At 34.8% G+C, this 72,089-nt stretch overlaps 4 protein-coding genes across 9 annotated transcripts in view; 2 read left to right on the forward strand and 2 right to left on the reverse strand.

Moving 5' to 3' along the window:
• Positions 1 to 10,764: 10,764 nt before the first annotated feature.
• On the forward strand, positions 10,765 to 40,444 carry LOC127871581 (NXPE family member 1-like). 2 transcript variants are annotated; one of them, XM_052414649.1, is made up of 7 exons: positions 10,765 to 11,117; positions 32,091 to 32,382; positions 34,103 to 34,275; positions 34,795 to 34,965; positions 35,161 to 35,271; positions 35,872 to 35,924; positions 36,690 to 40,444. In XM_052414649.1, exons 1-7 carry the CDS (start codon positions 11,011 to 11,013, stop codon positions 37,499 to 37,501), a joined length of 1,719 nt encoding a protein of 572 aa, XP_052270609.1. In that variant the 5' UTR covers positions 10,765 to 11,010; the 3' UTR covers positions 37,502 to 40,444. The 2 variants fall into 2 exon arrangements, with proteins under 2 accessions (XP_052270609.1, XP_052270610.1); XM_052414650.1 differs by lacking the exon at positions 10,765 to 11,117 and adding an exon at positions 18,307 to 18,610.
• Positions 40,445 to 44,469: 4,025 nt separating this feature from the next.
• On the reverse strand, positions 44,470 to 48,681 carry LOC127873757 (transforming growth factor-beta-induced protein ig-h3-like). 2 transcript variants are annotated; one of them, XR_008046370.1, is made up of 6 exons: positions 48,353 to 48,681; positions 47,548 to 47,762; positions 47,092 to 47,278; positions 46,438 to 46,536; positions 45,402 to 45,520; positions 44,470 to 44,804 (listed from the first exon to the last, which is right to left on the reverse strand). XR_008046370.1 is itself a non-coding variant. In XM_052417714.1 (5 exons), the coding sequence occupies exons 1-5, from the start codon at positions 48,498 to 48,500 to the stop codon at positions 44,563 to 44,565; spliced, it is 891 nt and encodes a 296-aa protein (XP_052273674.1). In that variant the 5' UTR covers positions 48,501 to 48,681; the 3' UTR covers positions 44,470 to 44,562. The 2 variants fall into 2 exon arrangements, 1 of the variants encoding a protein (XP_052273674.1); XM_052417714.1 differs by lacking the exon at positions 45,402 to 45,520.
• Positions 48,682 to 59,870: 11,189 nt separating this feature from the next.
• Positions 59,871 to 64,299, forward strand: LOC127871582 (uncharacterized). 2 transcript variants are annotated; one of them, XM_052414652.1, is made up of 3 exons: positions 59,871 to 60,019; positions 60,423 to 60,508; positions 60,713 to 64,299. In XM_052414652.1, exon 3 carries the CDS (start codon positions 60,939 to 60,941, stop codon positions 63,252 to 63,254), a length of 2,316 nt encoding a protein of 771 aa, XP_052270612.1. In that variant the 5' UTR covers positions 59,871 to 60,019; positions 60,423 to 60,508; positions 60,713 to 60,938; the 3' UTR covers positions 63,255 to 64,299. The 2 variants fall into 2 exon arrangements, with proteins under 2 accessions (XP_052270612.1, XP_052270611.1); XM_052414651.1 differs by lacking the exon at positions 59,871 to 60,019 and having other exon boundaries at positions 60,259 to 60,508.
• Positions 64,300 to 69,488: 5,189 nt separating this feature from the next.
• The window catches only part of LOC127873758 (uncharacterized), a 2,817-nt gene continuing 216 nt past the window's right edge, over positions 69,489 to 72,089 (reverse strand). Inside the window, exons 1-2 of one of the 3 annotated variants that reach the window (XR_008046372.1) lie at positions 71,629 to 72,089; positions 69,489 to 71,146 (exon numbers count right to left, since the gene is read on the reverse strand). The exon at positions 71,629 to 72,089 is cut by the window's right edge and continues 2 nt beyond it. Coding sequence is in view for 1 of the 3 variants with exons in the window: in XM_052417716.1 (XP_052273676.1) it covers positions 70,678 to 71,146 (469 nt within the window). In the remaining 2 variants the exon portion in view is untranslated. Of the gene's footprint in view, positions 71,467 to 71,628 lie in introns of all 3 variants that reach the window. The other 2 variants (XR_008046371.1, XM_052417716.1) reach the window with 2 other exon arrangements.

Below are 72,089 nucleotides of genomic sequence, written 5' to 3' on the forward strand. Positions count from 1 at the left end.
GAGTTGCTGGCTGTATTCTTGGGCCAAGTAATTGTTCCAGAAACATCAACCCATTTATTAGTTCTGGCTACCATAACTTTAAATATCGCTTTTTATGATTTTTGACTGGCGCGACTTTATAGTTATGGACCAACCCCATTAGGAAAGTCAACCAGAAATTCCCGAAAAGTTGACAGTTAACAAAGACCGGTCCAAAACAGCATTTAAATGCAGTTTGTTGGCCCAAATCAACCACTTGATTGGAAAGATTGACATTTTTCACATTTAACTGATATATTCTTTCACAAAATACTATTTTAAACATTTAAAATGTATCTATTCTGCTCTCACATATCGAGAAAAACAGCGATGTGACTGACTTTCTTGAAATGCGAATCTCCCGAGATTTCACGGTCATATGACGTTATTTCTATTTTTAGTAACAAACCATGTGCTCAAGTGTTTTCAAATTCAGAATGACATTTCCCGGTATTTTCATTATTCTGGCTTATTTTGTAAACAAATTGTAGTGTCAATACAAAGTCAAAGTAAATATTATATAAAACTACCTGATTCACAATGAAATCATTCTTAATAATCCACCAGACGTAAGTTGTTAATCACAAATAATAGATTTCAGAAAACGAAAGTAATGTTTACAATTTCAGCATAAAATGTCAAGGTCGATCCGAAAGTATCCAAATGAAAACTCGTCACGTGACAAAGCGACAATGGCGTCAAAATTGTGAATTTCAGACTGATGAGAGTTATTTTCATCTATTGTAAGATGCATTTGAAACATTTGAACCTTAAAATATTCCTCGATGCAGTAATTTATATTCATTCACCAATATATGTAGAAATGTATACAAGAAAATGAGCTTTCTTTGATTTTTAGCGTGACATAAATATGTTACGACTCTGGTTGACTTTCGATACGGGGTTAGCTTCAGCGTACAGGTCTGTCAATACTATATAAACTTGACGCTGAAGTTTCTTTAGCTACCCATTTCTTTCAAATCTGTACCGTTCTAATAGTTGACCATTTGTAAGAAGATCAACTATATTTTCTCTAACTTGCATGATTGTCTACAAAAAAAGACAATTAAACTTTATTATTAAATAACGATAAAATATATAAATCACTTACCTGCATTTCATTTAAAATCCAATGGAGTTTTTGAACAATTCTCTGAAGTGCCAGTGCTTACTTGTATGTAAAGCACGTCACTTTCTGAGAATGCATTCATTCATTAATATCCATTATCCTTCAGTAATATCACACATCAAACAATTTCAAAACACGGCAGTTAAATCCTTCCAATCTTTGTACAAAAACGTAACGCGTGTCACAATAACGTGTATTATTATCAACCACCATTTCAAAATGGGTGGGGTAATTTTATTCAAGAGAAATTAAATATACAATTCCAATGACTTTTTTTACTTACAAACAACATCATTACAACAATATCTAACCATTATGTTGAGATGTTTTTCATATTTTCCTGAATAATGAACGATGGGAAATGTTATTTTCGCAATAAACCATAACGCATTTATAACTTTCACAGTTTTACAAAGTGCATTTATCACAACACAGTATTGATTTAACAAGCGGATACAACCGACTATCTATAAATAAACTCGAGTTGTTGAGGCTACTTACCAATAGAACATCGCTCTTTATAAAATGTTCTCCAAAATTGCACGTCAATATTAAAATACGTGTAAATAAACGGGTACCGTAAATAAACAATGGACGCGTTTGTGTTTTTAACTTTAAGGACGAGTTTAAGGGAATAATTTTGTCTCTTAAATTTTAAGGAATTTCTTAATATAAGAAATTTATGGAATACCACTTAAGAAATTTCTTAAATATTAAGGAAAAAACTGCTATTTTAAGTGAAAACTTATTATTTAAGGAAACTTCCACAAGATAAGAAGCTACTGGAATACCACCCCTGATGAAGGTCTTTGACCGAAACGTTGAGTAATTTGATTTTGAAAAAGAATGAAGTTGTTTCTCTGTTTTCTATAAGTATTTACTGTAATAACCTCCCATAATTCTTCTCCATCTTCTTCCTTGCTGTGTGTCATATGTAAGATTCATGTCTAGGGTTAAGGTCAATGTTAATGTCAAGGGTTAAGGTCAACGTCACACAATATACTTCATGTAAGGTCATACGATTCACATCAAGGGTCAATGTTACACAAATGCTTCATGTAAGGTAACTCAATGATGGATGATTAACCTTAAAAACTTATTTATGTTATTTCCACGTATGGCATGGAGGATGTTGTGTTCACTCTACGACACTCTGAAAATTTAGTGTATATTAAGGTTGAATGTTTTCGTGGAAAAGGCAAGACTTTTTAATTAATCTAAATGAATATTGAACGCTCAAGAACCATTCTCTGTCTTAGTTTTTAGTTATTGTCCTTTGTTATTTTTGTATGTTGTTACTTTTCGGGGCAATAACTCAGTATGTAAGATTTCTATTTAATAAAATTTTACAACAAGCAATTTCTCCTTTTGTCATGATACTATCAATGTTAATTGATTCATGAAAAATATACTATCTGCATTTTATTGTCTGCAAACCCATCACAGCTACAAATGAGTTAAACAAAATAATTGACAAAAGGCACAACCCTTCACTTATACCTTTTCTTTTAGTTCTACACCCATCCATAAACAAAATTTATTTTGCGGGGGATATCAATTCAACGAATTGGCTTGTTTAAGCTGGAACATTGAAGTCAATGTTCCCCGTCAGCAAGACTGAAACTATGCCCACAGCTTAAACTTTTTTTTATCATTTTACAATGTATAGTAATTCCTTGTAGAACAGAGCGGAACAGAACATATCCTTATTTGGTTCACATGTCACATAATAGATGATACATATATTATGACAACAAGTGAGCGTATACCGTTAGTTCGCTAAAGGTAGGTATTTTATTAAGTGATAAGTGTTATAGTGTTCCGCATTACTTGATTTTTCTCTTATTTCGAATACTATGATATTTTCGCGGTGTTTTCACAGAACCGGGAAAACATGCACACCTAACAATCAAAGCCTTCTAAAGAAGACTGAACCGGTCGTGGGATCGGTAAATGTCGAAGGGTGAACAATTGGACACAATATTTTATTTTAAAGTATTTGTTGTTTCTTTATAGTTGTATTTCAACTTTATTTGACAACCAAATGACATATATAGAAAACATTAATTTGTTACGCTGACATTAACTTTTTACGCCGAATTCCTAATGTATCATCTCATCCCCTTATCGCATAGACTGGTCCCCGTATATCGTATTTTGTAATTGTAATGCAAAAACAAATTAAAGGGTGATAGCTTAATGCATAAATTATTATTATCATAATGTATAACAATAAACCCAAGCTTACGGTAGGACCCACCGACGTTCAAGGGTGCTGGTTTTTTTTGTTCAACTGGCGCAGAAGGGGTTAATAATTGTCATATAGTTATTATGTTGTATCATAGCTGATTTTACCAGCCTAAAGGGAATAGTTCAATTTCCTGATAGAACCTGCTTGCTTTCACGCAGTTATATAAAAAGCCTATCATAGCAGCATCTTTGTTTACATCACATGACTATAGCCGGTGGTTTCTTCACCATCATATTTTATCGGTTAATTGCTTTTATTAATCATAGTTTATTTGAATCTAGTGATTTAGTTCTGGCTTGAAAATTCAAATTAAAATCAAATTAAAATCACCATTGTATAGTGCATGCAAATGCCATTACTGTGGAAATTTTAAATGTTGACATTGCATCTAAGTGTATTTAATTACAGTATATATTCATTATTATACATGTATATTTAATTATTTATCATTTATATTATATTTTATTTGACTTAAATGTTTCTTTATACAAACTTTTGCAAGAAAACTGTCACCATGGGAAGAAGGCTCCTTCCACTTCTTTATATGCAAAATCTCGGTGTTTTGTAAACGTATATTTAACACATCTCGGTTCGGTTACCAGTCTTTTTTAAAACCGAGATGAGTCGTTCGAAATACGACACCCTCTCTTAAGGTTCATGGGAGGGATAAAATTCATTAAAACTTCGCTTTGGTTTTTCTTCATTCAATGTGGTGCAATATGGTCAAACTATATATTATTTTTAAGCTAAAGACGGATACAATAACATAAACACATTTTTGACATCAATATTTGTGTGCTTTATTCATATTTTGGTTAAAAACCAATACATTTTTACACTAATTTACAAAATCTCAATCTAAAGTTAGGAAGGATATGCACTACCTTAAATTGAATAAATACAAAGCTATATACATATACAAGGTCAAGTTAGCAACATTTCACAGAAAATTATTGTCATAAAACAACAAATGAGTTTTTATTCAACTGCCTTTTTTGGATACATTTCCTAAACAAAGTTCTAAAAATAACTAAAACGTAACTACTTTTTAAAAATCCAGGTATGGTGGATAATAAGAGTCACAATTCTATTTCAAAGGCTTAACAATTTTGTTATTTACCTCTCAACCAAATTGCAAATTTTAAACCATCTCAAATTGAAAAAGATTGCAGAGGACATATAAAATTGTAAAGGAATGTAAAGAAATTGGCAAACCGATTGATTTTATATTTCGATTCCTTCTACCCATTTTGAAAGCGTGGCCCTCGCTGTGCTCCGTAGAAAAACATGCAAAACAAATCGGTCGAAACCACGTGCAGTGGTGAGAAAACCGGGTATGTGTATACACATACCTGAGAAAACACATACTTATTTTGACAGTTTGGTTGCAACTAGTAAAACAACTATTAACATTAATCAGCAAGAGATCGCACTAAATAACTGAAATGACCACGTAGAGATATCATCACTTACCCTATTTCAAATATTTTCCAGCTGAAAATTGTCCCCCACGTCTTTTTTAGTTTATTTTTATTGTTTTTTTCTGGAGCCGAAGTGCATCTTACAGAATATCCATCCAACTTCCGTTGTTTTCACTTTCGTTATTAAAAACTCCGTTTAAAAGAATTATTTCTACTTTTAGATTGTTAAAGCGATGTATTATTATATATTATCAATAGAAAAGTATACCGTGATGAATTGAACGGAGTTACGTATCGATCTTTCTGTCAGTCTGTAACCGTACTATTTTATGCGCAATAATATAAGTACATGTGATTCGACAACCATTGTAAACATTGGTGAAATGCTTCTTACATAGTTATTTTTTTGAGTGTTTATGAGGTCTGATCGTGCAATTTGCAAACATCAACGGAAAGATTACAATCAAATGCATTTGTCATCGTCAACCGTTTGGAATGTCAATTAGGCGATGAGTGAGTTTTAAGCATGTTTCTTTCTATTTTATTGATTTAAAAATGGCTGCCCCCATGGTGATGAAATGACATGTGTTCGAGTCATAATGTTTTTTCATACGTTTTATTGAATTATGGAATCGAGGTTCGTGAACTTTGCAGGGAAAATGCCCTTTACTCCGTGAATATTTCAGTCTTAAATACTGCCTGATCAGTGGCAAATGGGTCATGCGAGTTGTGTATCGTGTTATTTCTTAAAAGTTGACCCAGCATTTATAGAAATAAAACAATATATGTACATTTCCAGAAAGGAAATTCATCTTTGCGTTGAACAAGACCGAGATCGTGAAAATCGCTGCAAAATTAATGAAGTTATGGCTGTTCAAAACGATGCATTCCGTTTTCGGATATTTTGAGTTGCATACCTTGTTATATATATATTTGATAGTGATTTTTTTTTCCAGAAAAGTAAATTTTTCGTTATAATATGATTATTTATCATTCAAAATGATGTTTTCACTAATTAATATCATAGCCACACGATAACCACCTGTGATTGTATGTGTGTGTCTGTCACAAAACTTTAACCTTGGTCATAACTTTTGCAATATTGAAGATAGCAACTTGAGATTTGGCATGCATGTGTATCTCATGAAGCTGCACATTTTGAGTGGTGAAAGGTCAAGGTCGTCTTTCAAGATCAAAGCTCAAGGTTAAAGGTCAAATTTTGCAATATTGAAGATAGCAACTTGATATTTTGCATGCATGTGTATCTAATGGAGCTGCACATGTTGAGTGGTGAAAGCTCAAGGTCATTCTTCAAGGTCAAAGCTCAAATATATGGCTTCAAAGCGCAGTAGGGGGCATTGTGTTTCACAAACACAGTTCTTGTTAAATTATACAATTGCATAGCAAATTCCATGATTGCGATATCAATGCGTGTTGCTGTGGACGAAACTACACATCATGAGAAACAACAATGACAAAGCACCGGCAACACAATCATCAGTTGCATCGTGCTCAACATTGTCTATTCGACTTAACAACACCACGATCACCATCGAAACTCTCAACAAAACTTTCTACGCATAACTACAACCACCTGTTTATCTTGGTCATCATCATCGTCATCATCATCATCATCATCATCATCATCATCATCATCATCATCATCATCATCGTCGTCGTCGTCGTCGTTTCACGTCGTCATTATGATTGTCATCTTCATTAGCATCTTCATTACGATAACCTTCCATATTTAACTATAAATTAAATTTTTTCCGAGTCACAATTTATTTTCTGTATAGTCCGCCATCTTGTTAAAATGATGTAAGCGACAGGTGCGCATAGCAATGTAAAATCGTATAAAGTCCGCTAATACGCGATTCGCATTTTGTTTCATTAGTATACGTAAGAGTAATTCTTTCAATAATTAATTATCTTAAAGACGATAACGATACAACTGTTGTTTTTTTTTAAATTTAATTACGCGTAAAAATGAATATTTTGATATAACTGACTTATGCATGACATGCACAATTGCCACGTGGATAACATCGAGGTTTTCATCATGTCTCCGAAGTAACTGTCCACGATTTTTCTTGGAGGTGTAAACATTACGGACCGATTTGTGTGCTTGATATAAGCCACTAAAATAATCGATAAATATTGACACGGGGTTATACCCGCATGACAAATTCACAACCGCGCGAATCTTCGCTGCCTTAGGGCCATAATCTGATAATAGTCGGTTTAGAAGTTTGGTTTAATTAAGATGTTATCAATAAGGGCGCGTGGCGTCTTTTGCCTTTGAAAAGGGCAAAGTGGCGCTTAAAAAGGAGGCATGGCCCAGCGTCACTCAAAAAGGGTCTGGGAAAAACACTAAAGTATTGGTATCGTATTTTCCTGAATTTAATAAGCATTTAACACACTTGAAAATGCAGACAAGACACACTTTTAACAGAAAAAAGTATTTTTCTGCATTTTCCCAGCATTTATACTCTTTGATGTGTCAAAGTCTATTTTTCATCTTCACAAATACACTTTACCAGAAAATAAGTATGTTGAAATGCATATTTGGTATGTTTTTAGTATATTTTCAAATGCATTAAAACACTTTTTGCAAAATCATAGAAAAATTCTGAAAATTCTAAAGTGTCAATCAAAAACAGTGGTATATGCATACCACTTCCAATTTAAGAGCAGTAGGCCTAATTTGGTCTACTTGTGGTAGAAATGATGCATTTTGTATCCGCTGTTACTTCAAAAATATAGATTTACATACAGTTCAATACAATGTTCAATTAACTACCATATGATAAGTCGGAATAAGACATCAATCTTGGAATAATCTTTTCAATAATGTATAATAAACTGTTTTAATTTTTAAGTGTAATAGACACTTGCATATAAACAGATTTACTTCAAAGTTTTATGTTTAATTTGATTTTTTAAATGCTTAAAAAATAAAACCATGTTCATGCTTGCATGAACACAGTTTATAAATGCAGTCATAATGATCAAATATGCCATTTTTGTAAATAAAAAAGTCATGGAAAGTGCTTTTTCTACTAAAAGAATAGAATGAATATTACAATAATACATTCTTAATATAAAATTAACAGTTTTGTATAAGAAAATCACCAAAATGGTGTCCTTTCAAAATTTTATATCATAATTCAAATTCACATAAATCATAGTTCAAAAATACAAAATAACATTAAATCCTTTCACACAATATTGAAAAAATGCACAGTTTATGATTGCTCTTGATTCTTTATTAATTTATACATTTAAAGTTATAATCTTTAATTGAATAATACACATGTAAATCACCGTTTTAACACTAATAATGTAAAGATTTAGGCTGACTCAGTAAAATAATAATCCCTGATTTGAGGACAAATAGGGAATACTGCTGTGATAGTTTTTTAGGTAATGTGATATTATTTTGGCGCTAGCAGAGAAATCTCAAATCAAAGCATAGATCTAATAGTTAAACTTAAATTAATTTACCTTTGATAAAAGGATATTATAATATATGTTTTTATACATGTAAAACTAGTAATTAAAACATGTATGTTTCTATTACATCATTAGACTGAGAATCAAATTGTAACAGTCAATATTGGAAAAATCCATCTTTGTATTATTTTCTTTGCTTGTCAGCGTGATAATTGATATAAAAGGTATAATAAAGTGATAGTCTTCTTAATATTAACCCTACTCCACTCAGAAGCAAAGTGAAAATGGCTATGAGCATACAGCATAAAAACAGAACAGCCTTTGAGTCACTCGCAGTCGGTTCAGGTTTTATGCTGTTTGCAGCTCATCAGTATATAGGGTTGGAAATAAAGCCTTTATAAAAACTTGAATCTAGTGAGACCGATCTGTAATTAAATTTAACTTTCTAAGGGACTTCAAACGCGTCTAAATCTAAGTGTAAAAGTGTTAAATCATAACATTTGCTTGTTCAGCTAGAATTGTCCCAATCCATTGGTCTTTTTACAATGTATTTTTCTCACTGACTGGGATTGTCCTGAGAATGAGCCATACAAGGAATCATTGGGGAGATAAGTTGTCAAGTTGATGCTTAGAATCCAGTACACCTGTAAATAGTGAACTTACAACTAATAATCAAGGACAGGTAGTTATCACTCACGCATGTAGGGGTATACACAATTAAAATTGTATGCATTTAGACTTATTATGAACTGCACATGAATCATTTTCCATAATTTCGTAGCCACATTATATTATTTAATGCTGAAATATTAAAATAGTCAAAGGTTGCTGATTTGTAATGAACATGGTGTCCACATAATGACCGAAAGGTGACGGGTTCGATCCTAGTGTGAAAGCATTCTTAAGAACTCTCCCAGAGACACTCAAGGACTGGTTCTAGGCCCAGTAAACGGACTAAAGAGCATTTTAAATACACGTAGCAAGTACTTTAAATGCAATCGAACTAAAAATAAATAGGTTTAAACTTGATGCTAAAAACCTGATTGATACATTTTATTTTGAATCAATCAAATGTGGACAATCATTACAAATAATTAGAATTTTTTTAAATTCTACTTTAAAATAAATAATCATGATAATTTTGGATCAATTTTAAAAATATTTAAAAATGATGATGATAAAATTCTATATTACCTTAAGGATAATAATAAAACACTAAATGTTACTTTATGAAAAATTGAAAACGTTTTTATTTGTCAATATCATGGTATTTGATGCTAATACTTGAGAAAAAAGAACGAAAATTATCTTATGATATAGTTTCACCTTTGTTTTTTCTTTTAGATTTAAAGTATTTCCAAAAATCTTTGTGTTTTTTATTCTTCAAACTCTCTATCTCGGACTCTCGGTTACTTTCCTTTGATGATATTCTTTCTCTTTTTTGTTAATTAATGTTTTATAAGCCCGTTTGTATTCTGATAACTGCATTCTATTGACATCGTTTCTGTCAGAATTAAATAAGTTTAACATTCTTTTATAGTTTAAATGTGCGATTTTACAGTCGGTATCAAACCAATCTTTATGCTTAAAGCTACCACTTTCTTCAAATTCGGATTTATTAGAAATAACAATAGTTTTTGAAAAAAAAACGATCTGCTACTCTGCGAAAAACGTCATTAAAACTATTCAACACATTGTTAATCGATTAATTACAATAGTAATTTATATCGTTCACAATTCTATTAAAATCCGGTAATTTTGCTATTATACCCGAGCGGAATTCATTGCGTAACGATTCGTCCCATTTAAATGTGATTTCCTAATACGAAGGATTATCTGCAGAAAAATTGTTACAATAAAGCGAAAATGACAAAAACGCATCATCGCTGAATTCGTTAAAGGGATCTTTTCAAGGTTTGGTAAATTGACAAAATTGAAAAAAATTGTTTCAGATTCGCAAATTTTCGTTGTAGTTATGATATGTGTGAGGAAACAGTATTACTGAACATTTACCGTAGTCCAATATAGCCATTATATGTATCTTTTGACGATTTGAAAACCTAAAAATTATAAAGCGTTGCAACGCGAAACGATTGAATAATTTAAAGAATTCTGTTGTTGTCGTTTCAATTTACGAAACTACGAAGATTGCTTATATAAGGTATAAAATAATTAATCTGTGAATACACGGCGGAATAGCCGAGAAGGCTAAAGCGTTTTTACTTCAGACTAACTCCAGGACTCCGGGGGTCACTGGTTCGAGCCCTGGTACCGGCTACTTTTTTTCCCTTGTTTTAATTTTATTCTTGATTTTTTACTGGAGCTTTTAAGATCCAATGTTTACATTTATCAATATAAAGCATTTAATGACAAACTTCAAAATATGCCAAAAACTGTGAAAAGGCCCCTTTAAAATCGTTCACCGTAAAATCATTTATCAACGAAAGATATCGTTCTCGACATAGCAAGTAATCAATTGTAGATAGCCCGTTACGTGAAAACATTGTGTGCTTACAACTATCACAAATCCTACCGTTCACAATACGAAAACTCGAGGATTTACAAAAGTCAGTTTAATACCGTGGTTATTGTGGGACTTATCAACTGATCAATATAACAACGAGGACACGCAAGCAAACCGGTTTTCGCTCACTGTTTCAATTGAGTGAAAATATATTACAGTTGGAGATAGTGAAATTTATTACAGTAAAAAAAAGATCGGGATCTGGTCAGTGATGGGAATATTTAATAAAGTTGTTCGTACAAATGGTTTAAGAAAAGTGTGCATTTGTGTAGCTGTGTTCTTCTTTTTTACTTTTGCGATTCTTAGTTTGGAACGGAGGTATGTATACATATCCATAACATGTATTTTGATTCCAATGAAATCCGTGTAAATACCGTCTTTTCGGTTTTGTGTTCCGTTCGACAAAAGGAAACACGAAAATTAACACATACTAGTTTCTATTCCGATTTACTTCTAACCCATACAATAAAAACCTCGAAGGCCAAACATTTCTTGATAGCCTTTTTTTATTATAAAACTAAACATAAAACTTATTTCCCATTTGTATTTGTTTAAATCGTAATATAACGAAATTAATCTTTGAAAATAGAAATAAAGTGTGCGTTCCTGTTTTCCGTTTGTGCTTTGATAACATAGTTAACGATAAAAAGAGTGTGGCTACAGGCTTATGATATAACTTCTGAGTGGCATTTCTATCCGTTGGGTAAAAAAATGCCACTTACAATCCGTAAGCATGGCATCCTTAAAGTAAAGTTTGTGTGAAAACGCATCTTCGTAGGTGGTTGGGCGGTACATCAACGTTTTTATTTAAATTATTTGTTATCGAACATAAATGATCCAAACAGCCACCAAGCCTTCCCTTCAAGCAAATATTTAAACAAACGACATCAGTACTTTGACGTCAGCATTGTACAAAAATAATTCATTTATTTATTTTAAATAAATGCATCTTTACAAACTGTAACCATTGACAACGTGCTCTACGGAACAAATACGTTAAAAATAAACGTTTAGCGTAACCCAAACACTGCCCACATATGTTATAGTTTTTTAAATTTTCATTAATAACGACATTAACGTTAAATTGAAACAATAATCGCCAAACTACTGTAAATATTTTCCTAAATTTGACCTTTAAAATTGTCTCGCGGTCTTTTATCAGGCATGAAAATAATACACAGTGCTGTCAAAGAAATGGGAACGAAAAAATGAACTCTTGTAAACTACTTAATAAGTTGTTAATAAGTTGTGGGAACGAGATATATAACTCGCTATAACTGGTTATAACCACTTATTAAGTAGTGTAAGTTGTAGATAGATATATAGAGAATACTATGTTAGTGTGATTGTGTACTTAAATTTATCCCACGAGTGAAGAAAGGTTTACATGGCGAGGCTTGCCGAGTGTTGTAAGCCTTTCTGAGACGAGTGGGATAATTTTAAGTACACAATCACACTTACATAGTATTCTTTTTATCCTCCAATATCTTTTTTTATTAAATTTATTCCTGATTCTATCAAAATAGTAGTCTTTAATTGATAAAATAAAAGAAAAACACATTAAATTAACCAAATATAACATTGCGCAGTAATATTAATTGTGATCTTTCCCGTTTACGGAACTCGAAATAGTCCTTAAGAATTCCACGCAAAAGAAGAGTAACGAGACAAAATATCGCTATACGCCTCGATTCAAATTTAACTAGAAATGGCGCGGCAGAGGCCGACGCGTATCCCCACGCCGAATGTTTGACCTAGGTGTGCCCCAGGGTTGGTAATGGGGCCATGCATAGCTGAGATTGACCGTATTGTCATAAGAGAAGTTCATCATCAATTAGAAGTGAATTGGTGTAGAAATGAAGAAGTTATAGTAAAAGGCAATTTTGGGTGGGTGTGACATATGTGGGCAGGGCGCCCCAGGGTTGGTAATGGGGCCGGCCCATGCATAGTTGAGATTGACCGTATTGTCATAAGAGAGGTTCAGTATCAATTTGAAGTGAATCGGTGTAGAAATGAAGAAATTATAGTAAAAGGCAATTTTGGGTGGGTGTGGTCTATGTGGGCGGGGCGCCCCAGGGTTGGTAATGGGGCCATGCATAGTTGAGATTGACTGTATTGTCATAAGAGAAGTTCAATATCAATTTGAAGTGAATCGGTGTAGAAATGAAGAAATTATAGTAAAGGCAATTTTGGGTGGGTGTGGTCTATGTGGGCGGGGCCCCAGGGTTGGTTATGGGGCCATGCATAGTTGAGATTGACCCTAATGTCATAAGAGAAGTTCAGTATCAATTTGAAGTGAATCCGTGTAGAAATGAACAAATTATAGTAAATGGAATTTTTTGGTGGGTGTGGCCTATGTGGGCGGGCGCCCCAGGGTTGGGATTGGGGCCATGCATAGTTGAGATTGACCCTAATGTCATAACAAAAGTTCAGTATCAATTTGAAGTGAATCCGTGTAGAAATGAAAAAATTATAGTAAATGGAAATTTTTGGTGTGTGTGGCCTATGTGGGCGGGGCGCCCCAGGGTTGGGAATGGGGCCATGCATGGTTGAGATTGACCGTATTGTCATAGGTGAGGTCCAGTATCAATTTGAAGTGAATCGGTGTAGAAATAAAGAAGTAAATGTAAAATAACCTAAAAAAATGAGTGATAATTTCTGACGCGGCCCCACCCCAACCCCTATAACTTTTGACCCAGGGGTCAGATCAAAATTCCAAATAGTGCAGGGTCGCACATATGCTCATAGCTACCATGTGTGTAAATTTCAAGGTTCTAGTGCTTTTAGTGTAGGAGGAGATAGTGGCCAGGACGGACGGACAGACGGACGGACGGACGGACGGACGGACGGACGGACGGACGGCGGAGATCACCACAATATCCCCACCTTTTTTTCAAAAAGCGTGGGGATAATCAGCGTTCCAAATGTTACACACTTAAGTAGAACACAGACGGTTGTGTTCAAACCACAATTCTTGTTTCACCACTTTAAAATACCAAAAATCAAAACTGGATGCCATTTTGAAATTTACAAATTGTGTAGATCACCATCATCATCATCATCATCATCATCATCATCATCATCATCATCATCATCATCATCATCATCCTCATCCTCATCCTCATCCCCATCCCCATCCTCATCCTCATCCTTATCCTCAATGTTGTTTATCAGTGTGGTACATTGGTTAACAAAAACATTAAGTAAGCAGAACGAAGTGTAAATCTATCCATTTTTATCGCGAGTTAAATAGACGTGAACATTACTGATGATTTTCACAGATCCCTTATATCTGAATAGATTTTCAGTAATATGGGTTCTTTTAACTGTTTGAATTAAACGAAATAAGAAACTTTGATTTGTTATGTCAAGAGAATAGAAGGTTGTCGTGCAAGTACATCCAAATTAAGGAATAAACACTCAGTAAATGAATTAAAAACATGTTTTGTTTACTTCTTTTAAACATTTGACCTTACAGGGCGTTTCTGACAATGAAACGTTATTAAGTAGTATATTAGTTGATGTATGCACAAGTTTAATTATATAACTCTGACAAAATTAATAGATTCCAAATTCAATTGGAAATGTGCGAAAAGTTGTCACCGTAGTTATGGTAGGAAAACGTTGTAGTGTTTAGTATTGGTACATAGCGTTTGTTTGATTTGCAATCTTGCGACCGTAGAGTGCCCTCTAAGGCTTCCTGATTGTTTGCATAAATCAAATTAGAACTCGAAACCATGAGAGACCTTGAGTGATTCTTATCACAAGCGGGGTTATTTGTATAGCTTATACGTTACGCTAAACTATGGAACGCCTCGACAGTCTTATAAGACCAAAACTTGTGATCATACATCAATCTGACTGTGCATGAATGCATGTTACCATTATATATGCATAATCACAATATATAAATACATAATTTGAATATACATGTATTCATGCACAGTCAGATTGACGTAATATCACAAGTTTTGGTATTATAAGACAGTGAAGGCTTTCCATACTAAATGCAATTTAAACTCATTATGCACCCACTTTAATCTTAGATGTTCATAAGTATCCATTCAACCATTGTTGACGAAGTTCTCCTCTGATATGCAGGTGTTCGTTTGATTGTGCATAAACAGTCCAATTTACAGACGAAAAGACAGAATATAATCTTATTATTACAACTGAAGGTTGTTGTTTGTTCCAGAGCTTTTTGTTGATGTTTATCATGATAATGATGATGCATTACCTGCTTCTGCTGTTAATGATGATGATAATGATGTCCAAGATGGCGTAGATAGTTGAGCGCTTGACTACTAATCAGAAAGCTTGCGGGGTCAATTGTATAAGCCCGACCACTTGTATAAGGATTTGTAATGAAATGATTGCTATGGACATTCCCAATCTACATTGTAATAAAACGATTGCTATGGACATTCTCAACCTACCCCTAATTCAAGTAGGGCGGTTGTCATTTACTTGCATACGTATTTGAATGTAGTACGTGTTACAAGGTAAAATATGAGCAGTCCTAAGCTTTGTCCAACTTGCTTTGAGTGCTTCGTAAGCGCACTTACATCGATCACATTTCTTGTGTGATGTTGGTCGCCAAAGATGACCTTGACCGAAGGCATGTGCAGTTCAAAGTTGTTTTCTAAGGACCCATGCTACATGTAAGTAGCGTTCGGCTGTTACATTTGCATGTAAAAGACTCGAGTATTGTTTGTGGACTACTTAACAATAACTATAGTTTCATTTTTTTTTAGTTGGCGATTTCGTTGTGTTTGCAACAGACTAATACAACTGTTCTGTTATCTTCTTCTTTTTGTTATGACTCAATTTCGTTATTGCTACGCATGACAATAATTTTGAAGACAAATCAAATTTTATTCCATATCGTGTTTGTCGCCTAATTAAATTTAACGCAAACCACAACCGGGACAAAACTGTATAATTCAACTTCTAAATTTTGAGCCGCGCTCTGTGAAAAGGGTGTTTAATGCATGTGTGAAAAGTGTCATCCCAGATCAGCCTGTCTGTGCAGTCCGAACAGGCTAATCTGGGACGACACTTTCCGCCTAATCTAGTTATTGATTAGAAGGGACTTTCTTTAAACAGAGAATATCATAAAAGCCGAAAGTGTCGTCCCTGATTAGCCAGTGCGGACTGCACAGGCAAATCTGGGATTACACTTTACGCATATGCATTAAGCCCCTTTTTCACAGAGTAACCTCTATATGCTTGATTTCCCATCCCGTTTATCATCCCAACTTGTTCAATGGTAGTTGAAAGGCTGTGCCGACAATCTATCAACCAATATATATTTTAAACGAGTTTTTAGCCGAAAAAAAATATTTCGCTTATTTTAATATAATGTATACATTTGGTTTTGATTCTATTAGACTTTTCTGTGAACATGATAGTTTTGCCAAACTGTGACAAGGTTCCATATTGCCGCTTTACGCCACCATACAAACGCGTTTGAAAGCGATTTAAAACAACTATACAATGTAAAGCTAAAACCAATAAATCAATAAATGCCTAAGTAAGCCTGCATGCATGCACACTACGCGATTAGAATGTGTTGCACATAAAACGTGCATTTGCTTACTCGTTTGGATGCACCTTAATTTATTGACATTACGCCGCCTGTCAATCAAGTTCTTATCTAAGACCTGATTTACCAGTCAGCGATCGATTAATCGGGCGCGTTAGTTAGCAACGAACTGCCCGACATTTTCTACACAAGCTATGTATAGGTTCACTTTTACTTTAGCGAGTTTCTTTTGTTTTCCTCTTTAAAAAAGTAGATTAAAAATGGTTAAACGGTGTCGATGGGGACAACGTAACTCGGACAATCGATATCCTGAAAGATTAGTTGGCGACATTTAATTTATATCGTTTCCAAAGCCGAAAAGAGATCTTGAGAAGTGTAAGAGATGTATAAATGCATGCGGTCGTCACCACGAACAACTGAACGTAAACACTGTCAAAGACGATTATAATTTTTATCGGATATACTAGCAGATTTAAATAGTTTATGTTATCGATCTGATTATCACTTAATATTTCACGTTTAAAAAAAGTTTTATCAGTTACTAGTTCATTTATATACATAAGCGAGGTTTATCTTATTACTTAAAGAGAAATAAAACCCAGCATGAAGCCTAATTTGTGCTGTGTTTTATTACTCTGATAGTAATGCACTTTGTTGCCATTATACATGTTATTAGAAGGTGACACGTGATATAGTATATTAATAACGGTATCTACACATGTGCAGACATGTGATGCAACCAATGAACGCTTTTAATCCACCTTTGAGATCGAATGCCTAGTTCTCATTTTTTTCAACGAGTTTCGTTTGATTTGTTCGAAAAAAAGCGGAAATGAAATAAGGCAAAAACGGTGTGATTAGGTTTTATGTAACTCTGACATTCGGTCCAAAAGTTAGATTAATAAAATATATACCATTTCAAACGCGGAAATGCGGTCTTGACAAGAGCAAGTGGAAGCTTCAATGTGTAGAATTACCGAGATCACCCTTATGGAGCATTTATTTATTTAAAAAAACTGGAAATGTTATGTTACAAATAACTACGCATTATTAAGTATGAATTATATCACGTGTGCTTGTAGAATAATAGAGAAGATTGGTACCAACTTTGCGTAACTTAACGAAATCCTCGTTATAAATCGTGTTTTGTGTGTGTCAGTAACAAGTGCAAACGATTATATGTTTCTATTTTAATAGAATCGAATCGATAAAATGCCACATAATAAGATTTATTATTACTGATATAACCAATAAACGCCGAACTTGGGAGAAGTCGGTACCTGCACCAGCGTCTGATACAGGTAGCTTTCCTGAATTCCCCTTCATACAGCGCTACTTTATATATGACAATGACCAAACTTATTGTGCTGTCTTGCACTTTCAATTATAGTGATTGATAAATGTCCCATAAGCAATGTTTAATATTATTAATATCACTTTTATACGTAATAACATGTGGGATTTTGGTACACTCGGTGTCAGAAAGCGTGTAAAACTTCACCGAAATCCCAGTTTAAAGCGCTATTTCGTATCAAATACACGAGTGGAAATGTTTCGTAAATAACACGGGTAAATGCCGTTGAAGAAGTGTTAATTTATTGCTAATACCAACATCACACGTAATAACAGGTTCGATTTCGGTCAGCGCGCAAGCGTTTGAGAGCGTTTTTCATGTACCGAAAAACCCTTTACAATTAGCTGATGTTCTCTATCAACGTATATTTTTGCATTCGCACAATAACTAAATGACACAAACCCCTTATACAAGTGTCATATTGTGTCAAAAAGTCCATAAAAATAATCCGGAATATCGCGTTAATCTACATGCAGTATAGGCAATGAAGCCATTTTGGTGTTAGCTTGTCTAGGTTTGCTACCCGCTTAGCCACGTGATTAAGTGGGCGGAGCGATCATAGATACGGCGTCATGTCAATTACTGTAATCTCACCATAAAGTGTTAAATCTGTGTTAGCGTAGATGATAAGGTCGATGCAAGACCTCTATTACTGTATAGTTAAGTGAATAGGGTACCGGAGTTGTGTTGTTTGTGTTATTTCAACGGAAATTATTGAAATTTATTTAACAACAGGTTGAAAATCATATAAGTAATTGAACATTTCATATTGGCTAAAACTACAAGTTAAAATATATGGGCAGTTAATGGAATGTTTAATAAAGCTGTTCGCGGAAATGAACGCCGAAGAGTTTGCATTTGTGTTGCTATGTTCTTCATTTGTACATTCACAATTCATATTTTGGAAACGAGGTATGTATACACATGCATGATATGTATTTTAATTACAATCAAGGTCCGTTCGCATACCGTTGTTCGTGTTGCATTTGACAAAATAAAATCCACACATACTAGTGATATTTCGAAATCCCATTTTTTTACAATCAAAACTATAATAACAATACGAAGGCAAAATTTATTTCTTTTCAGCGGTTTTCGTTGTATTGATTACAAATAAAAAAAAACAATAACTTCTGTTCCTCATTCATACTTTGTCTCAATCTTAATCTCACAAAAATCAAGGTATTAAATTTGAAATTACGTGTGTGTGTTTGCGTTTTTCCGCGTCCGTTTGTGCGTGGATAAAACTCACGAAAGCGACTAATTGACGTGTTAAAAGATGGATAAACAACTCATGGAAACTACGTATTACGTCGTTAAAATGTATCACTAGATACAGATATTATGCTTGGGAACGAGATAACTCACGCCTTGCAACGACCGAATCAATCACTCAAAATAAGTCATTACATTACATCTTTATTCAAATAAGAAACATAATAGGGAATCATATTTTAACAGCCCGTAGGCAACAACTAATTGATTAAATGTTCGTCGGATTTGCCGCACCTGAAATCTTAAAACGAAATAAAAATATTTTTATTTTGTATTATGCCCGCAGCAACAGTTTTGGTATGCACATATTCGTTTAAAATTAGATTTAATTTAGCCAACGTATTTTACTATACAGACTGTTATAGCGCTTTGCGTTATAAGCATGGTTTATGATAAAATATGGCGGCGTTCGTCTGTCTAGTCGTGTCGCCAAACGACACAAATGCAAATGTAATTTAAAAATATAAGTGTTTAGTCTTTGTCAGTTTACTTCTATTTCTTCAGATCTTACTTGTTTTCTGTTTAAATTACAGCTGATACTAGTCATTCGTTGATTGTACTTTTCCTGGAAAACAATGTTTTATTGTTAATTGATGTGTTTTTAAAATATTCAGTCTTATCGATTTACCAACTATTGTTAGAAATATGTATAATAGTACTAGTCATTATACTAGAACTGAGACAAGTATTGTTTTGCACTCAAATTACACAAGTATCTGTACTATGTTAAAATATAGGGCTACTACTAGTCACATTTATAAATGGTTTTGTTGAAAAGGCATGTGTTCTATATTAAAATACAAAACTTTTACTACCCATTACTTATTGTTCTTTTGTTATGAAGTTATGGGTTGTTTTACTTAACAAAGTTTAGACTTCTAATTTCTTATTTTAACATTGCTAAACTAACCAAAGTTATGCATTCGAGTATGTATAATACCATAGCCTATAATATTTAGAACTAATACAGATTCAATCTATTTCTTTTGCTTAATGTTTATTGTATAATTTGTTATTTCGTGTTATTAATATTTCATTGACAGAAGTCTAAGCTTCTAATATGACTTAGGTCTTTGATAGTGAAAACTACAGTGTACCATGTTAACCTTCAGTAGACAGTAGCTGGTGTGAACAAGCAGAACAACTAATTGGGAATATTTAATTTACTTGTCTTTTACACACATTGTTTTAGAGTTGAAACCCATTTATAACTACTTAATGATCTTGTGCTGGTATTTGGCAGATTTCGTGCATTTATTTCGCAAAAATATCAATTTACAAAGACAATAAATGTATTGCTTTGTTAAAAAAAAACAAAGAAACTGTTATTGTATACACGGAGATCAATACAATTTCCCCACGCGTTTAAAAACGTTGGGATTATAGAACATTCATAAACACTTGTTAATATTTCATTTAAAAAACTTCATGCATGGCTTAAACTCCGAATAAATAAAAATCCGAGATAAAAAGCAAATTCACGCGGAGCTTTAGGGTAGACAAAAACGAGTTGAAATGAAATGAATAAACCGAAAAAGAGAATCTGGATTGATCTATGGCAATCAGAACTGATGTTCAGGTCCCGCTGCGAATTCAATAAACCGTAAGTGTTTAAAATATTAATAAATTCAAGTTCGCGTTTTGATTACCAAAGATTGACGAAGCAAGACGTATACATTTAGACAAGGACGTGTGTTTTTAGTCCAAAGGAGTGTTTACTTAGCTTGCGGTTTGGAATTTGCATAAGTAACAATAAACGTTGTTCGAGTTTGTCGATATTTAGCTTTTACATTATGGTCGGTTGAAGATGAAACCAGTTGGAAACTCTGGGGGTGCGCATTTTCTTCCATTCATCCCTTCGTCCATCCCATTTCGTTATCACTGTGAAAAAAATTCAATTCAGATTTTGTAAATTACTTAGTGGAATTATTCAGCATCATAAGCGGATGTGCCATTCACACTCTAAGGTCAAGGTCACACTTAGAGGGAAAAGATCGAATTTGTAATCTCTTGCTTATGATTGCTCAATGGCCGTGTCATTAGAGTCGCGCTCTGAGAAAACTGGGCATAATGCTTGTGCGTAAATTGTCATCCCAGATTAGCCTGTGCAGTCCGCACAGGCTAATCAGGGACGACAATTTCCGCTTTTATGGAATTTTTCGTTTAAATGGTGTCTCTTCTTGGCGAAAATCCAGTTTAGGCGGAAAGTGTCGTCCCGGATTAGCCTGTGCGGATATCATAGGCTTATCTGGGATGACACTTTTTTACACATATGCATTATGACCAGTTTTCTCAGAACGGAACTCATTATAGGAAAAGGTTCGAGATTAATTTGAAGAAAGGAATATTCATAATTATGAGACAATGCGACGCGCCAAGTCCGTACTTCCTATGTCATATTCCTGTACATAGGTATATTGTTGTCCTGCCATTTCAAAAGAATGAAGGGATGAAATAACTTGGCGGAAATTTAAAAGACATGAAGATATCTGTAAATATCACTTGAAACTTGTCTGCTGATTGAAATGCTCCATTGACGGTCTATTAAGGCATGATTATGAAAAGTAAATTTATTGAACACCTATCCAAAAAGGACATACGAAATACTTAAACGTGCATGCACACACTTTCACCGAGGCATTTTCGAAACCTGGGCAACATGTCGAGCCCATTGTCAATACTACCTCTAATAATTTGAGTCGCGTTCTGAGAAAACTAGACAAAATGCATGTGCGTAAAGTGTCGTCCCAGATTAACCTGTGCAGTCTGCACATGCTAATAATGGACGACACTTTCCGCCTAAATTGGATTTTTGCTAAGAAGAGACTTCATTTATACGAAAAATGTCATAAAAGCGGAAAGTGTCGTCCCTGATTAGCCCGTGCGGACTTCAAATTGAAAAATGTATAGCACACCATCTCCACATGGTTAATACTGCCGGGAAATGATTTTAAATTGCATTTTCTTACAAATTAACCTGCTATTTTATATACGGACACATTTAAAACACTTATAAGTTATATGGACGTTTAGAAACGTATCCAACAAACGTGTTATCTTTTTTTTCAAATATCGATCCGAATGTCGAAATTGCGAATCGTGAATTTCTCTGAGTGATGCAGTTTTTTTAATACACTCCAATATGTGACTGGCTGACCCCTGATGATTGACCGAGTGCCTGGTTGTAGACCAATTATATATACTGCACCTGGTCATATGATACAGCGACGATCTCGCGGTTATACATTAAGTATGATGTATCGTATCCAGAATTATTCATTTAAATAACTGCGACCATATGGCCGTTCGCCGTTTTACACCAACCCGTGCATAGCTACGATAACAATCTAATAACAAGTGAAAGTACAACTCCCCAACCTTCCCCTTTAAAACTTCTCATTTACAGTGTTTTTCGCAAAACATGATCCAAAGAATAAAAAAATGCCTCCAAAAGCAGAAACAAAATAAAAGCAACGCGACTCAAACAGCCAAAAGCCCGTCATAAAGCTATAGTATCATTGCCAAAATTAAAAATAACGGACACGATCAGTATTTGAGCCACTCTTTGTGAAAACGGGTATTCATGCATGTGCGTAAAGTGTCGTCCTGATTAGACTGTGCGCACTGCATAGGCTAATTTGAGACGACACTTTACGCACAGGCGTTAAGCCCCGTTTCACAGAGCGCGGCTAATTTATTGAACGTCTCTGAAACCGGTATTTCCTCCAAATATAGCACATTTTCCTAATCGACGATGTTCTTAAAAAAACTTGAATAGCGAACACCGTCGCTTATGTCCCAATCCACAAGTGCAGACGGCGCTATTTGGTGTTAACATTAATGTTTTTTCCATGAAATTTCCTTGCTAGAAAAGTTTGGGTTACGATCATGACAGTACTAAATATACATGCATATAGAAGCTTATCATTCTATTATTATTAAGTGACAAGAATTCTATAAAGTTTATGTGGCATACTATTTATGCCATCTCAACTTGTTTATATGGACATTAATAGATGTACATTGAAAAAGTAAGGAATATTCAATTGTTTACTTCTGAATAATGTGATATGTGTAATGGAAAATATCTTCATTATAATTTTATATAACATAATTATAATTATGCTCTGAGATCATTACATACTCTTCGCATTTATATACTTTCCATTACATAGTTTAATTAACATTAATTAATATGTTGTTCAATTCAATAATAAACTATGTACATGTTCTGTTCTGTTCATTTTATTTTAATCCATCATTCAAATACAAGCACGATGCTCTTTATTAAAATGTGCTTTAGTTAATTAATATTATCTCGTTGATACCTTTTAAAATGCATTCCCCTGTATTTTTCTACAATCAAATTATTCATTTAGTGTGTGAGCGATGTTTAACCCTCTGAATTATCAGCATTCTACAGCAATATCTTGGAATTAGATATGGCCAATAAATACCCTAATGTTATGACTTCTAACAGTGACCAGCGTTTCACACCACCTTGATAATGACCCCTGAACAGTTAAATAGATAAGACCTGATCTTGTGGAATCTATGGAGAAAGGAGTAACCGAGTAGGACAGTATAGGTACGTCGTTTCGTTTGGACAAATTTGACAAAAACGTTTTTATATTTTTAGCTCATCTATTTTTTGAAAAAAAATTATGAGCTATTGTCATCACCTTGGCGTCGGCGTTGGCGTTGGCGTTGGCGTTGGCGTTGGCGTTGGCGTCGGCGTCCGGTTAAGTTTTGCGTTTAGGTCCACTTTTCTCAGAAAGTATCAATGCTATTGCATTCAAACTTGGTACACTTACTTACTATCATGAGGGGACTAGGCAGGCAAAGTTAGATAACTCTGGCGTGCATTTTGACAGAATTATGTGCCCTTTTTGTACTTAAAAAATTGCAAATTTTGGTTAAGTTTTGCGTTTAGTTCCACTTTTCTCAGTAAGTATCAATGCTATTGCATTCAAACTTGGTACACTTACTTACTATCATGAGGGGACTGGGCAGGCAAAGTTAGATAACTCTGGCATGCATTTTGACAGAATTATGTGCCCTTTTTATACTTAGAAAATTGACAATTTTGGTTAAGTTTTGTGTTTAGGTCCATTTTATTCCTTAAGCATCAAAGCTATTGCTTTCATACTTGCAACACTTACTAACTATCATAAGGGGACTGTGCAGGCAAAGTAATGTTACTCTGACTGGCATTTTGACAGAATTATGTGCCCTTTTTATACTTAGAAAATTGAAAATTTGATTAAGTTTTGTGTTTAGGTCCACTTTATTCCTACAGTATCAAAGCTATTGCTTTCATACTTGCAAGATTTATGAACTATCATAAGGGGACGGTGCAGGCAAAGTTATGTAACTCTGACTGGCATTTGGACGGAATTATGGGCCCTTTATACTTAGAAAATTGAAAATTTGGTTAAGATTTATGTTTTGGTCACTTTACCCCTAAAGTATCATAGATATTGCTTTCATACTTGGAACACTCACAAACTATCATAAGGGTACAGTAAAAGGACAAGTTGCATAACTCTGGTTGTCATTGTTACGGAATTATGGCCCTTTTTTGACTTAGTAACTTTTAATATATGGTTAAATTTTGTGTTTCGATCCACTCGAAGTATCAAGGCTATTGCTTTCAAACTTCAAATACTTACATGCTATCATGAGGTTACTGTACCTGGCAACTTGAATTTTACTTTGACCTTTGAATGACCTTGACTCTCAAGGTCAAATTATTAAATTTTGCTAAAATTGCCATAACTTCTTTATTTATGATTAGATTTGATTGATACTTTGATGAAACTACTCTTACCTGACATACCACAATAGACTTCACCCAAACCATCCCCCGTGCCCTCCCCCCCCCTCCCCCCTCCCCCCCCCCCCTAATTTTTTTTTTTTTTTTTTTTTTTTATAAGATCATCTCACAAATGACCACCACACCCTCACACTATACCCCCACCCCACCCCCCCACCCCCCCCCCCCAAATTTTTTTTTTGATTTTTTTTTTTTTTTTTTTTTTTTTTTTTTAAGATCATCTCACAAATTATCACCACACCCTCACACTATACCCCCCCCCCCCCCGATTTTTTTTTTTTTTTTTTTTTTTTTCGCTTTTTTGGAAGATAATGTAATAAATGTCCACAACCCCACACTATACACCCCTCTTCACTCCACTCCTCCCTCCTTTGTGATTGAAAATGAGAGTCCCTTCACCTTTAAAAAGAAAATAGATGAGCGGTCTGCACCCGCAAGGCGGTGCTCTTGTTTTTATTTGCAACTACGAGGTTTCCTATAAGGACGAATTGTCGTACCTCATAAAAATGACAAAACTGTGGTGACAAAATATCGTAGCTACCATGTCTGACTGTCAGTATGACTTATCAGTATGACTTACGCGTCTACGGCTTATACTGTATTTTGCAGCTTCATTTGTTTGGTATTTTTACAGAATTTCAATTTCTAAAACATCGTTATAAAAAAATGAGACGGTTTTTTTCTCTCTCCTGAAAAGTTGGCATTTTGTAGCTACGAGGTTTGAGAACGACAGCGACGATAAATTCATTTAAAATGAGAATCTTTTTTCTGTGATAAATTAACATTGTCCATGAATGCTTCTATTAATTTGAGACAATAGGCATTTGCAATTATCATAAAGTATGCTTCTTCACATATATAATTATATTATATTTTTTGTTCGATATTTAAAAAAAATGCATGGATTGGTAAAAAAAACGCTGGGCTGTGAAATCTTGTCAAAATTTTATATTTTTGTAGAGGTCACAGTGACATTGACCTATAACCTAGTGACCCAAAATGGGTGTGACGTTTAGGGTTTTAGCACATTGCCTACAGCGGACGGGCGGACGTTGGACAACTAGCTGGCTATGACAATAGCTCGGGTTTTCTCTCTCCGAAAACAGCCTCGCTAAAAATACAACTTTGAGCATCTTACAACTGTAACTTACCAAAAACAAATTTCATTGGTTTAAAAGTCATAGTGTTTTGACAGTTTTTGTATAAAATGACATATTTGGTACATTTCAATAAATGTTTTCAGTAAATTTACTTAAACAGTGAAAACTTTTCAAACCTACTTTAAAATTAGCCTTTATTAATATTCAGATAACTTAAGTTTTAGTTGTTACAATAACCATTGCGCAAAGTTAGCCAAGTGTGTGAGCTTTGACCTTTACTTCCAGTTAATAATTGCAGAGCTTAAACAACTGAAGCTTGATTGGTCATTGTTGGCCCCGTACTACTTCAAAGTACCCGGGGTACTCTTAAGTACACTTCAATGTACCCTGGGTACAGAATTGCATTCCTGCCTAAAATTTGATGTCATCAAACGCACTTCTGAATACGAAACAAAATCCTCTTTGAACAAAACCTAACTCAATATTCTTTTTTGAGTACGAGTTTCGATAATGTCATCGCGGAGGCCATTTCACAGAATGTAAACGGAAACATTATTAATTTGAAAATAGAGTCAACAACAGCAGATTTAGCCTAAGTATTCCTGGGTATGTTTAAGTATATTTTCTGTACCCAGGGTATATTGTAGCATACATAAAGAGTACCCAGGGAACTTTCAAGTACTAGTCCGAAATTATATATATATGTTATATGTTATAGCAAATTCAATTAAAAAGACATATAACTTCTACTTCTTCGGCGAACACAATTTAAGATAAAACAATTTGAATTGCTACCTTGTACAAATTGAAATTATAAATGTCTTATACCAGTCAGTGGAAATAGTTTCAATAACCGAACTTTCTTACACTCGCCAAATAAGCCCTTTGCAAATGAGAAACTGAATGGTGCATATACAAGTTTTACCGTTCACCCGTGTGTAACTGCGTATTGTGGTCGTTTTGAGGTGTTCAGATACGTCTGTATACATCTATTTTGTAAATTCAAATGTATATTCAATATATTCAATATTTGCTCATCTCTACTACAAAAATGGTATCGTCATTAATGTAAACTTAACACATAATTCCTAACTGTTGATTTTACGATACGGAAATGATAACTTCTTATAATATTTACATTTTCCGTATAAATGTATGTGTTCAGTCTGTCTGTCTGTCTGTCTGTCTGTCTGTCTGTCTGTCTGTCTGTCTGTCTGTCTGTCTGTCTGTCTGTCTGTCTGTCTGTCTGTCTGTCTGTCTGTCTGTCTGTCTGTCTGTCTGTCTGTCTGTCTGTCTGTCTGTCTGTCTGTCTGTCTGTCTGTCTGTCTGTCTGTCTGTCTGTCTGTCTGTCTGTCTGTCTGTCTGTCTGTCTGTCCGTCCGTCCGTCCGTCCGTCCGTCCGTCCGTCCGTCCGTCCGTCCGTCCGTCCGTCCGTCCGTCTGTCTGTCTGTCTGTCTGTCTGTCTGTCTGTCTGTCTGACTGTCTGTCTGTCTGTTCGTCCGTCCATCCGTCCGTCCGTCTGTCCGTCCGCCCCCCCGTCCGTCCGTTCGTCTGTCTGTCTGATCTCTGATAATCGTGATGTGGAGTCAATGTACCTCGCCAGAACCTGCATTGTGTCGTGTGAATCTGCCCACTCTTCGTTCTATGTCGCAGTGTTGTATTCTTCTGTTGCTCGAACTCGCCAAGAAGCGGCGATAATTTTATACCGTTCAATATTGTCGACGCCTATCGTACACGTAGCAAGGGCACGTCTCATGACAATCGTGCACTCTCGAATAAACATCTTCTGCATGTCTTCACGTCCCGTAGAATTTAGCTTTCTGTTGGCATTCTAAAGCATAACTCGACTTTGGTGTGCCTTTGGGGGGGGGGGGGGGCTGGAAATCGCGAACGACATATGCTTATAAACTCGTGCAGAGTCGTCTACACTCGATCATTCTCGAAGTCAGTTATTATATCTGCGATTGATATACTAACATAAGAATATATAAATATATATATATTGACTGAGCTCGTCTAAATGCTCGTGTCAATGTTGAAGAGAACTCGAGCAAGTGTCGTCCTTAAACGACCAGCTCATCCACTTTAAGGCAAGTGAAAACTCGCCCAAAGTCGTACAGAACATGAAGCTAACATTCGTAACAGTCTAACATGGTTTGACGGAATGGTAATGGCCAGTTGGTTTGGTTAGGTTTGCCCGTTTGGGACTGTTTTGAAATGTCAGTGGAATTGTCAGATATATTTAATGTGATAAGCCTGGAATGGTCAAAGCAATTTGATGACTATGATGATGATGATGATGATCATGATGATGATGATGATCACGATGATGATGATGATGATGGTGATGATGATGATGATGATGATGATGATTTGATATCCCCCATCCATTTGTGTTCAAATATTGATTTAAATACACTCGGTCATATGCAGTCGGCGTTCTTATTGATCTACTTTAGTCAACAGTCGAAGACAAACTCCGTAGGGTAAGGCTACTGAAGAAATGCTTGGCATATGATTAGTAAACTGTATGTCAATAAATCAACAGTGATATTTGCGAAAGTTCTTAACGTTTGAGTAGTTAATTAAAACCTAAAATGTATTGCACTTGTATTGCCACTTGTTGAAGAAATACGATATTCGGTGACTCTTTACTGGGATGTTCTAGATTGTATTTATCGGTACTGGCAATTTCTTTTATTAGATCTATTTAAATTAAAACAAATATATCAAGGGAGGATTTTGTTTGAATTTGTTTGACAAGTACTCGTCGTAAGCAGTACATATCTTAGGAACTTTAGCGTGTCATTCATTAATTAAAATAAAAAACCCCAAATATATCAAGGGAGGATTCTGTTTGAATTTGTTTGACAAGTACTCGTCGTAAGCAGTACATATCTTAGGAACTTTAGCGTGTCATTCATTAATTAAAATATTTTTTTAATAAAATAGCAGCTTCACGTAAAGTATTTTATTCAAAATTAAATGCATTAAGCATTACATGCCAAAGAAACAACAGACACTTGAATTGTAACCTTATTTTGAAACATGATTCGAGCGAGTGATTCTTAATATTCATTAGTTATGACATATATTTACAACTAATTAAATATCTATGCAAATTATATCGGCACAAAAATGAAACGTTATTATTGTTTTCAATATAAAACAAATCTTACAAAAAGACAACTATGCACATGTTTTGTCGTATGATATTATGCAGGCGTTATGCAGATCAAACATTAAATTAATCCATAAGCACACAGTCGAAAACAATGAAGGTGTTGAGTATTTAAAGCCACACACCTGAAATAAAATACAATTGTAGTACCAGAGCTGACAAAGACAAATCTAACAGAATAAACTGAACTGAGCTAACATGTCGACAGATTGTATCTCACAGTCTTTACAGTATATTTTATTTAACGCAGTTTTGACAAAATGATATGCATGATATTATTTCCAAAGAATTGGATCTTGATGCAGAACTTCTGCTTAAACTGTAAATGTGCCAAATTCAACAATAAAGTGACAACCGTATACACATTTATAAGAAGCGCTGTTGACATATCAATTAAAATTGTATACAGTAATCTACGTTTTTGTAAAAAGTTGCATTTATATTATACTGCTGTGTCAATGAATGACAATTATACAGTAATCTGTGCTTAAATTAATTGAATTAATATTAGCACAGACTACTGTATAATTGTTATTCATTGACACAGCAGTATAATATAAATGCAACTATTTACAAAAACGTAGATTATACAATTCTAATACATAATTCTTACAGAAAAAGTATACTTTTACCCATGTTTACAATGAATAAATTCTATCACTCAGCAAACGTCACATTCGTTGAGTTCAACTTGGCGTCTTGTGATGGATAAAGCCTTGTTCAAAACGAAAGTTGAATGAATTGTCAAAAGAAAAATCGAACAAATCATAACAACAATCGATTCGAACATGTAACATTTCCTCTTTTAGCAAAACTCCAATCCACAATCGTACACAATAGATCCTGAACAATCAACGCAGGATTTCCGTTACAATATCTTTCCATGCCCTACCAAGTTCTTAATATAGATAAAGGTTTAAATTAACTAAAATGATGTTGCGCTCGTAGATTTCGTAGTCTACGTTCGGTTCTCCGAAATATCGGTGCATACGCCGCCATATTTACGCTAAATTACTGAGTTACGTGAGCCTTTGAGCACACGTAACTTTACGTGCAAAAATATGGTAAACGTAACTTTACGAAGTTTATAGAAACGCTACAAACTGAACGTTTCCACTTACGCATGATTTTTGAACGTACGTAGTTTTAAGAAACGGTCCCCAGGACGGGCAGACAGACGGACAGACGGACGGACGGCGGAGATAACCACAATATCCCCACGCTTTTCAAAAAGCGTGAGGATAATTATAAATTATAACTCATTTCTTGACACACAATCATACACATGGCAGTTTGTTTTTACTAGTATATTGGGTGGTAGATATGTTGTATGTACATGCATATATACGCCTTGCGATCAATACAAGTTGCCGAACTAAACAACGGACATCATTCGTGATAACGTGCTTGATTTGAGGTAGCCTAATTTTGGGAATGGCTTATTGAAATCTCCCTTTGAATTGATTTTAATTGTTAATACACTTATTGAAATTATCGCCGGTTGTTTGTATACGCCCAGACATGCTTGAGTTCATATTGGGACTAATTGGACGTGTTGGAACTAAATCATTTGTTGGATTGACAACTTTTACTTGTGCGATTGATTTATATGGCCCTCATCAATTGTCGCCTATTATTCGAAATTGCCCGTACGGAAAACGAGAACAACATGTTCTGTCAGTGGCTTTTATTTTACGCTGTGGTGATGCGATGGATCAATGTAGGGCTCAAATGTCATGAGTTCGAACTTGTTTTCATAGTTCAACTATTTTTGAATGTTTTATTATAACAAGTTCATGTATAGTGTCGAGTTATTCTACCTATTAAAAGTTTATATATATATATATATATATATATATATATATATATATATATATATATATATATATATATATATATATATATATATATATATATATATATATATATATATATATATATTGTTTTGTTATATTTTTTACTTTATTACTGTATATATAATACAATTATACAATATTATATAATACAATTACAGTTCAAGTAAAAAAACAACGCAATAACATCAGCTCACAATTCAAGTCGCATCGGTATACAAACGGTGAACTTTATGCTGCAATATTTACCAATGAGATTATTTACACATACTTCAACACAAAAACTGTGCACTTAATGAACAAATGTGTCGCGTTCTGAGAAAACTGGGCATAACGCATGTGCGTAAAGTGTCGTCCCAGATCAGTCCGCACAGGCTTATCAGGGACGACACTTTCCGCTTTTAAGGTATTTTTCGTTGAAAGGAAGTCCCTTCTCACCGAAAATCTTGTTTAGGCGGAAAGTGTCGTCCCTGATTAGCCTGTGCGGACTGCACAGGCTAATCTGGGGCGACACTTTACGCACAGGCATTATGCCCAGTTTTCTCAGAACGCGACACAAATTCATTTCGAATATGAACACACGGATAACAAGTCCGAATACGCGTCTCGACAAAGACAGCAATCACATCGTGACTTTGTGTGGTAAGAAATTGAAAACTCAAATCTTGATCCTGCGAAAAATAAATATATCAGTGAAAAAACGATGGATTCCAAATAGTTGGACCAACTTACTTCTTGGTCTTATTATATTTTGGTGGGATTTATTTATCAATGAAGATAATTATAGAGCCACTAGGGTTGCTGATTGGCTCATACAGCTTTATATGAATCCAATTCATAGGGAATAAGGCACAGTGATAAAAGATGCCTAAACGACTTTTTACTGCCAACAGTATTGTATTTTTGCCTGACCCAGCTGATACCTGTTGCAATTCCAACACAAAAAACTACAAATTATAATAACGTGTCGGAATTAAAATTGGATGTCAATGGTAACCCTTTTGAGGAATTTTGAACTATTATTTCTTTCTCTGAATTATATATTTCATTTATATTAAGTCACTATTGTATGCACTGCTTAAATAATAAAAGTTGTATTTATTTGGAAACGTACGGAAACGTGTATGTTTCTTAATTTATATTTTAAGATTTGATCTGAAGATTTTGTTCAATAAGCCAGACGGACTTAAAACACGTGCACCTGATATCGTGTACAGCCCGTGCAGACACATTCCAGCGGCACCGGAAGTTCTAGGAACGTGGCCTGAAGAATTATATTTAAATTACACGGATATTGAAGATCTACTTGACCTTCCCGACCCGTCAAGGTCAACGGTCGAGCTAAATGGAAACGGCCGCTTGACAATCGGAGCTCACGTGTACGTGACTATCACGCTATTTGACCATCATGGACGGAAACGACGTAAAGGTGGTGACGTGGTGAGATGTTTTTGTACTCACAAAAAGGTTCTCGTTTAACTTAAAGGGTTCATGTTTTGTGGTTGCACAGTTTCTTCATAATAAAGAAGTCGCTGTATCGTAGAACTGTCTAAACCTTTTCACACTGAAATGTTGTTCTCATGATACACTTGACCCTTGGTGTAGTGTTCTGCAGACTAGTCACATATGCGTCCACTTTATCTTACACAACATTCGTTCATGAGTTATCATATCCTCCACAGCTATACAAAGTAGTGTTGGTCAAATCGTGACTCGCCACACCATCGAAAGAGGACAAATTGAGGAATGTGAAAGACAATTTCAAAAAGAAACATGTCTCGTTATTCTTTAGTTGTGTATGTTGGTAATAAATATTCCGTTTTAAGACTGTATAATAACGGAGATAATAAAATTAACCCCACATGCGTGTTAGCAAGCACAATGCAATAAACATTTCGACATGTCATACAAGTTAAATGTAGTGTTAAACGTCAATAAATTTTATTACACCTTGACCTTTCAGTGACGTTTGAAATTTCTCAGATCAATATTTGTCATCGTGTAGTTATTGAAATAGTTTACCGTATGAATATCCTATTAACTTCGTTTATTGATCCGTTATATTTGACATTTCTTCCAGTGTCCGCCAATTTATTGTTGTTTGATATTTAAAGTAACATAAAAAATCAACCCAAACTGATATTTCGCAAAAGATTTCGTAAAATAAAGAGAACCCATAAAAAATCAGTGTTCCTTATTGCAATAGCCAATATTTTAACATCAGTTGTGGTACGGTAACATAGATTTAACGAGATTCAAAATGCTCGTTTTTATTCTTTGTGGCATAATATATTCCATTTTAATTTCCTATAATAATATATGTTTTAATGTTAAATATTTTAATATCAATTCATATGAAACACGAACACGAACATGGTAAATGAACATGTGTTAAATACACTGTCCCACAAAAAACAAAAAAGAACATTTTGTATCTTGTAAAATCTATGTTACCAGACCATATCTAGCGTTGAAATGGTTGCTTATGCTAAAAGGAACTTTGATTTTTTATGTGTTTCTCTTATTTGCCGGAATATTGTACGAAATATTCGTTGATTTTGAGTGTTTTTGGGCTTTTCAAATATAAAAAAATTGAACTTTGTCTAACCAATATAGAAGAGACCTCAAGTCATCGTCAAAAATTTCAATTCAGGTTTACTTGTTAGCGTAAATATTTAAATTATTAAGATTAAAATTTAAAATGTTTCTTTTAAAGAGTAATAACCTAGGAATCCTTAATTGTTTACGAGGTTTAACAAGTAACTTTTTTTTTCTATTTTGAATTGATGTTTTCTCGGATTTTTTTTCGAACAGAAATAATGAAATGTGTTTTTTATGTAAAATGTATGCATGTATGTATTTGTTGCATAGAATTGTTTTTCTTGATATAAGCGTTTTGATGTTATCTAATCTCGTTTCGGAGATACGGGTTTCGCGTCTTATTGCATGAAAAACATACATTACCGGTAGATTACGCAAAATTTAGGTAAACCACACACATAGTGGACACACATGAACTGCCTATTGAGATGTATATCGTACATAGTTGCCATGTGGTTGGTATATTGGCCATACACTACTTATCAGTGCGGACTCGATATAGCTTATATATTCGGACCCTTGTTCTACACATTTTACGTATTCCTCCCCTCCCATGTAGGTTCGAGCCTGGCTGGCGGAGCCGTCATTAGGAGCTGCTGCGTCCGCCCGAGTGGTGGACAACAATGACGGAACTTACCGAGCACAATTTGTGGTCTTTTGGGAAGGGAGACCGGAAGTTAGAGCTGCCATAATTATGCCGAGGGAGGCAGTTTCTACAGCGTACAAACGACGGTATATTGCTGTTAACAGGTTTATCAATATAATCTTAACGTTGTTGATGGGAATCTTATATAGCGACATATTCATGTTTAATAAAGAAATAATGTTTCACGCGTACATCGTTAACCCATTTATGCCTAGAGTCTAGAAAAAGGCCTTGGCAAACAGCGTAGACCCAGATGAGACGCCGCATGATGCGGCGTCTCATCAGGGTCTGCGCTGTTTGCTTTAAGGAATTTCTGTAAAAAATATTCTAAATATAGTAATAAATATACTAGACATCCCAATGTTTGGAAATAAATTGATCCAATTTAGAAGGATGGGAGAGTCAATTAGGCATAAATGGGTTAATATTAAGTGGGCTGCAATATGTCCTGAAAAGAGTTAATTTATACTTTCCTTTCTGAATAAAACGCATTAAGCGATAGAGAGTATCCCAACACATTATCATGTTAGTAATAACAGAGAAATAACAAGAATGACATTACGTCTTATAAATTAAACATGTTGGCTAAAAAACATTGGTTTCAGGTACACGTGCCCGCCCGTGGAAGTAAACACTGCTGTATTTATTCATCCGCGTGATTTAAGTATCGCAGAAGAGACTCCGTGTAATTTTTACCCTTACATAAGCGGATATGACGTCATCTGCAACCTGACAGACGACAACTTTCGGCGGCCATGGTACTGCGGAAAACCAAGGTGTCAGCTAATTAATTATTTGTACTTACTTAATGGCGTCGATGAGGTTTTTGGACTGACATCACGATTATTCATGCCTTTTTTAATTGAGCATTAAAATATTTAGCTAGACTGCTGGCTTATCATCAATAAAAAGACTCGGCATTGATAAAATCATCATACTAGCATACACGTTGTAGTTTTTGTCATCCACAGAAACACGAAACTTCTTTGCTCTGATTGGACACTGTCATCCGAGCGGAATCTATGGCAGCTGAACACGGAGCAGAAACATATGACGTCAACACAACTGGAACTGATATCTTTGTACGTAAATCAAACGTGCTGGTTTGGTCGCTTTTTGATGTCATATACAATTGTTTTATTGAATAAAATAAAGACCATCATGTCCATTTATAATACATACTTTGAAAAAAAGCCTATTTAAGCAAAATATGTAAAGAAAGTTTGAATACTTTTCTGTGTCACAAGAACTGTTTATATTATATATATACATGCAAGTAAAAGAAACGCCTAGTTCCAGAACATAGTGATTAAAACCAGTCCCTTTTAGCAATCACGATTTTACTTTAAATTTGCTCTAATTTAAAATATAAAATGTTGGTCCCTGGAACATGCACCACGGCCGTTAATCACGGGGGCAACCTCTGTTTTGAGATCCATTAATAAATGAGCCAATGCAACTTCCGAGGTGGCTCTAAGACCTGGGTGTTTTGATAATTTTACAGGATGATTAGATTTTATATGGTTTTTTTTCAGCATATATCGCATTATTTTAAAACTCGGGAAAATGTAGTGCGATTCAGCGAAGACTAATACATCCAAAATGTACAGAAACATACATTTACATTTACCGTTTGATCTGTAGTTAATTCGCGACCAGATATTTTCTGCCTTTTATTTCAGGAGTAACAACGCTTTACCGCTGAAGACCGGCATTTTTCTCAACGTTACCTCAGGTAAAATATGCAATATTTTGAAATCGAGTCTTAATTATAGCAAAAGTTGTAAATATATATATAGTACAACGTTCCACATAGCAATGTCATCATTGCTAATGTCTGATATACATGGTGTTGGTTTTTACGAGACAGCCAGTCAGCTTGTCAAACTATCTGCGCTTTTAACCCATTTATGCCTGGTGGACTCTCCCATCCTTCTAAATTGGAGCAATTTATTTCCAAAATTAGGAATGTTTAGTATATTTATTTCTATATTTAGAATATTTCCTACAAAAATTCTTTAAAGCAAACAGCGCAGACCCTGATGAGACGCCGAATGATGCGCTGGGTCTACGCTGTTTATCAAGGCCTTTTTTCTAGGCGCTAGGCATAAATGGGTTAAAGTCAGGAAAGTACAGTCGTTTCCAACTGTTAAACTGTAATGGCCCTGTGATTGGAATTATAATGATCACGACCCTTTGCGATACTTGGCGTGTCAAACAATTACTACTCCCGATAGCGAATTCCTTCAGACACTGAGGAGTTACTCCCCTTTAATATATTGTGTCATCAATTGGATTTTAAAAGCATCCTGAATTAACAGTTGACCATATTTAACTTAAAATGACGAGGACATAAGGCTTTGTTGAGATAATTGTTTTAAATTGTTTTACAATACATGGAAATAAAAATATGATCGATTATGAAGTATATTATTGAAGGCTTATTGTTACCATGTACCTGTTACGTTAGGGACACTTATATGTTTTCCACTTTTTGCAGATTCTGCTTCACATCAGTTCAAAACAGATCTGAAATGTGATTTGCGCGCATTGGAAAGTGCGCGGAAAACTTCTACAGCAGATGGGTACTTATACGAAAAGAAATGGTACAACAAAATATGCAGGTCTCAATTTAGTTTCGTGCAACTGACGAAATACCTTAATAATGTCAAAATGGTCTTAATTGGCGATTCGACCTCGAGGCAATTTTTCTACGAAATGCAAAATCTTGTGACGTGCGAATTTACAACAGACACGTGGGATCTCGCGGGGAAACATCATGAGGTACGATGTGAGAACGAGACATTGAAATTCAGCCTCACTTGGAAACCTCATGGACTTCCGTTCTGTACAACCAATACACCGCATCAGTATTTCCGACCTCTTAGTGTTCATTTAAATGAATACGGTGAAGCCGACAAATTGCTGTTAGTTCTGCACGGCGCTGCCCATTTTTATAACTTTCATTCGCACGTGTTTTATGAGTATGTGAAAGAGATGAAATCGACTGTGGAAGCAGTATTGAAATCCCACCCGCGTTCATTTATTGTTATCAAAGGACCCAATGCATTTTCATTTTCAAAATCGACCGATCATTTTATTTGGATGCCGGACTCGTATGCGGCCGTTTACGAGAAATTTGTTCGCGATGTTTTTAGCGATCTACAAAGCGACAGAGTGATGTTTCTAGATATGATGGACATTACAGTAGCTACAGAACAGTGGCATATACATTCAGAGAAGTTTATAATTCACGAGAAACTTTCAGAGATATTTGCTTTCTATAGTACATTCAGTGAAACCTTGAGCTAATGCAAAGACCTATAGATCTATAGGTCTTTGGCTAATGAGACACAATTTCTATTATGAACTATATACAAAATGTCGCCGTGGCGTAGTGGGTATGTTGTCCGCATAACGATCCGGAGGTCGCGTTTTTTTTTTAAATAAATAGGTTTAAACTTAATTATGGTTATATTATTTATTATGGAACACCTTTTGCGTGCGGATAGTCGAGGCTTTCGTTCTCCAAGTATTATAGCTTATCGAATGTTCATCAAACTTTTTGGAAATGTAAGTTAACCAACCATTTCACACTACGCATTTCAATTTCAATTCCCCTTTAATTATGCACACAATTTGTAATTAACCGTGTCCACTCCCACACTCTGATAGTTTTCATCCAGTCTTCGCCAAATTTTGTGCACTGGTCAGTTGACTTAAAATGAAAGCCAAGTACGATCTCCGGCGTATTCACATTAGGCACCTCGGAAATAATAACATATTTTAATAACCGAAATTTGAAAATCTTCCCTCTTACTCATACCGTTTACACTGAATTTTAACCAAATTTTCTGGATAATTATGTTTGTTTACATAAATGTTTTGATAACCAGTCAATAAGTACCAGGTCCTCTTGCGCTTTGTATGCAAAATTGCGAAATGTGCCGTTTCCACTCCCTTTCTTTAACAGTTTTAACCCATTAATGCCTAGTGGATTCTCCCATCCTTCTAAATTGGATCAATTTATTTCCAAAATTAAGATGTCTAGTATATTTGTTTCTATATTAAGAATATTCTTACAGAATTTCCTTTAAGCAAACATCGCAGACCAAGATGAGACGCCGCATGATGCGGTGTCTCGTCTGGGTCTACGCTGTTTGCAAGGGCCTTTTTAACTAGACGCTAGGCATAAATGGATTAATTGAATCTTCAACAAACATTCTTGCCTTGTTTGTTGACATAGAATTTATGTCAAGTTTGATAACCGTGGTAGCATCATCGTCCCTGTCACATCAGATCTATTGCCCTTGTTTATACCTAAATTCTACATTTCAGCTGTCTTTACACATTCACTTTCATCGAATCTTAACCAAATATTTAACAAAAAAACTTTTTTGAGCGAACCAAAAAACTTTTTTGCGCGAACTACGTTGGTAACCACAAGCCGCGAACCAGGATAGTGTATATGTGTTAACATGTGGGCTTGTTCACCATTTCTTTATCTAATCAAACATTGTTAGCTCATCTATTTTTTGAAAAAACAATTATGAGCTATTGTCATCACCTCGGCGTCGGCATCGGCGTCCGGTTAAGTTTTGCGTTTAGGTCCACTTTTCTCAGAAAGTATCAATGCTATTGCATTCAAACTTGGTACACTTACTTACTATCATGAGGGGCTGGGCAGGCAAAGTAAGATAACTCTTGCGTGCATTTTGTCAGAATTATGTGCCCTTTTTATACTTAGAAAATTGAAAAATTTGGTAAAGTTTTGTGTTTAGGTCCATTTTATTCCTCAAGTATCAAAGCTATTGCTTTCATACTTGCAACACTTACTAACTATCATAAGGGGACTGTGCAGGCAAAGTTATGTAACTCTGACTGGCATTTTGACAGAATTATGTGCCCTTTTTATACTTAGAAAATTGAAAATTTGGTTAAGTTTTGTGTTTAGGTCCACTTTATTCCTACAGTATCAAAGCTATTGCTTTCATACTTGCAACACTTATTAACTATCATTAGGGGACTGTGCAGGCAAAGTTATGTAACTCTGACTGGCATTTGGACGGAATTATGGGCCTTTATACTTAGAAAATTGAAAATTTGGTTAAGTTTTGTGTTTTGGTCCACTTTACCCCTAAAGTATCATACATATTGCTTTCATACTTGGATCACTCGCAAACTATCATAAGGGGACAGTAAAAGAACAAGTTGCATAACTCTGATTGTCATTTTTACGGAATTATGGCCCTTTTTTGACTTAGTAACTTTGAATATATGGTTAAATTTTGTGTTTCGATCCACTTTACTTCTCAAGTATCAAGGCTATTGCTTTCAAAATTTAAATAATTTCATGCTATCATGAGGTTACTGTACCTGGCAAGTTGAATTTTACCTTGACCTTTGAATGACATTGACTCTCAAGGTCAAATTATTAAATTTTGCTAAAATTGCCATAACTTCTTTATTTATGATTAGATTTGATTGATACGTTGACAAAACAACTCTTACCTGACATACCACAATAGACTCCACCAAAACCATCCCCCACGTCCCCCCCCCCCCGAATCCCCCCCCATTTTTTAAGATCATCTCACAAATGACCAACACATCCTCACACTTTACCCCCCCCCCCCCCCCCCCCCCCCCTCCTCACCCCACCCCATCCCATTTTTTTTTGAAACGGTTAAAAAACACAAATATTTATTTTTATTATTTTATTTTTGAAATACCGTCCAACCATCGCACCCAAGAATCCCCCCACCCCCCGATTTTTTTGTGCATTTTCGTTCGTATTTTTGGAAGATAATGTAATAAATGACCACACCCCACACTATACACCCCTCTTCACTCCACCCTCCCTCCTTTGTGATTGAAATTGAGAGTCCCTTCACCTTTAAAAAGAAAAATAGATGAGCGGTCTGCACCCGCAAGGCGGTGCTCTTGTTTTTCAACTGTCAGAACCAACGTGCGTTTTGTTAATTATTACTAATACCACCCCGGCGTCATTTGTATTCTTCAGCTTTTTTAGAATACGTACAAATAAATTTAAAAAAGAAGTGATGAAATATTGCAAACCATGCTACATTTTCATGTATGCAGAAAACATAAATCGTTGTTGTTGTAATGTAGTTGTTGTTATATTTACCGACGTCGTTACATACGCAAAATATTACATGCACTCTGTATTTTGGAGCAAACGTTCTGAAGTTTTTTATCCTTATTCAAATTACTCAAATAAATTTAAATAATTTATTAAGCTTTTCTTGTTGTTAGCTTTTTAGATTTTCATTCAGTCAACGGTTCTTTAACATTTAATTCAGCAGAGACATACCTGTATCATGCCAATATACTTTCAACGCCGTCGGCGGTCTCGTTATCAGCACGATCACCTGATTAAGAATTGTATGTGAGCAGCTGTCGAGTCACTTGAGAACCGGTATAAGCTTATTTGCACGACTGTTTCCATGTTAAAAATATTTAACAAAAAATTCCACGTATTTAGTTATAGAGAATACTAGGTTAGCGTTGAATACAGAGAAGTTTATGTTGCGAGGCTTAGAACGCCGGGAGCGCGAGCCTTGGCGAGCGCTTTCGGTGTTCGAGCCGAGCAACATAAACTTCTCTGTATTTAACGCTAATCCTAGTATTCTATTTATCCCATTTGATTTCGTTCAACGTTATAGTTATAGTATAGTATAGAATTATAGTAATGTAAAATATTCGTTTCGCGGTCGAAGTGTTACAAATCGCATACTGCGTAAAATTAAATCGAGGCACATGGTGATATTTTTACTTGTTTTACAGTTTGTGTATGATTTTTTAAAGACTACTTTGCGTATATTTATATCACTACGCATGGTTACATTCGATTCGATTTTAAGCGCTTTTAAGACTGAATTAAAATTATTGTTAAGGTTATTAGATCTATTTATGTTAAATGTCACGTTGAAAAAATCAAATGGGATAAATAGAATACTAGGATTAGCGTTGAATACAGAGAAGTTTATGTTGCTCGACTCGAACACCGAAAGCGCTCGCCAAGGCTCGCGCTCCCGGCGTTCTAAGCCTCGCCATATAAACTTCTCTGTATTCAACGCTAACCTAGTATTCTCTATAAGAAGACCTGACACGAACTAAGAAGATGCAAATCAGCGGATAGTTATCAATTGAAAATTTAAAAATTATCAGTGACATTTTACGCGTTTTTGCCACAATGATACTGATATATGTATGTACATTTGATGTGACACATTTTCTACGACCGACTTTTAAACAAGTTTTGTCGTTTTTGAATTTATCATAATCGCAAACAATTAACTTGCAGTGCATATTAAAGGGGCCTTTTCACAGATTTTGACATGTTTTGAAGTTTTTCATTAAATGCTTTATATTGATAAATGTTAAAATTAGATCTAAAATGCTCCAGTAAAAAATAAAGAATAAAATTTAAATATTGAAAAAAAGTAGACCGCATTAGGGCTCGAACCATAGACCCCCGGAGTCCTGGAGTAAAAACCAATAAGACCGCTCGGCCATCCTGCCATGTAAGTAAGACAGACGTATTTATACTTTATATTAGCAATCTTCGTAGTTTCACAAAATTTAACGACAACAACAGCACTCTCCAAATTATTCAATCGTTTCGCGTTGCAACGCTTTATAATTTTCAGGTTTTTTAAATCGTCAAAAGATGCATATAATGGCTATATTAGACCATGGTAAACGTTCAGTATTACTGTTTCCTTACAAATATCATAACTAAAACGAAACTTTGCGCATCTGAAACAACCTTGTTTTAAATTTTGTCAATTTACCAAAACGTGAAAAGATCCCTTTATGATCTGTGCAAATGCAATACACAATATCATTTTAATAGAAGTGATCAATATAAACATGCATTTTATTTCTATTGTATACTTATGTGAATACATATTATTTTAGACTTTTGTATGAAGGAAATGAAGTATTGGCTCACCTTGAAAGGTTATTTCGTTTGTTTGTAGAATTGCTTGCTCATCTTAAGTATTGTTAATGTATTTAATGCATATCGAATATATTACAACACATCATGTTTGTAAGTGCTGAGTAAACTTGAGAATGTATGCATTGACATCGTGGGAAGAAATGATGCAACACAGATAATCATTGAACTATGTTAACTAGATAAAGAGCCTTCTCTTTCATATTACAATCTCGAATCTGTAAAAATGCATAACACATGTTGTTACTTTGACGCATGTGTATTCATAATTGCTTTATTGTGTGTGATTTTGTCGATGAGATTGAATTTGTTAAGGACGTCGTTTAGCATAGCGTGACCTTCACACCATACAGGGCCTGAGTTCGAGCCACAACGAAATCATTCATTTTTTTAAAACATGAATTACTTAATGTAACAATATACATATAAGCGTTAAAATGTGGAGCAATATTACTAGTATTCAAAATATTTGTAGATGCCGGCGATCGAACTCAATTCACATGCAAGGCGAACGCTCTACCAAATTTCAACATCCCAATCAGTATGGAAGAACATTCAACTTAATCTCAGAGCATCATAGTGCAACGAGAATAATATCACGTAGTCCTCATGAATAATCATTATGTTATAATTGAGAAAATGGCGGAGCTCAAGCTATGCCGTCCTGCTCTCAGCGAGGAAAACAGCATAGAGAGAGTATACAAATGAACGTGTTCGTGAGTATAATCATAACTGACTTTCGGAATTTGATTGGGGAGGCTGAAGATTTCTGGGACAGCTTGCGTACATTAAGTATGCAACTTAGTATCAAAATCATACAAGTGCACAATTTATATGCACAATTCAAAAGCACAAGCTTATGCACGCCACGGCCCGAAAAATCTGCCCGCCCGCGCCGATGCCCAAAGCGCACACAAAACGCCTCCAATGCCCATCCACAAAGTTGCAAAAAGTGCACAAAGTGAAGGATTTTATTCATTTGAAGCAGCTGCGATATTTTCAAGATTTATCCACCACGACCAATAAAGAAAAGTGCACATTCACTTTATGTACATCCCTAACAATAATCGGTAGTAATGAATGATTCAAGTTTAACCGCGAGCGAGATACGCAGCCCTAGCGGCTCATTTTTCTAGGGCCTCTTTTGGATAAACAAGAGTTCTCTCCCGGAAGCAACCAAGTTCACACTGACCTCCATTCGACTTTCCCTGAAATAGTTTGGCCGGGACTTTTATTGAGGATCGGCCGTACATGCAACCTATCTAGCGTAGTATGCATTATTGTTACACTGAGTGGGTATACACCTGTCACAAATTGCAAGGCGACAAAAGGTAAATACATGAACATATCCTTTCAGTCATGAGGTACAAACATTGTTTCGTTTTTTGCTCTTTATCAATTACAAGCTTGCTTTCTTGTGAGACATTTTCATAATTTGAAAATATCATACGTTGAATCGAGAGACATTTATACTGCAACCGAATTAATACAATGATCAGTCTTAGCAAGGATTAAAACATTGAAAGCCATCACATGCGTCTACTTGAATTCTAAATTTGTTTACCCGTGTTACTGCAAATTTACAATTAATACCTTTAAATCTAATAGACATTTTGCTCTTGAACGTCTTGAATACACATCGATCTGAACTAGAATTACAATTGTATGGACATAGCAACAATGAAATTGTGTTCTGGAGAACATGTCAAGAATGCACTCAATTACAACAATTGGGTTATTTTGTCTAATCGGATATTATAATTCGGAGTTATATAATCTACATGTTTTGGATTTATTTCCAAGACGAAAACTTGAAAGAGTAAGGCATGACGCTTAATGCAATATGACCAAAAGGGAATGTATTCAACGGACTGCTTGACTTAATAACTGAATTCGTGCCACAGGGTTAATACTGGTACTAAGTCTTCTATTTGTCGTGTGCATATAAATGAAATTTTAACAATACACGATAATCCAAGGCTGGTACTTTCTAATGAAGTCTTTGAAAATCCAAACCAATCTGCGTTCATATATGGTAACCTTTAAAAATATCAGTCTGGTATTCCAGTGCTTTTTCTATATGTGTAATTTTCTAAAAATCGTAACACTTTGCAAACTAAATTTGTATACAGTATATAGAAACTTGACTAACAAGGACACACTTCAAGTGAAAAGATATAATTTCTACGTCGCTCCTACATTGACAAACAACTGATATTTTCCAATATTTGTCCGGGTAACAGTGACATTTCGGCGTCGATCAAAGAATGCAATGTGGTTAAAAAATAACACGGTATTATAAGAATAAACGTGTATTTGTTTAACAAAAATCACGCACAAAAATATTTAACAGCAATGTGTAGACATTTTCAGTATTTGATTATTTCATCTAACCGACAATATTGGCGTGACGTTTCGGGATGAGAACGGTGTCGATGTAATATACTACCCCGTTGGTGGCCGCGCTTTCTCGCTTGGTCATGTGGGACTTCGAATTGAAACGCACGGAGTCCCAAGTAATGTTCATGTGAACGGAGATAATCTCATTCCCATCCAGAGTGTGTAGCCGAGCCCCATCGAAAAGGCCCACTAAGTGTTCGGTGTGAGGGACCACGTGATACTTCAACACCTCTGTAGAGAGAGGAAAGCATCGTGAGGATTTTCAAGACCGTGACAATATGTAATGAAGTTTGGTTTGAGTAGTTATTTACCAAAATAAGCATATGTTTTAAGGATTTATTTTGTTTGTTTTGAAATATTTAGGGTTGTATTTATATAAGTTGAATAAAAAAAACACTTAAATTTAATAGGAGGCTAATAATAAAAACATATCGGGCAATTTTTAAACATTGTTTTACATTTGATGCCTATCAAAACAAGACACAAAACAAGATGCGCAAAAAAGAGGAAGCTGCATATATCCTTCTGTACTCGGCGGTGTGGAAATCTGCAGATATTCTTGTGACCTGTCCGGTGTGGGAATCTGCAGAGATTCTTGTGCATTGCACGGTATTGGAATCTGCCAACCTCCGTGCAGAGATTTGTCTGGAACCAGCATAGCTAGATCGAATCCCTGCCTTCATAACCTACCACGTGATGATAGCTTAGCCACTTGGTATAAGAGTTGTACCGTTTTTATTTTTACATTTAAAATAATTGAAGGTTACCTTATACACATTGATATTACTTTTCATAATGTAATACATAAACAAAATAATAAAATCCTACCAAATATGTAAGGACTTTCTTGTCATGGCAGAAATTGGATGTGAGAGCAAGGAACGACAACTCTGCGTGGATATTAGGAATCTGCAGTTATTCTTGTAGTTACAGTGTACCAAAACCCTCTAAAAAAGAGAACGTCATTCATTTGAAGACTCAATTCTCTGTATCGGCACTTGCCATGACCTTTTTTTTTAAATAATTCTATTTGCATGTGGTAGGGAAAATATTGTTGCATACCACAAATTCACTGTTTTGCTTTTAGGTTGGAGACTACATGAGACTTGTCGGGAAATACTAATCAACGGGAGAGAAGCCGGTAAAAAGATGGCCGTAAAACTTTGACCGTTGATTCGAGTCGAGTTCTTTCTTACATACCACATGGCCTATCTTGTTATTGTTTTAATCATTTCGGCTTGGAATGCTTTTAAAGAAAATGTATGGTCAAGAGGATCTCTACGCGCAAAAGTTTTACTTTATTTTTTGTTAAAGTTATTGCTTTCACATTGAATGTCTTTAGGAAATATTTTAGTATATAATGAACTAAATTGTGCAATGTACGATATGGTTATCTGCAGCACTCTCCGGTGTTAAACTTTGCATATATTCTTTTGCACTGCACCGTGTGGAAATCTGAAGATATTATTTAGCACTGTCCGGTGTTGGAATCTGCAGATATTATTGTGCACTGTTCGGTGTGGGAATCTGCAGATACTCTTGTGCACTGTCCTTTGTAAGAATCTGAAGAATATTCCGGTGCATCATCCGGTGTGCGAATCTGCAGATATTCTTGTTCACATCGGTGTGGTAATCTGCTGATTATCTGGTGCAGTGTCCGGTGTAAGAATCTGCAGATATTATTGTTCACATCGGTGTGGCAAAGACCTATAGAATACATGTTATGCTGATTATCTGGTGCAGTGTCCGGTGAAAGAATCTGTAGATATTATTGTGGAATGTCCAGTTTCCGGAGATTGACCGTGGTTTTGTTACAAATTTTATCGAAGCGAAAAAAAAGTTGACAAATTGTAAGTTGCTCTACCAGTCAGAAGAGCGACATTTCCGGTAAGCTGAGACAAAGTGGCGTTCGGAAGTTGGCTGAAGGCTGCGTTAGTCGGAGCGAGTAACGTCAGACCGTCACCTGGGTATATTAAAACGTCTCTGTACATATAAAATATGATTGAACATGCTCAACACATTTGTCTTTCCGATTTGCAATAATATTGAATTTATCATGCCATAACTCTACTGATTAAGATATGTTGACTGTTTTTTGTTTTCGAAAATAAGCATTAAACCTACCTACGTGAACATGATTGATAACACAATCACATTATATAGCGACATGGTATATTTAAGCCATGTATGAAAACCATATATGTACACATAGAAATTTAGATCGACGCACATGGCTGTGCCCTTCAGCATTTTGTGAGGCGTGGTTAATTTTAAAAATATTTAAACTTTCGGAAAAATTTAAAATTTGGACTGCAAATTTTAGTCATATATTATAACTAAAATGCTCAACTAAGTGCACCTTAGACTAGTGTTTTGATGGTTTGGCGGAGTTCTCGCTGGAAATCCCGACAGTAAGGTGACTAGCAACCAACTATTATTGACAACCCTGGCTTGTTTAACTAACAGGCTAAACGGACAGCCATGGCTTTCTATTTAAATTCACATACAGGGCTCGTACCTTGAAGAGCTCCTACGATGCCTGCTGTGACAGCAAATGAAAGCAGCGTGCTTGTCTCGTTATCGTTTGATACGATGTTGACAATGTCGCCCTTTGGCGGCATCATGATGTTGGTGATAACGTGGATGACCCCATTATCAGCGGTCTTGTCGAAAAAAATTATTTGATATCCTTGGGCTGTTGTGACCTGGAAGAGAAACCGATGTTTTCACTGAACAATATCTAATTTAACGTAGTATTTATTTGTTTGTTTTAGGAAAAGGATTATTTGATGCGAATGTACATTGGTGTTTAGGTGAGATCGTACTGATAACGTACTGAAGAAAATTAAAACTTCTGAGTAATTTGTCACACCGACCTTGCAAGGATTTTGGTCTCACATTATATAGCGACATGGTATATTTAAGCCATGTATGAAAACCATATATGTATACATAGAAATTTAGATCGACGCACATGGTTGTGTTGGTAGGTGTTAAATCTGATTGGCTTTCCCTGAACAGAGGTCACGGTGTGTTCGTTGGTCATATTTGCTCGCATCACTCGACCCGCAACCACGTGATAAAGTAGGACACTTTTGAAGAGAGCGGCGTCTGTTAGCAGACCATGCGGATCGATGTATTTAAGGGTCTCAAAATAAAAGTTGCTCGGGGCGAAAATTGTAAACACTCCTGAAAGAAGATAACTTGCAAGTACAAACGTGTTTTTGTATCATATAAATATTGCAATAATTTAAATTGACCCGACTTCCAAAGCATTTCGCTGTGTGCTAAAAAATCACCGTTCAGCTTCTAAATCTTATCGATCTTGTTGGATATTGTAATACTTTATGTTACTCAACGCTGCTCTTTCAAAAGGCAAACATCAAAAAGCTGCTTATAAATGGTCCATGTATTGGAAGAACGTGTGTCAAACGTACACTTTAACAGATCGAATAATACAGTGAAATTGATCTAAAATAACCAATTTTTATAACGGTGATTGTAAGTAGTTGATGTTAAGATTGACAGATAAAGTTTCAATTTTGGTTATATGTACATCAATGTGAATCTCTCTAATTCATTCTGGTCTCAATTGTATTAAGAGAAAATGACCTCGTTAAGTATACAATTTTATAAGTACAAATCGTCTGATGATAACAGAAGTTGTAAACGAATATAACGAAATAAATATTGAGGCATTGGTTTTAAGAACGAACTTTGAGAAGCAAGAAGCAAAATATTTATTAGTAAAAAGTAAGTTAATAAGAAGCAGCACCGACCTTGGTTAAGCGTGTCTATGAGGCCTGCCTGTGTCAATGCGGAGACGAGAGAAGAGAAGTTTGGGTCGCTCGCCAAGGTCTCCACTGTACTAAGAGCCCGACACCCGCACACTGACACAACCAACAATAACGCCAAATTTCGAATCATTGCGCGTTTGAGCAGTTAAGTTGTAAATCAAAAGACTCAATAGACACCTCTAAAACTGTATTCACGATACCGACCATTATATAGCCTCCGTGTGAAGAGGTCACGCGGACTCACATGTGAAGAGATACGTAGCACAGTTTTATTCCGTATTTCTTTAATAATTCATTCCCAGGATGCCTTTCATTTTATCAAGGTCATCATTAGGCAGTTAAAGATGCTAAAGCGTTCAAACCTTACAGTTATAGCCAACAGAAATCTTCCCATAGCTTTGAGAAAAGCAGAACATGTTTCAATACTATCATAATGAAGCTTCCTACATAGTTGGAATAAGTGTTCGCAAACAGTTGCTAAGGAATTTAACGAACAAACTGTTGTTACTTAATGCTTGAATCAGAACCGATTAAAGCTTACTTACTCATAGTAAAAAAACAGCGGAACATTCTTATTCTTATTTTGGTGCATACATTGTTTGTTAACTAGTGTTTCCGTTATAGATTCATTGGATGTTTACTAATCGTTGGTGAAAAATCAAGACGTACGCCGTACGGCTGGGGGAAACCAGAGTTCAAAGAGCATATAAATGAAAAGAAACACGCAAGTTGCATATAAGTGACGCAGTGGGTCATTAAGTGGTCTGTTTTTACAACTGTCTTTTTGCTGCGGGTTGTTCTTCAATTATTGTATGTTCATGCAACTTAAATCACATTGACTGAAAGATGAAGGTGATAGACAATTGTGCGGGTCAACCAGTTCGCAGATCCATGGGACGTAAGTTGTAAAGGCTTATCTTTGACAATACATGTCATGTATTCAGAACGTCATGATCAAACTCATCGGGGTCTGTCCTTAATTTTCAGTGGAAAGTTTAATGCATCAGCGGCACTTATCGAGTACATGTGCCAGCGTGTTGCTCATTATGCAGACTGTTGTATTAAAACCACTGTAATAGAAGCTTTTGCACATCTAAGGTAGCCTCAAAAGACCACTTATATACATGCTCACGAAGATTTGCCAATAACTTTGAAAACTATGTCATATATACAAACCATTTTGTCTAAATGGAGTGGAACCTTCTGTGTAAAGTAAACAACGGACCTTATTCACATTCGTGAAATATTATCTGAGGGTGAGAAAGCACAAACAAAACAGAACGCATGCGATATAGACAAGGAGGAGAACGCATACACTACGAAAAAGACGGAAAACGAAGACGAGGAACACGCAGTGGTTTTTAGACACATTTTCAGCTATAATAGCAATGTGCACGTGTGTAAGATGTGTTTATTTGACCTTGCAGTCAAGGATAACCCATGAAAGTGCAAGCACTTATTTCCAATAGGGTACTTTTTTTGCTGAAGAGACAGCAAGCAGAAGAGACAGTATTGTGATACAAGGAATCCGGATGCGATAGATGACTCTCCAAAGAACACATGTGTACATTTTTATTAAGATCGACAAAGAGCATTAGAAAATTTGACATTAATGCAACACTTTACAATCAAATTGTTATCGACATTATGATGTCCGTCAGCCCGGTTTTCCGATCATCTTTGATAATATTTTTTTTGTGTGGAAAATGCGGATAAAAATAGACTGGAGATATGGTCTATGTATAGGATACCGATCACCAGCTTCCTTGATGTATTTGGAAGAACTGGTGAATGCTCCCTGATTAAGGATCAAACCCGGGAATTCTTGCTTTTATTATTCAGTGCACATATGTTAACTATTTTTCATACACTGGTAGCACATACAAAGCTGCATAAACTGTTTACCTGAAAGCATGAGGTAAATAAATCATTCATATATTACGCACGGGTCAAAGAGATAGCATCACAACTGAACAGCAGGGTTGTTAAAAGATTATTACAACGATCTACAAATAAACAGGTCAATTGGTCTTTGACCAATCCCATGATGCATCTAAAAACAGATTCAGATTGTATCTCAATGCTTTACAGACGCAATGGGAACTTACAGACAATACAGTTGTTTTACGATTTATTATGATAAAACACATTGAAGTATAGATCATACGTTTTGCCAGAACAACATTCCGAAACGGTACAAAGTTACGGAAAACTAAGAGCACAACAGAAGCATAAACAATCGAACACAAAATCAAAAATGGGAAAGTTCTACAAGCACATATAGTAACAAGTATGATTTAGTGTTATTTAAAATCCAACCCATTTGCAATGCTTTCTAATAATGCTATTCCTAGGGTGTTATTACTGTGTTAGCACATGTATATACATGTATTATAAATAAGAGTTTACATCTGACGTTACTCGCACCTGCAAAGTAAAGACTTCGACCACGTGTTCGCAAACAATTAGTGTCCTTCATTAAGCGCAAATTGAACGTGTTTTCAATATCATAGCTTTTATTCATAATAGTTCAATATATTTAATAGTTTGACTCCATTTGATGTCTTACCTTTATTTCCTTGTTGTTCGTTTTTCCACTGTTTTCAGGTTTTAAACATTGAAAACCAGGACATGTGTCGAGTAGATGTCGTAAAATGTCTGTCCGACTGTCTGTCCGTCTGACAGTTGGTTTGTAAAGTAAAATTGTATTGAACTTCAAGATTGTACTCGAGCGTCTTTAAAATCATCGATCTTAACAACATTACCTGACCCCCCTAAGTTGTTAGAAAATTTTAGCCCAATTTGAAAGGAGAGAGTAGACCAAGTTTTATCGAATTAGAAGCACAAATTGTTTGTTAAAAGTAGCCCAAATTGAATGGAAGTAGTAGCCCAAGTTGAATGCAAATAGTAGCCCAAATTGTACGGATATATCAGCCCTAATGTTTGGAAAATAGTAGCCCAAATTGCATGAAAAAAGCAACCAAAAGTTATATGGAAATAGCAGAAAAATCATTACAAACGCTTATTATACAATGATACTCGTATGCGGTGAATGAGCAGAGATTACTAACTAGTGAACATGAACAAGCATTAACATGTATACCCAACATGCATGTTGGTTATTAACTTCAAACATGAAAATAGCTATGCCAAAAAGTTATGAAACAAGTTAAAACTGAAACGTTTGCCTAATTGTTTTTTTTTAAGCCGCGGCGTGATCAGATCGAAAACAGTTTATCGATTTCCAGATGCGTAGTATTTATCAGCACGCTGTCTTGACCATGGCTTTTGCGCACCGGTTTTCTTAACATTTGCTCTGTTGCAATCTACGAAATGTGTACGTCATCTTGCGCAGATCAAACGTACACCTGATTAAGAATTGCATGTGAACAGCTGTCGAGTCACTTGTGAACCGGTATAAGCTTATTTGCATGAACGTCTCCATGTGAAAAATATCAAAAGAATGTTTGCACGTGGGTAGTTAAGAAGTTATTGATATATGTGTGTTTGCACTATAGTATACATGGACATAAAACGACCATGTATTGTTATTGGCACATTATTATCATTACGAAACTGGGCAATGTTCACATTTATTACGTTGGCGTTTTCTATATTACTGACAGAAAAGAGGAATCAAAATGGCAAAATATTTTAACGGCGTATCTCGTTGTAAACAAAATTGGAATGTTTGAAATCATTTATTCCAAAACGGCAAATATTAAGGAGCACTCATTCAAGATGGTCAATAAACAATGCAGAGTTTTTTTAGTGTACATTGTTTTTATTATTGGGTTAATTTTTTCCAAAGAATACTATTTTGAGCCGGCTAGTGCAGGTTTGAGCGAGTTAGCAAGTACCGCTCATCCGTCACGCTCCATAAAAGTTTTTTCTTTAAATCTTGGTTTGAGGCTGGAATTCATTGTATAGGTTATATATTAAAAAATGGAACCTTTATCTCTCTTGGTGAATTAAATAGTATGTACAATTTGAACATAAATTTCATTCATTACGCAGGAGTGACAAGAGCAATTGATAAATTTGTGAAAAAATATTGTTTATCTTGCTCTAACCAGCAAATTATTAAACCATTTTTGCCCCCATTATTTCAACTTGTACTGAAAAACGAACCTGGTGCAAAAAGACTGTACACCATTCTAAATAAAATAATGAACAACCATCAGTTAAAGCAAAATGGTGTACACAGCTCAATACTATTATTAATGAAAAAGAATGGCAATGTTTATTTGAGCTACCCTTTTTAATAACTAGTGATGTAAAGGTTCATTGGTTCGAATATAGGTTAATTCACAGGATATTGGAAACAAATAGTCTTTTGAATTAAATGAAAATTACTGATGACCCATTTTGTTCATTTTGCAAACAAAGTGATGAAAATTTAGAACATCTATTCTGGCAGTGTCAGATTTCTAAAGCAATTATTGATGATCTTTTTCTTTGGTGAATACTCATCTCGGTATCTCCATCCAGCCCACCGCTATAGATATAGCCGATAGGCTGGGAAAATTTTAACCAGATACAAATCGCTTGCAACAGTGGTGGAAGTGGCAGCCTACCGGAACAGAACTTAGGATCTGTACTCCTTTACCAGGAGATTAGCAGGAATGTTTGCAAAGCCTTTGAGGACAGTATGGGACAAAAATGGTGGAGTAATAACAGAATACGAAGAGAAGAAGAACACTTCCAGGAGCTACTTAACAGGCCAGCTCCTGCGATCTGTCAATCAAGTGTTGCGCTCCCACTAAGGAAGAGATCAGTAACGCCATCAGGCTATTGATGAAAGGCAAATATGCAGGACCTTACAGCATACCCGCAGAAACGCTTAAGACTGACGTCGAGACCAGTGTGGAACTACTCTACCCGCTCTTGAGCAAGATATGGGAAGAGGAGGTTATTCCAAAAAGAGTGGCAAGAGTGAGACCCCATCAAGCTCTCAAATATAGGCGACCTTCGTTCCTTCTCCAAAAACCGAAGAATCACACTGTTGACTTTCAACACTTGTTTAATCTTTCATTGTACACTGAATACTTACCGTCATTTGATTTCCGAGGTCGTTCATATAATATTTAGTTCACGCCTTACAAGTGGTTTTCTTGCAAGATTTAACAACATTAAACTAGAAGAATCCTAAAGGTATGTTTATTGCACGAGGAAATCGTCATGTTTTTTGGGTTAAGTCATGGTATCATTCGTTCACTTCGTAAACGTAAAATTTTAGTAACAGCTGTTTACAAATATATCCACGTGCTCATGTATCCATTTTTTAATTAAATGAAATTATTTCGAAGTTTCAGACAATTATAAGCATTACATTAAATAGGCGATGTATGATATGAAAATTATGACACACAAATCAAGAATATTCTTAAATTCGGTTATTTTCAATTAAAGGAAATTTTGGAGATAACGTCCCTTTTTTATTTCGCTTAAAGGAAATTGAAAAATAAAACAAGGTCAACAAGCAGGTAAAACGGATACAGATGAAGGCGGAAAAGCTGCAACAAGAGATACGATTTCACGGTTGTCTTTTCATTTAAAACGCATACAAATTGATCGTTGTTACGGAATCGGTTCCGAAAGCGACGAATACATCACAGGGCATTCACACGATTGCGACGAGACATCCGAGGCGCTGTCACCGGTATTTGGCGTTTTGGACACTAAATATCCGCTTGCAATATTGCGATCGCTAATGGTGGAGCCGTAAATGCAATGGAAATGTGTTCTACACAGTATCGCAGTTAGTTGGTATTAGTTGGTTCAAAAATAACAGATATTAATTAGTTAGTTACTCTATCTGTAAGGAGGCTTGTGCGCATAAATATATAATTGTGTGTCATACATGTAAGGAACCGTCACTGGTCGTCCAGGGACACAAGAATGTTGTTAAAACAAATTATGGACAATCAATATTATTTTATCTGATAAAATTTGAGAATTTGCTAAAAAATATATATCTTAATATTGGCAATCAGTTATCATTTGCAAATGGAATGGCAGTGAAGGTAATGTTTTGATCAGACTGCTGGTATATAAATTTAGACCGAATTTAAATGCTGTTTTTCAATCATTCGGGGTAAATGGGTATGTTTGAAAAGGCGACATATTTATCAAATACGATAATAGCGGGGCGCATTTTCATCAAATGATATCATAACATTTAAGATGTATTTGAATAATCTAGGGGTTTTATCGGAAAACAATCTGAAGACGTGTGTTCATTTATGGTACTGTACATGGTTACCATGTCAATAATATGAATGAGTATGGTAGGACTCAAAAACAGAAGAAGGTAAATTTGATTTAATTGAATCACGAATTATGAAGATGCAAAATTTGTAAAATAGCTCATGTCAATGCAGAGTTCTGTTGCTGAAGAGCGAGATTGACGTCGATTTAGTAACACCTACGAGAGTTGCCCAATTTCATGATGAACAAAACAAAAACATGAATAATTTCTAATCTAAGTACATTTTATTGCAACACATGCTCAATATGAGATCCATGACAATCGTATATAATCCTGAAATGCTTTGGTCACGATTTCAAAGTCTTGTTGATGGTAGTTTGTTCCAACTTGCGCCATTCGTCCTTCAGAGCTCTTTTGAGACCAGAAAGTATGTTGACTTGTCGTTTCTGCAAGAGTCGTTTTAGTATCCCCTATATACCAAAATCCTTTGGGGCCGCATCTGGGGACTGTGGAATCCATTCTTCGGGTGTTATGAACTTAATGTTTTGATCTTTAAGAAAGTTCACTGTATGTTTGGAAGTGTGGCTAGATGCACTGTCCTGATGGAACGTCATGACATGTTTACCCTCCGGAAACAGTCTCGGGACATCCTTTCGTATGAATGGTTTCAGACATATATTGATATAGAATTCTGAGTATACCTTGGTCCCTTTGGGAATTATTATGATCTCTGGTTTACCTCTGGACGATACCATAACTTCCATCAAGATAAAACATCGCCTCGTCAGATGTACCGAAATATCTCCTCTTGCCACATTTAAGATATAGCTTCCAAAACCTGGCCCAGCGCTTCTGAAGCTATGCCGCGATGAGCTGATGAACCTTGCACTTCTGTCGTAGTTTTGCTTTCAAAAATTCCTGATTATATAGTATACTGTTCCCTTGGAACTTTCCTGTGTCCAATGCCATTTTTCTCTGGGTCGGCGGATTAATTTTAGAGATCCAGCGACGAATTTATTTTTCATACGACGTCAGGTGTGACCTTATATGGACGTCTACTTGAAGTTGAATTTGTAGCTCCATAGGCGTTGTACTGCGGTGTAAAGTAGCGTCATGTCGAATATTCCGTATACTTCCAAAATAAATAGCATTGCCCATCTTTTACAATTCGTTTTGAATGCTTCTGTAACTGCATTTGCATCTCAAAAGGCCTTAACCAATGCCCTTCACCGTTTCACTAATTTTCTTCTGAGGCATGTTGAATATTATTGACAAATTGCATGTATAGTGAAGTATACTATATAACACAGCTGCTAAAACAACAATATTTCGAGACAATCGTGCATGTGCTTGAATAAACACGGTTTATTTTTGTTCATTTTGAAATTGGGCAACTCTCGTATGCCTAGCAAGTATTGTGATGCAAGCGCAATTATAACCTCAGGTTTTCTAGAGGAAATGCTGTTTTTAAAAGGTCACGTCAAAGCTTTGAATATTTGCAATGTATTTAACAGCGGAGAAGACAGTAACTCAGGTGTTTATGAGCCTTTTGTTGTCTTATATTAGGCAAGTGGAGCCTGCTTTGGGTTTGACATTTCTGGTATTTTAGGAAGCTGTATTATCATTTATATTGAGAAACACATTACTTTCGTTTAAAAAATCACAAAATAACTGTAAACATTTAGAGGTTGAACTGGCCAACTCAACTATCGAATTTATTTTTTGGCAAATATATCAATCCGAAAAGATATAATTATATATATCCCAAGACTATCGTTTCAAATTTTTTATTTGATGATCATCACGTAAACGCCTATGAATTATGTATTTTTGTACTTTAATTCTGAGGTCTAACAATTCTCTCAACGTTGTGTTTACCAAATGTTAATAAAAGTGTTTTTTATTAATACTTGTCATATTTATAAGAAAACTCTAAGTTTATGTTTTCGACTTTCAGTATCTGTTTCTAACTGATTCATGTTAAAACCCTTATCTTTTCGTGTCGCTGCTTAAGGCATTCCCAAGCAAAGTTGCCAACCTTTCAACAAACAAAGCAAGTTCGTTCTATACAACACTTGGTAGTTTGGTATGTTGAATTTAAGTTTGTACAGCGTGCATTTCACATTTACTCTCTCTTATGCTTTAATCACAATAAATGTTTGCACTCAATAGTTGCACCACATTTTGATTCGAACATTGTCTACCTTCATTGTCATAGACTTGCTGTCAACAGCATCATCTAAGTTTTCTATTAATCCACCTAGAATAGGTTTACAATAGTACACCGTTGTATCATTATTCATGATTGAATGGGGAAGTTAGAGATAACGCTCACTCGTTGTATAATCTCCATTGTAGCATTTGACGTATGGCATTCAATTAAACCATTTGGTTATTGTGTGAAACTCAGCTCCCTTTAGGTAAGATTGTAAGGAAAGTTATTTAAAAATATTTCAATGCATGAGAAGTTTAGAACTCAATGGTTATATAAATAATATGCAAGTAATAAGATGCTTTAGGTTTGCCTTTGTTCTTAGAGTATGACCATGTCTACGAAATGAATCATCTTAACCTTAAATTAGTTTTGACTGTGAAGACATATATCTTGTTTATATCTTTGGGGAAATACATCGTCTGATAAAGTTAAGTATCTGTAAAAGCATAACAAACCCTACGTTAACATTAAACTGCAAATGCTCTACGTTTTTCTTTGAAATATGATTTAAGATAGACATATGGTAACATTTTTTATAAATTTCTTTGGATATTATATAATAAATTTGCATAAAGCTAGAAAAGCTATTTGTTATGATTACAATGTTTGTATTTGACTTTTGCCGTTGAAGTTAACCTTAAATATATATGTCTGGATTTTGTGTACAAAACATCGGCTGACATATGGTAGTTTTAGCCAACTTATTTACAATTAATGAGCATGAGGAAACTATAGCTCGAGCAAACCTTTATTTTGAAACTTGAACATTTAGTGTGACATTGAATTTATCAATTGCTATCTTTAAAAAAATTCCCTGATAAAGGTAAACATATGTGCAAAGCCGTGTTTGGAATGCGTCTATCCATCCAGAATTTATATGTTGGAAAAGTTCCATAGTGCTTTATGTAATACAATTTATCATCCAATCTAAAAAGGTCCTTACAATAACAAACCGTCATGAAGCCGCCGATTGGAAAACGAGAGCTTAAATTCAAACTTTCTTAAAAATATAACACTTAACTCACCCTAGTGGCGGGGGGGGGGGGGTTCTATTGGAAGCTTGTGATATATACATGGTTAATGCTAAATCTAAATGAATATTTTGATTTAATAGCGGCCGCGCGGCTTAATCAAAAGTTTTAAAGATATAGTTGGTGTTCCACATTGAGTTTAAGGTCTTTTTTTCTTAACGCAATCATGTTTAATAAATTAACTTTTCCGTTTGCGATAAATATTTCTAAATTCGATCAAATATTGGTAAATAAACTCAAAATAAATATAACAAACTTATAAGCAATTTGCAAGAGTAATTATGAAGATTTATGCCTGATTGTTTCTAACACAAATTGGGAATTGTACATCTTAACTTTAAACGTCTTACCTGCATTAATACGTTTTGCGATTTTATTTAAAACGTATTAAAATTTCTTCTTAGCCTAAAAAGTAACACGTGGCTTACATTTTTGAAACCTTATTTTTTTCGAAACTCCAAAACTCATACATTGCATATGCAATTTAAATAATTCAAAGGAAAACACGAGCAATCTTCCATAGGTCATCATAACTTTTTTTTAATTGCGCACTATATAATAGCAGAGTCGTTACCACTCTGAGGCTTGAATATGCAGTTGCACTTATTGGGCCTTTATGACCAAAATTAAACTAGAGCTATGTCACAGATGTGACGATTCCCCCACATGCCGCATTGGCACAGAATATTTTGCATGTTGTCTTTACAAAAAACAGCGGACACCATGCTCAATGTTTAAAACGCACTAAGTAAACCCGTGACCTAGTTTTTGACCCGGCATGGCCAATGATCGAACTTGACCTACACATCATCTAGATACAACTTCTGACCAAGTGTGGTGAAGATCAGATGATTACTACCTCAATAAGAGAGTGGACACCATGCTAAATGTGTAATACGCACTGAGTGACCCCGTGACCTAGTTTTTGGCCCGGCATGGCCCATGTTGAACTTGGCGTAAAGATTATCTACATAAAACCTCTGACTAAGTTTTGTGAAGATATTAGATGAAACGTACTTGATTTAGAGAGCGGACAACATGCTGAATGTTTAAAACGCACTACGTGGCCCCGTCGCCTAGTTTTTGACCCGGCATGACCAATATTCTAACTTAACCAAGACATCATCTAGATACAACTTCTGACCAAGTTTGGTGAATATCGGATAAAAACTACTTGAATTAGAGAGCGGGCACCATGCTCAATGTTAAAACGCACTTAGTGACCCCGTGACCTAGTTTTTGACCTGCCATTACCCATGTTCGAACTTGGCCTAGCCATCATCTAGATACAATTTCTGACCAAGTTTGGTGAAGCTTGGATAAAAACTACTTGAAGTAGAGAGCGGACACCATGCTCAATGTTAAAAACACACTAAGTGACCCGGTGACCTAGTTTTTGACCCGGCATAACCCATATTCGGACTTGACCTAGACATTATCTTAATACAATATCTGACCAAGTTTGGTGAAGATCGGATGAAAACAACTTGAATTAAAGAGCGAACACTTAATACCGACCGACCGACAGACAAACAAGTTCACTCCTATATACCCCCCCCCCCCTAAACTTCATTTGTGGGGGTATAATAAGTTTATAAGTTATGTCAGACAGAGACAGAGACAAGTTTGTTTTTTTGCATAGCCACCGCGTTAGGGGCTTTCTTGGATACTATAACGTATATTGTGTGTGTGTTGAAACAAGACACAATGTCTACATATATGTAACACATTAAGTTTGAGAGACAACAATTTTGTAACCTCATCATTCACTTATTTTTTGTTTAAATATTACTGTGAAAAATCGCAGAATTTTAATCGAATGATTCTACAACTAAACCTACTTAAAAAATTAGCATATAAATAACAATACTCAACAAATTTAACATGAAGTCCCAAAACTGATTCAGATAGTTGTTACACCGGGAGTCCCAAATAACACCAATATAAAAATGTCAGCTGGCGAAGACCTCGGAGAGTTAAGTAAGCTTATTCCTATATTGAAATTGCGTTTGACTGTAACATGCAATCGTTGGAATGTAAAAGAAACATCGACGCAGTATAATGCATTATATTCATGTGTACTTGTATATATGGAATTGTGTATTTTAGGATAGCTTCAATCGTTTGGGAATAACGCAAAACATTTAATGATTGTAAATTGATATAATTGGAGAATTGCCGACTAATTGTGTGTAGGTATTTGACATTAAATAATAAGATGTTAAAGTAAGATAACGTTTATATTCGAGCTTAAATATAGTATTTGGACAAATAACGAACTCATTTGGAAGAATGATTGTATACATTTGAAAATGCAGCATACCACCATGCGCATTTTAGATTGTTAAACAATCTACTTATCAGCATACTTTACGACGCATATCTACACAGTTTATGTTACGAATGTTTAAACCTTCCGTATCGATTGACATGTACAACACATATTGTTTCATGTAAAGTTTAGTTCTAAAAATACATATTGCTTTACAGAAAATGTAACTTTTGAAAAATCACTATTTTTAAAACTTCCCTTAGTGTTCTTTGAAAAGCTAATCGAACATGAATCTTAAACCATCTGATATATATTATTCACAGGATAGTATTAGCAGTATATTTGGTGACAATACAACTCACAGAGGGAAGAGAATTGGTGAAACATTGGACGACATAATTAATGGAAGGTATGTCGCTATTTTGAACTGTTATATCAAATTTATTGTACTTTACGCATGAGCAATGCTTCATTTAATGTAACGGAACATACCTTAAACGCATACGGGTTTGTAAAGTATTCTTTAATTCTGTAATACTGTTTTCTTTAGGTAAATATGAGTAGTTTGGATTATACTTGTACTTACACTTAATCAATATAATTGATATTTTAGATGCCAAGTCACTTCTATACCAGTTATTGAAGTAAAAAATATCGGTGGGAAATGGTACACTTCAGACAACCGTCGTCTCTGGGTGTTTAAACATCTACAACGGCTTGGGAGATGCGAACAAATACCAGTGCGACTTTGTCGTAATTTCAATCCCAGAAAGTTTACAACAACAAATGGCGGTGTGGATATACGCGTACGTGGTCATGGACCTGGTGGAATATGGTATATGCGCTCATATCCCTCCACCGATCTTCAAACGAGAACGCTTGGGGATACTTTATGTACAGCAAAGTCAAGTGATCAACAGTTACGTGCAACGCATTTTAATGTTAACAATCCAATCGAAAAGCATACAGGCATTGAACTTGCCAGACATCAGATTGGCAACGAATTTAAAGCTGATAATTCATCGTATGAAAAAGAAAACTGCAAATCAAACGTTACCGCAAGTAAAAGGTCAGACGTGAAATTTAAATATGCGGATTTTTCGGACATACAAAGCCAACAGGCAATCGGGTTTTCAGATCGAGCGCATGATACTCGTTCACCTAGCATTTTAGCTATGCATGATACCAATCGTGAAATCAATGAGACAAAAGCACAGAGAGGCTGTATAGTGCAAACTGGCATAGTAAACGAGTCTTTACAACGAATGTCTATCTCCCCTGGCCACACATTACAAACTACCGCCAGAGTGTTCTCAACACCGAATGCTGAGACGCGAACACAAACGTATTTAGAAATACTTCATAATCGTTATTTACATACTGATATTGAAAAACCAAATGCTCATGCCATGGCTAACATACAGACATCGAAGGCACATTCTAAGATATGTGAAAATTATCAAGAGTTGACCTTTAGGCAAGCAAGACAGAGCATTTCCTTCGAATATGACAGAAAGCAAACCGACTTTGCCTTTGAGAAAGAAATATCATCTATGCCCTCGAACGAAAATGCAAATATGCCATATTGGAATAAACAAACAGCATGCATGGCACCAATGACCTTTCATGAATCAAAATCAACAAAAGCCGCGACATTACACAATACCAAAACTGATATCAATAATGATAAGCCTGACAGAAAATACTTTGAGACGAAATTACAAAGTCCAAGTCAAGATATACTGGCAGATGGTTATTTTGTTCCGCCAGAGAAACCGATTTTTAACAATCCGACAAAGTCTGAAAATAATTCGCATGCTACAATTGAGTATTTGAGTGCAACAAATATGGCTAGCAGTCAGGAGATGGGTTCAAGAGACACACCCAACAAGCCGAACGTGAAAGTAAAATATATTGCAACGGAACCTACCGATTTTGAAGTATATACGCGCGCAAGAAACGCTAAAGGAAATGTTGTTGTTTCAGAAAAAAGGTCAAGCGCACGTCGTCTTAAAACAAGCGACTTTAAAGAGGTATCTACGGAAGGTTATACAAATTCAAATCATTCGACCAGTATAAGTTTCGAGCATGTAAATGAGTCAGAAACGAACAAATCTGAGCAAATATATGAAAGCAAGCCGCGTATAAAGTCAACTCTGGAAGGAAACAACAGAACGGCAAGACTGTTTCCCGAAAATTTTAAAGTAACTACTGTAGCAAACACCAGCAGACAAATGGATGAGATCCCCCTAAATGTATCCACAGAGAAAGTGAGAAATATATCGGGGAAAGATTTAAAGGTCCCATATCCGATCGTTTCGGAAGATTCAGTGGCTGTTGGTTTTACAACAAAATCAATATGCAGCTCAAACAGAGACAAGAAACATTCTACCGACAAACTAGAATATCCAGCTAGAGATGAAGAAGTGTTTCGATGTTCAACATCTACAACAAAAAACATTTCAAAACCACTAGCCTCCGGCACAAATACGACAAGAACTGAATCAACAAGTGATCGCGATTTAAGAGGAGATGGGCAGGTGGCCGTCTCGGGAACGAGACACATCACCCCATCGGCAGCGCGGGAGGAAATAAATGCAACAAGTGCATCAAAACATAAAAACAAGGTTTCTGTCACAAACAATAGTAGACATTCAATACCCGATAAAGCTGACACTTCTGACAGTTTGACAAGTGCACGGACTATATACATATATCAAGAAAAGGCTCATAAAGCAACCATAATTACAAACCAGCGTGTTCTATCAGATACCAGTGAACACTCAGGTAATACACTACGGAAGAGATGTGAAGAAGGAAATGTAAAACACTCGAATCAGTTAAACGATACTGAAGCTGCTGGAAAAGAAAGCTATAGAACTTTACCAATGAAAAATATGATTAAAGAACCATTTATTGAACACACCAAATACCCACAAAACAACGAAATTGAACGGAAAGGCTGCACAGATAAGCATTTTCCACCGGATTTTTGTGTACGTAAATTGAAACCAGAACCAACGAAATTATCGATACCTGAAAGTCATAGCGAAAACAAAACTGGTGAATCGATTCCTATATCAGCACTTTACTATACAGACACGGATAAAACATCGCATAGAAGAGACACGCACAGGGGCAGTGAGATTCAATAATTGGGTTGTATCCGCAGACTTAACAATAGATAAAAATTCAGAAAAAATATCAACCTGTCAAGAAACTGTCTCTTACAACGATAGAGTATACTTCCAGAAGTCACCGGATGTAAAAGCAGTTAATGACAATCAATTACAAAGCCTTTCAAAAAGTGGGAGAAAAAATAACGACCCTGCAACAAAGTGTATAAATAAAGATACTGGTTTGATAATAATGAAACAAGCAGATGAATCTTTAAGAATGGCGAACACCTGTGATGAAAATTCCCTTACAAACGAACGGTACCGTATTAAAAGAAAACCGGTTCGTGTCGAATCAGAGGGGAGACTACAAGTGGGGACAGCTGCAAAGCCACGAGCAAGAATTGATCAAAACGTAAATGAATCAATAACTGGTATGTTTAAAACTGTTTACAACGAGTTAGATGACGACTATGACAGCGATTCGGATGAAGTGTACGTAAACAAAGCGGGGACTATAAAAACACTGGAAAATCGAAGGTCGAAGAAGAAATAACATCACCGATACAAAAAGAAACTAAGATATCTAAGATGCGTACAAACATGCGTGTAAGCGATCCTCTGCACGTTCAATACAACAAAAATAAATAATAATACTAATAAAATAAAACAGTGCTTAAGAATTATGATGAATTAGATGGACAAATGCACTTCTAAAATGTATTGTAAATATTGAAATGACGGGATTGCAAACTTCCTTGATATAAAGATAAGTTATCTTAATGGTTTTTAATGTGTTATTATTTTGACAAATTGATATTGTTACTATATTCCAATTAAAATGGTTCATGACATAATTGTAACGAACTTAAAAAGAAAACAGTGTGTTTGGTGTATACTGAGTGTGAACAACCTTTATATTCTTAAGTATTTTGTATTTAATTTTTTTTTAAGTGGTTTGAATGCAATATGGGCATTACAAGGTGTTTTCATTTTATTAAGTTGTTAAGTTAAACAAGATTATTGTACATGGAAAGTTATCCAGATTTTACCCTGACATGTATATTAAAGTTACTAGTTTGAATCGGTATTGTTCAACACATGACCATTACTTCTTTTGTTCCTGATTTTTTTTAATTAATTATGATTTTTACCTCTGATTAATAAACCCCTGATGACGATATTATCCCTGATGATGTAATTTTATGATGATTAAAAACATAATGTTGATTTAACACTGATGATTTAACCCCTTATGGTAGTAAAACATCATATGTTGCTTTTACCTCTGATGATGAACTAACCACTGATGATTATTGTACCATTGGCTATGATTTACCCTTGTTTTCGAGTATGTCTTATGATGCGTTAATTCGTGACGATCATTTAAACCCTGATGATAATTTAATACCTGATAATTTAATACCTGTGTATGATAAAATATCAAAGGGTGATTTCACATCTCATCATGATTAAATAACCTAAGCTGATTCAACCGAATATGATGAATTAACCATTATGATGATTTATACCCTGATGACGAAACCGCTGATGATAATGTACCCTTGTTAAAGATTGTACCCCGTATGATGATTAAATCCCTGATAATCATTTAAACCCTAATGATGTTTTAAGCCCTGATGGTGATTTAACCCCTGATCATTACTTTAAAGGACATTTTTATATTTCGGTTATACAACAGAATTTATTTTATTTTATTTTAAAACAAGATATTGAAAACAATACGCAATAGTTCGGTGGTTTTGTGCATTGATCACTGTATGGGATCCCCCCCCCAAAAAAAAATATATAAAAATAAAATAAAAATAAAATAATATTATGCAGGTCCTTTATACAATCTCTATTATATAAAATAAGTCTCATTATCACGTTACTGTCTGTTTCTTCATCATAACTTATAAAATAGCTTTTTCTAAATATAACGCTCTTTTTATAGTAACACCATTTTTTTGCCATTTGTAAAGTTTGTAATGTTCTCGGATTTGATGGTTATTTTATACTGCAGCACACAAATAAATCAATAAAAAGTGTATTAATTTTACATAACAAGCCTGTTAGATGTTTGTATAACATTTCTACGATTTATTAATACATATTGTTTTATACTCTAATTTCCTAAAAACCAATATGTAAATAATTTTATTACTTAAAACGACAACAAGAATAAATATTCGCGAAGACCAAAATTTGTACTCGCAAATACAAATTGCACATTCACATATACACATGTGTTTGCCATATTTGAAGACAAATGCAGACTTTTTAAACAAATCATAATCGTCATTTTGTGTGCAATAACAGAAAATCAAAATCAAAGCCCCAGTCATCAAATACTGTATACCGTGTGGTTCTCGAAACTACCTGGTAATGGCTGCTGCTCCCGGACCCTGGTTTAGTGTACCATGTTTCACCAGGTGAGCCACGAACGTCAATTGTGACACCACCGTTTGTCGTTGTCAGTTTGGCAGATGGTATACTATACCCAACCTCGACGTCTACATTATAGCATTTTCCGAGCCGTTCTAACTCTTTGAACACCCAGAGGCGACGATTGTCCACCGTCATCCATTTGCCGTCGTGCGAGGCAACGGTTATAGAAGGTATCGAGTGGATGCTGCAGCTTATAAAATTAAACGAAAACAACAACTTAATTGTATGCTTAGTAAATTATAAAACAAATATATGCAGCCTGATAAGTATACATTTTTGTCCGACGCAAGGACGGTTAATAAATTCACCGAACTTCAATAATGTAAGTCAAAAGCTATTGGTTTTATGAAATAACTATTGTTATTCACATTTCCTGAACACGTAATAAGCAAACACTTACCTTCCCTCGCAAATTCTGTCCAAAGATTCCCCTATGAGTCTCCCTGTATTATTCGATTTAGAATTGAACATATTGCTTATCGAATTTTGCGAATAATAACTTTTCGACGGCTTAACCTTCATTTTACTTTCTTTAAACAGTCTTTAAAGCATGCATAACAATATATATGTAATATGAATACATCAATTTTCAAATGCAACTGAAGTGGTGCTCTAACAATACCGGAAAATAAAGTTTTGTAGCCCGATATATATAACTAGCCAATTGGGTAGTTAAAGCTGTGATTTCATATATTTTTCTCTATAAAAACGTTTTCTAAAATGCAAATGTGTAAATCTTTTTCGAGAGGTAAAAAGAAAGGTGCTATTAGTTTATACAAACTACAATACTAATGTATTATACGCTTGATGATATACGCATTTAATATGCTTACACAAAATATTAAACAAACATAGTTCCATGTAATACATAATAAAGCAACAATCTGATTGCCAAAATTTAACTTTTTGTAATCATCTAATATATCCACATAAAGATAATGTAGTGCAAAGTGATATAATCTGACCTTCATTTCCACCCCGTTTGGTAATGCATTGCTTATGTATCATGTGTTTGAACTGACGTAATACCGACCAATAGCGTAAAATGTAACAGATAGTGTGCAAAATTTATAACTTTATTGTGATTGTTCACACATATCTGTTTCATTCAGTAGAGAAAAAACTACAGCATACACGCTTCTATCTTCATGAACATATTACTTTAAGAAATTAAAGCATCAGTAACGTTTATGAAGCCATTTACAAAATGGATGCTAAATTATATACTATAATGACCGTAGCAAAACCCTTTACTAATGAACTGTGCGTTTGACACTAAATATGCCGACGAGGAATAACCCCACGAAGTCATTCACATTTGTAATCAAATACACAAAGGTTGTCTTATTAGATATTTGCCACGGTGCATTAAACTTCTTCCTTACATGCCTTACAATGATTTGGAATTTGTATTATAAGATGTTTATATCTGAAATCGTGACAACAAGAATTTATCTGACCGTAAAAAGTTGTAATTCTGTTGACAGGTGAATATTAAAATATTGAGTACTTCCATGGCAATTCAATCGAATTAATATTCTCGTTGCTCGAGTTTAAATTGAAGTATAGTGTTATATACGCTTATTTAAAAATGTTTTCCATTAAATAGTTTCAAGCCTATAGTGTGTCAAACTGGTTGTTTCAATTCGTTGACCCCCAAGTTAAACATATTGATGTATGTGTGTCTTGTGAGTAATGTGTATGTTGTCAAGCGTGTAGAATTTCTTATTATTGATAACTTCTCTGCTAAGTGTTTGAATTGTTATTTATTTAATCTGATCGAATCCTAATTAATGTGCATTAACCACTACAGGGCGTTGACCCCAGTAAATTAATTTATACGTGTTACATTTTGCTTTATATATTGACATGTATTAGAGAGACAATTGGTATATTCCATTAAATACAATAATAATAGATTTAAACAAGGAAGTATCATTTAGTTGCATTACTTCTATATTTAATGGTACGATAATGTGAGCGTTATTTCTCAATATATATTATTTGTGCATAGCGTGTTTAGTTACATAACGTGCAAAACACGTGATCCGATTGTTGCAGGTGAACTATTTTGGAATCCCAAGGAAATTACACTGATTAAGACCAATCAAAGTGTAACGTGCTTTGTTTACTCATATTAAATATCATTTGATGTTTATGGGTTTAATTTTTATGTTGACATTAAAGTGGAGCAATTATTTATTACCTTTAGTACTGACCTTGAAAATGCAACATTTTGGAACGAACCATTAACCTAAGTTATTTATAAACTTTCTTCTTCACGCAATACTTTTATTCATTTCCATAACATCAAGGAAAAGTTTATTCCAATATCATAAATACTTATATTTCGGTAATAAGATTGTAGGTTGTTGATATTCTTGTGTATAAACATTTTGAATATATTAAATTGAGTATATTAAGTATTAAAGAAGCTCACATCTAATTTTTGTTTTGTTGTTCATTTTTCTATGTTTTTCTAATACATGTAGTAAAGATATATTATTGACATTATTTCTGAATATCAGACAGCAACCCTTTCATATACAGGAATAATGAATTATAATTATAAGGGGCAAAATTCCCATGAACACTTGCTAGTCGTTTATTTAAGGCAAGTGCACAATTTGCTTATACATCTACACTACCAAACAAAAACATGCGAAAGAGGTTGTTTTCGGCGTGTGATAACGAAGTTGTACTTACAATATACGCTGTAGGAGAAACAAGAACGATAATTAAGAGCAGAAGATGTCGACCATTATCATATAAGAGTATCGTCAATTAAATATTAAACAATGTATTTGAGGCTGGCATCTCGATTTCTGCATTATTTCAAAGATAAGACAACGTATCTCGGTAGTTTGTTCGTCGATATCGATTTAAATGCACCTTATTCTTATCTCTTTACATAACGACTTATGTACTTTTACTTCATCTCTATGAGTCGAAAGCCGTTTCAATAGTATGGAAGACGCCAACACCTCCTCCTACAATGATATCCCGTTTTTCCAAATCAGGGAATAGGTCCTGATGATAGAGGTGGTAATCACGTGATAGTCAAGATGGCGACGTCCATACCGATACAGTTTTTTTTCGCCGTTTTATACCCTTTAATTCTTCTATTTTTTTTTTTTTTATGACGGTCAATTTGCAGCCATATCAGTAAAAAGGTAATATGCGTTTATTTCGTATTTAAATTCGCTGTATATCTCGACTTTACTCACCGCAATTTTCTTAGTGGAACCCTAATAAGGTCATTCCGCTAAGAAATTTCGCACCGAGTAAAGTCGAGATATAGAGCGAATATTACTATGAAATAAAAGACAGTTACATTTTCCTAATATTGCTGGAAAGTGAGCGGAATAAAAAAATACAAGTAATGAAGGGTATAAGACGACGAAAAATAACTGCATCGGCATGGACGTCCCTTCAACCCTACTGTGAACGAATATTGTTATCAAACGGTATTTAAGATCGCTTCTAGACAAGTTGTTTATTTAGCGTTATTTACAGATGTTCTCTTTTAATATATTATATTTGTTATAGAAGTTTTATATGTTTATAGCGCTATATACCGGTGCTTTCTTTAAATGTATAAAATTATAAGCATAATTACACTCTATTATTGTGTTGCTTATAGTTTGTGTTCAAGCCAATACACCACAATTGTATAGTTTTAATAAGTACGTATTCAATAAGTGTTCAATTGTTGTCATGTACACTATATAATAATATTGATACTTTGAAAATAAGTATTAACAAAATCGTCTAAAATAATACATTTTAAATTGTATGTTATTTACAAAATGCGTTGTCAACATTCAAATCTAATAAGAAGTTTTGTGGGCACATTGTTCAAATATTAATTTCGAAAATATATAATAGCAATTTTGTCTTATAGCGTCAACCAAACATCCAGCCAAGTTTGTAGCGTATATCGCGATACAAATGAAATGGCAAACTCATCTGCCCTTCCTAAAACGTCTGTGTTATTTTCATTGATAAAATCATAAGAAATATAAGAATTTTGAAAACTACAACTAAATTTATACCGGGGCGTTATTTAACTGTAACAAAGACATCTGTTATACTAAATTATTTTAATGAATGATATATAAAATCCATCAAGCTAATTTTTTTGCTTATAAGAAGTTCTTCCCTGCTTTTAAATAGTTGTTTATTTCTGGTAACACAAGTGAATTAATATTATCATGAGATCATATATTTGATATTCACAACACAAAATTGGATCTTTTTTTATATTTGGAATCCCACATGATGAATGTCTTAAAATAGCATTTCTTTTTTGATCAGCTGTATTACTACCACACAATTTACGTGAACTGTATATTACGATATAATTTTTGGGTAAGCTGCTCTTCAAATACTAAACGTTGACATGAAAGTGAAAGAATTTAGTGTACTTAATCGTAAAGTGAATGTTTATTAATAACACTTGATTAAGTACAGTCTTCAATGACTTTGTAAGTGATTCGCATATTTAAAGAGATATAATGCAATGTTTAGATTTAAAAAGCCATTTAGATGAACCGACACGCTGATTCATTGTGCAACTACTAGTATTTAATATAAAATGCGATGGATGTAACTACTTATTTATTATTCAGTCATGCTTGTACGATATATGTGTTACGTAGTACATGTAAATGTATCTGACAGTCTCTTACAAGCTATGTATACAAATACTTCAGTTAAAAGCATAACACTTACATCAGAATGTCTAATTGTGAATTGGGCTTTTTAAATAGATTATGTGATTTAGTCATAAAGCATTAATGAATTTGAAAATAAAATACCTTATATTGTACAAGTAAAAATAACTTGTATTAAAATTGATATATACAGTTTTATTTTTAATTGAAATACAATATTTATTAAAACAAATTAAGTGTTGTCTCACGCTCAATATATTTTTGCATACATATTTGGAGCGCTCGTACAGCGATAATGACATAATTTACAGTTACAATTTTTTAAAGAATTTGATTCAAAGTTCATAGTCATGATAATCATATTGGTTAACCTCACACGTATATAAATCATAATCTTCCTCAGTGGTAGAGTGATCATAATCGTACTCAGGCGTAAATTGATCATAGTCGTCTTCAGTCGTAAATTGATCACAATCGTCCTCAGCCATAAATTGATCAAAATCGGTCGAAAAATTAGCATAGTCACCCTCAATCGTAACTTGATAATAGTCGTCCTCAGTCGTTTCTTGATAATAATCGTCTTCAGTCGTAAATCTTTCAAAATCTTCCTCAGTCGTAAATTGATCGTAATTTTCATCCATTGTTAAACTATCATATTGTTCCTCTTCATTGAAATCATCATAATCTTCATCGTAAATGTATCGATCACAATCATCCTCAGTCGTGAATGGATAATGCCGGCTTGTTGGCAAGATATAGTGTGGTTCTGATGCGTACGGTTTAGGTTCTGTAGCACGAATGAAGCTGTTGTAAACAGAAGAGTCTTTGACCGTTGATATTGAAGGATTGCCCTGCTTTGTGCAAGCAATCAACTGAGTATATTTAAGTATGAAACAGACAATCTTATGTCCGAAAGCTGTGAGAATCGTACCGTGTCATATTTGGCAAAAACTCGTTCTTTTTATAACATGCTAAGGGAAATTGTTAGTGAACTTGTTTCATTATACCTAAAACTATGTGCGTCTTTGACCTACTAGCGTTATGTTTGTCTTCTGCGTTTCTAAGCTTTTTCATGTTCAATCTTTAATCTAAATAATATTTTGGAAGCGCATTTTTTATGAAATCTGTAAATAGAAATAAGTGTAATAAATGCAGTCATTATGAAAACAAATACGTAAGATATAGCATTACAAAGTATACGTCTTAGTTTCAAATTTAACTTTTAGCATCATGTAACAAAGCAACAATTATATTAATGAACACTCGTAATTGATGTTTTAACTTACCTTCCTTCACATATGTTATCCAAGGTTTCACCAATTTTTGTTTTGTTGTGCGATGATCACTTATCAAAGAAATTATTGATAGAATCTTGCGAATAAAAAATATGTGATGGTTTAAGATCCATTTTCAAATTAAATATTTACTGCCCATACAAGTTTACCCCGCCCTTACATGCTCCAATCTACATTCATAATCTTCCTTATTTACTCGACCGTGTGATTCAAGTAGTAAAAATAGATTTTCTGAAAACGATATATGATATAAACATCTAATTTTATAAGCTTTTTCAAATACAATCTTTGAACTAAATAATATTTTGGAAGCGCATTTTTTTATGAAAACAATAAATAGAAATAACTGTAATAAATACAATCATTAGGAAAACAAATACGTAAGATATAACATTAGAAAGTATACTTCTTAGTTTCAAATTTAACTCTATCATCATGTCAAAAAGCAACAA

The sequence above is a fragment of the Dreissena polymorpha genome, chromosome 3 (assembly GCF_020536995.1).
Source record: "Dreissena polymorpha isolate Duluth1 chromosome 3, UMN_Dpol_1.0, whole genome shotgun sequence".
Lineage (NCBI taxonomy): Eukaryota > Metazoa > Mollusca > Bivalvia > Myida > Dreissenidae > Dreissena > Dreissena polymorpha.

Bases quoted from the DNA above. Each gene is read 5' to 3' on its own strand.
- LOC127871581 (XM_052414649.1), top strand. From the start codon at position 11,011: ATGGGAATATTTAATAAAGTTGTTCGTACAAATGGTTTAAGAAAAGTG. The intron at 34,276-34,794 runs GTATATTGCTGT...CATTGGTTTCAG, and splicing joins TCTACAGCGTACAAACGACG to GTACACGTGCCCGCCCGTGG. The intron at 34,966-35,160 runs GTGTCAGCTAAT...TGTCATCCACAG, and splicing joins TGGTACTGCGGAAAACCAAG to AAACACGAAACTTCTTTGCT.
- LOC127873757 (XM_052417714.1), bottom strand. From the start codon at position 48,500: ATGATTCGAAATTTGGCGTTATTGTTGGTTGTGTCAGTGTGCGGGTGT. The intron at 47,763-48,352 runs GTCGGTGCTGCT...ATCTTCTTTCAG, and splicing joins CATAGACACGCTTAACCAAG to GAGTGTTTACAATTTTCGCC. The intron at 46,537-47,091 runs GTACGAGCCCTG...TAATATACCCAG, and splicing joins CATCGTAGGAGCTCTTCAAG to GTGACGGTCTGACGTTACTC.
- LOC127871582 (XM_052414651.1), top strand. From the start codon at position 60,387: ATGAATCTTAAACCATCTGATATATATTATTCACAGGATAGTATTAGC. The intron at 60,509-60,712 runs GTATGTCGCTAT...TTGATATTTTAG, and splicing joins GACGACATAATTAATGGAAG to ATGCCAAGTCACTTCTATAC.